The sequence below is a fragment of the Malania oleifera genome, chromosome 5 (assembly GCF_029873635.1).
Source record: "Malania oleifera isolate guangnan ecotype guangnan chromosome 5, ASM2987363v1, whole genome shotgun sequence".
In the NCBI taxonomy this organism is placed as follows: Eukaryota; Viridiplantae; Streptophyta; class Magnoliopsida; order Santalales; family Ximeniaceae; genus Malania; species Malania oleifera.
In genome coordinates, this window is record NC_080421.1 from 19,056,562 (window position 1) to 19,128,650 (window position 72,089).

Below are 72,089 nucleotides of genomic sequence, written 5' to 3' on the forward strand. Positions count from 1 at the left end.
TTCTTTGCAGTGCAGGCAATAATTCTTAGCAATAGTATTCAAAGCTTCTCAAGAGATGTGCACGAATGTTCAACGCTCCTCAATCATATGCAAAAAGTGAGGCACTAGGGTTTAGAAGGTGATTTTATAAGTGTTCTCGGCCCTAGGTTAAGTCTTGACCGTTGGATCAACTTGATTGATTAAATGACTCGTGTTTTCTCTTACTAAAAACCAGATTTTTAAAATTTCTGCAAGTTCAGACAACTGAAGATTTGGGTTTTGATGACTGAAGTTCCTTAAAGCTTTGAAAAATTGAACTCGACACAAGGTCAAACGACTGAACTTAAGGTTTAGACTTCTGAAATCCCTATTTCAAACAACTAAACTGAAGGTTCAAACGTCTGAAAGTGTTTTGCCTATTCTGTGTTTCAAAATTAATTCTTCAGATGACTGAACTAATTTTGCAGTTGTTTGAGAAAATTCTTCAGACGTCTGAGGGTAATCCTCAGTCGTCTGGGCAGTCCAACTTCAGTTTTCTTTATTTTGTTTTCAAAAACCATTTTTGCTTTCTTGCTTTGCTTCTTCATAAAACATTTTCTAGGGTTTTAAATAAAGTCTCTAAGTCAATGAATAACCCCTAAAATATTTTCATGCGATGTATGAGTCCTAAGGTCAGTCTAGGGTATATTTTGAGTTTCGAATTAAATCATATGAAATATGTAAATACATTTAGTTCTAAATACTCATTCTCATGATGATCTTGAACTTGATGCTTGCATCTTCATTCTTCTACTCTTTTAGTTCCATGTATTGTGTCAAGTTATAAATCTTTTAATCCTCATGGCTTCCATGACTTTCTAACCTTCCATGCGTGCTAAATATTGTTCATGTTCACAATTTCAATGCACAAATCAAATACCAAGTGATTTTTCATTATCAAAACAGGATTGGACTCATAGAGTCAACACCTTCCATTCCTTGTTCTGAGTCTCCGACTGTCCCTTCTTTTTCTTTACCTATTTCTAATGACACCATTGCTCAAATTCATCAAAATTTTGATGACAATATTCATGAATTTCTTGATACACATGGTGTTTCTGATACATCTGACCAGCCTATTATTCTTAGAAGGTCTACCAAGCATACTAAACCACCATATTACCTTGAGGCTTATCACTGTAATCAAGTCACATCAGTTGTCATTCCAAGATCTTCCATACATGCTTCAAGTACTTCTCATCCCATTCAATCTTATTTGTCTTATAATAACCTGTCTCCTTCATATAAATTTTTTTGTTGTGCCATCTCTCCTATTTTTGAACCTACTTTTATCACCAAGTTGTTGGTAACCCCAAGTGGCAGGCTGCCATGGATGCTGAGATTTTAGCTTTGGAAGCTAATAATACTTGGACTGTTACTTCCTTGCCACCTAGTAAGAAGCCCATTGGTTGTAAGTGGGTATATAAAGTGAAATACAAATCAGATGGTTCTGTTTAGAGGTATAAGATCAGGCTGGTTACCAAGGGTTTCACCCAAAAGGAGGGACTATATTACATTGATACTTTCTCACCAGTTGCTAAAATGGTCTCTGTCAAAGTTATACTTGTTGTGGCTACTTTGAAAGGCTGGTTTCTCAGCCAACTTAATGTAAATAATTCATTTATTCATGGAGATTTGAATGAAGAGGTTTACATGTCTTTTCCACTAGGTTTTCCCAGCAAGGGGGAGCAATCTCAGGTTGTTCACAGCCAGGGGGAGCAGCCTCAATTGGTTTGTAAACTCAATAAATCACTATGTGGTCTTAAACATGCTTCTAGAATGTAGTTTTCTAAGTTCTCAACTACCTTAATTGATCTTGGTTTTGTTCAATCCAAGGCTGATTACTCTTTATTCACTAGGCAGCAAGGAGATTCATTTATTGTGTTGCTAGTTTATGTTGATGATGTTCTAATTGCAAGCAATGATCAAAAGGGAGTTGAGGAGTTTAAAGTCTTGTTAAACCAGAAGTTCAAGTTGAAAGATTTAGGGAGTTTGAGGTATTTTCTTGGTTTGGAGGTAGCAAGAACAACCAAAGGCATTTTCTTGTGTCAAAGGAAGTATGCTCTAGAAATTTTGGAAGATGTTGGCCTACTAGGATGCAAACTAGCCAAAGTTCCTATGGATCCTACTTTGAAACTTAGCAAACATGAAGGTGATGTGTTAAATGATCCAAGTCAGTACAGAAGATTAGTTGGCAAGTTATTATACTTAACTATTACTAGACCTGACATTACATTTGTGGTTCACAAGCTCAGTCAGTTCATGGCAAAACCTAGAAAGTCTCATTATGCAGCTGCTCTTAAGGTACTTCATTATATTAAAAATGAACCAGGGAAAGGAGTATTCTTTTCTGCAAAATCAGAAATCCATGTCAAAGGTTTCAGTGATGAAGATTGGGCATCATGCTCAAACACAAGACGATCTGTTATAGGATATTGCATCTTTCTTGGAGATTCATTGATTTCTTGGAAATCAAAGAAACAAGCTACTGTGTCAAGGTCTTTAGCTGAAGCAGAGTATAGAGCTATGGCTGTAGCAACTTGTGAGATCGTGTGGATTCTTTATTTACTAAGGGACTTGCAGATTAGACATGATACAGAAGTAATGTTATTTTGTGACAGCCAATCAGTTTTGCACATAGGGTCCAATCTAGTTTTCCATAAAAGGACCAAGCATATAGAGATTGATTGTCACATTGTAAGGGACAAGGTATTGGCTAAGGTGATTAAACTGAATCATGTGAGAACTCATTATCAATTGGCAGATTTGTTGACTAAGGCATTGGGTTATAAACAATTTTCAGAGCTACTATCCAAGATGGGACTGTTTAACATTTGTTCTTCATCAGTCCATCTTGAGGGGGAGTATGAAAAGTCAGACAACAGCAGCAGCAATTTATTCGTGCATCAAAGCTGCCTAGCCCAGACAAGTCAACAAGTTTTAAGTTAGAACAGAAAATATGTTATATTGACAGCATGTATTTTAATTAGTTAATTAGTTCTTTTTACCAGATTTATACATGAATATGTTATAGATGTTAAGTTGAGAGTGTATATATATATATATATATATATATATATATATATATATATATATAATTGTATATTTATTAATTCAATTAATGAAATAAATTTTTTTTTTTTATCAAGATTGATTTCTCATTATATATATATACTATTCCTCTCTTTCATTTCTGTTCTTTCTTTTTTCCGTGTGTGTGAGTGTGTGCATGGGTGTATGGTCGTGTGCATGAGTGTGTGAATGGATGTGTGGCAGTGGGTGTGAGTATGTGTGTTCATGTATGTTGCATGTGTGTGAGCATAAGTTACATGTATGCATGTATGAGTGCATGTGTGCGTGTGGCAAAATGCATGTGATGTGTGTGATGCATGCATGCATGGGTGAGTGTGTGTGTATGTGAGTTCATGCATGATATATAAGTTATGCGCATGCATGCATGTTTAGGCATGAAATTGTGTGAGAAGATGTGCTTGTGCACGAATGTATGAATATGCATGTATGCATGAACATAACGCATATGCACAGATGCATGATACATGCATAATCATGAATGCATGAATGTGTGTATGCATAGATGTGAGTGAACATGCATGCATGATGTAGGAATGAGTATGTGTGCATGCATGATGTGTGAATACATGTGTGTACAATGTGCATGGATGAGTTTGGGCATGTATGGATGCATGAATATGATGTTTGAATGAATGATAGTTGATGTATGTGATGCATGCATATGCAGATGCATGTGAACATTAATGCAGGGATGCTATGCATGCATGGGTGTTGGGTGATGCATATGATGCATGAATGCAAGCATGAATGGACATATGTATGTATGGATGGATGCATGTTTGCATGATGCATGTGGGTGAGTATATGTGCACGTGTTGTGCATGCATATGTGATGGTCAACATGTATACGTATGTGTGAATGACATGCTTACGCATGTGGGTGTCATGCATAGATACATATGCATGATGGAGATGCATGCATACATGAATGATGTGATGCATGCATATGCATTAACATGCATGAATGATATGGATGATACATCTCATGTATGTATGCATATGCATGTGCATGGGTGCATGAATGCATGTAGCATATATATATATATATATATATATATATATATGTGTGTGTGTGTGTGTGTGTGTGTGTGTAATTGTACATGTCTAATACATATGTACCTTGTATATGGGTAAATATGTATATTGATACATGTATATATAGTTAGTATGAATGTAAGTATATATAAATGTATGTATATATATATATATATATATATATGAATATATTTAATATCATTATGTATATTATTTTGCATGTACATATGTAGTGTGTGTGTTTGTGTATATATACATACATACATACATATATATATATATGTATATATATGTGTGTGTGTGTGTGTGGGGATGTATATATGTATGTTTATAGTTAGTATTATGTAAATACATGTATAAACAAATTTATTTGTTTCTTTTATTTAATATATGTGTTTATACATGTATTTACATAATACTAATTATAAACATACATATATACATCCACACACACACACACACACACACACACACATATATATATATATATATATATATATATGTATGTATGTATGTATGTTGTGAAAATGGTCAGATCGGATAATGAAGATGCACAGCAGAAATAAAACAACAAGTGAATAAAAAACACAACCAGAATCAACAACACAAAGATTTGACGTGGTTCGGCAAAGCCTACATCTACGGAAGTAATGGCACACAAATTTTTCACTAAGAAATCAAGATATACATAATACACTTCTCAAAATAATCAATCTTCTCTCATATATGCCCAGAATAACATATATAAAAATTTCTCGAAGATTTCCCCCTGTTTGGCCAACCACCCAATATTCAAAATTCAAAAATTCTGAAAAACTGCTCGCAGCCTAGGCGTCTCTTGTCAATGAACATAGGGCTTCGTCAACGAGACCAAGAAGACACTTCGTCAATGAACATAGGGCCTTCGTCGACGAATCCAAAAATCTGAAATCACCTGCTCTCGGTAATTACTCGTCGACAAAATTCAGAGCCTTCGTCGACGAGCCTTTGCTATCTCCTCATCGACGAATATAGCTTCTCGTCGACGAGTCTGCTGTGCTGCCTCCTTCATGTTTTTCCTTTTTCATTCTTTTCTTAAAGTATAAGAGCCACAAATAACAATGTATATATATGTATATGTATGTATATAGCGCATATGTACTAATATATATATGTGTGTGTGTGTGTGTGTGTGTGTGTTATAGGTATAAGTAGGTGTGTGTATTTATGTATATTCATATATGTGTGTGTTTGTGTGTGTATATTTATGTGTGCATATATATATATATGATTTGTATATATTAGTATAAATATGTGTGCATATGTATATAAAAGTGTGTATGCATTTATATGTATTATATGTGTATTAGTGTGTGTACGTGTATATATTTGTTTGTATATATGTATTTATATATTAGTATGCATGTATTTATGTATGCATGTTGGTATATGTGTATATATGTGTTTGTGTGTGTGTGTGTTTGCGCGCGCGCATGTTAGTGTGTGTTTTGTTATTTAATCTTGTTATTATTGAAATTAAAAAAAATTTAATAATATGAAAAATCTAAAAAATGTGAGTTTTGGTCTTTTGATTTTCAAAGTCTAATTTTGTCATATGATGGGATAAAGAGAAGGATTTAATTGTGTAACGTCTTCTTCTTCTTATCCCTAGGTATAGCAAGGGCTCTTAACTTTTGAAAAGCATATGATTTGAGAAGGATCATAGCTCCAAAACAAATCATGTTTGTTTGTTTGATATGAGGGTTTTTTTTAAAAAAAATACTTTTAAAAATCTAAAAAATATTTAAAAATCTAAAAAGTATTGTATTTTTTTTCTTAATTTTAACCAGTCGATGATGAAACCCTAGCCTCTTTTAAAACTCACACGTTCCATCAAATCATATTTTTCAAATCAAACTCTCTTTTCCAAACTAACTATTTTCACTCATCATTTTCAAAGACTGGTAATACAAGTTTGATGTCCCTTTTCTCAAATTTTGGTCTTTTAGTTCAATAATACAAGCCCAACATTTTCAAATTAACTATTTTTATCATCCATTATCATCATCATCATCATCATGCTTTCATCAAAATTAGGGTTCTAAGGTCAACCAATTTTTAAACCAATACTCTGACTTCTCGAAGCCATGTTGGAGGATTAAGATTGTAATACTAACATTGGAGGACCAAAAGGGGTCTTTTCATTTTTTTTTTTTCTTTTTATTTTATTTTGAAGGCAACACATATATAATTGCGATATGTAATTGCGATAACTATTTTATGAATGGGTGTTGATAGGGGTGTTGGTTGGCTAACTATCATTGAAATGGTTAGTTAATCACCTTTGTCACAACGTTTTGGAGAATGGTCTGAAATGGTGAAGAATAATAATAATATTGAAAGTACATTGAAATTGTCACTAACCTGTTATTTACTTAGGTGCGATTAGCTCACCTAATTACTACTTGTTGATTGGTCTCTAGACTATTTTTAAGGCCAAGGAACCAGTAGTCTCGATCTACATTTACCAGAATTGAGATTGAAAGTTTAGTTATGCGAAAGAAAGGTACTAGCACCCCCTACATACTCGTTCTATAAACGATACTTAGTTAACCATAAATTATTCTTAAACTGAATCTAATGGTCTTTAATTATCTTTTTTTTAAAATAAATAAATATTAAATTTTAAAATAAAAAGTAATTTATGGTCTGATTTAGGAATGTCTAATAAGACCTCCAAAGAAGGAGATCTTATTAAATAAACTCCCCTCAAAACTGGTATAAGTGAGGTCTGAAATTCCTCTTTAATCTTTATTTAATCATTGAGACGCACAAAAAAAATATATACATAGATAATAATTAAAAAAACTTCATCAAAATTGATCAAAAAGAGTCTTTACAACATTCTCAGATCTTTTCAAGATTTTTTTTTGAATTTTCTGATAATTTTTCAACATTTTTCTGTAGTTTTCTAAGATTTTTAAAAACCTTTTCCTTCATATTTTAATATTTTATTTTCTCTTTTTTTGTTATCTGAGTCAAAATAACTCAAATAGTTTTTATTTATTTTTTTCTAATCTTTTAAATATTTTTTCCTATTTTTCTAATTTTTTTTTACTATTTTTCCCAATTATTTAAAACTATATTTTTAAATTAAATAAAATGAACCAGTAGTTTGGACCGGTTAGACCGATTCAAATGATCTTAATTGAGTCAAAAGCCAACTTACATTGACCCAGGTCAAACCAGTTCGACTTGGTTGGGTCAAGGTGGTCGACCACGTGTCACCCATTAATGGTGACATGTGGCACATATTTTTTTATTTTTTTTTATTATTAGTTGTTTATTTTTTTACGTAGGGTGATGTCAGCATGACGTCACTCCTCATGTGGTAGATCTCGGTTGGTTCTAAGAATTTGACACGAATCACTAACATAACAGCAATTTGGTCGTCAAGAAAAAACACAAATTGGACACTCAAGATTGTGTCACGTCGCTCCCCAAATGTGCGGTCTTGAGTGTGCCACGTGTCACCGTTTGTAGGGTGACACGCGTCTCACTTGTATATATAAAACATTTTTTCTCTTTCTTATATTTTCTCTTTCTCTCCACTTTTGTTCTTTCTCTCTTCTCCCTCTCAGCTCTCGCAACTCCCCCCCCCCCCTCTCTCTCTCTCTCTCTCTCTCTCTCATACACACACACACACACACACACATTCTTTATTCAATCGCTCTCTCAAATCTCTCTTTCTCACCTTTTCTTCGTCTTCGATCTCTTTCCTTTTCAGTCTCTGTCTTTCAATTTTTATTTATTTCTAATTCTCACTTCTATTTTCCTTATTTTTCTTGCAAGTTGAATAAGATTCGTGAGAGCAAAGAGCTTCAAACTCCTTGCCTTGCTCTCTAGATCAAGGCTCGGATTTTACCAAAGGTGAAAAACCTTCTTTTATTTTCAATCTCTTTTCATTCTGATTTTAACAAAAAAAAATAGCATGAAATTTATGGAGGTTTTCTTGCATTATCTTGAGATCCAAACAGGGGTTTGGTGGTTGATTGACCTGGGTTCTAACCTAGGTTAGGTTCTGGCTCAAGTTCGGGTTGAGGTCACGATTTGGTGAAGGTTAGAGTTAGGTTTGTAAAGCTAGGTTAGGTTAGTTAGGCTCAGGTGATTTGGGTCTTAGGTAATTGGGATTGGTCTTGGTTAATGAGTCATGGTACTTGGGCTCTCACTATGGTTGAATTGGGCCAAGAGCATAGGTTAGGGCTATGGTTGAATTAAGCCAGACCCAGCTGAGTCGTGTGTTTGAATAGGTTCAAGTTTGGGTTCTGAAGTTTTAGGTTTATGGGCTAAATGTTGATTTAAGTTTACCCAAGTCAACATTGACCTAGGTCCAAAAGTTTGGGGTCAGACTTGGGTCTTTGGTTGGGTATTCAGATATGTTGACCTGGACTTGGGTCAATTTGATCCGGGCTTCTCGAATCCAAGTCTAGGTTTTTGGATCCAAGCTCTAGGTCTGGGATTGGGGCTTTTACAAAATTTTATTCAAAATTTCGAAAGGAATCATTCTGGGCTTGCAACCTTAAAAAGAAATGAACACTAACCTTTTTATTTCTCTGCTTCTAGATCCCTTAAGCTAGCCTAAACCATTTTCTCTTTGCTACCAAGCTTCTGTTGCTTTTTGCAATTTAAGCCCTTCAGTTTTCATCCCTCTTCAATTTCTTCAATCTTGAACCACTCAGCCTTTTCTTCACAAAATTTCAAAAAAAAATTAATGAGTAATTCTACTCCTTTGCCGTGTTTTCTCTCTTGTCTGTGTCTCTTACCCTTATGAAGCCCACTATTTATAGGTTTGAGGGATCAATTCAATCAACTCTGATTTGATCAATCAGAATTTAACTAATCAATCAAAGTTAAATTGAATTTATCAATTTATGCTTACATTAAACTATGATCTCACCCACATGTTACTTATGTAAATTCCCACATATCTAATTTCCATTTTTTCCTTTTATGCTTGCAGGTTTAAAGATGAAGATGCAGACCCACTTATTTTATTTCATTTTCTATTTTTTTAATGTATTCAATTGTTTTCTTTTTCTTTTTTCCCATGCAATCAGTTTTTTTTCTTTTTTTTTTCTTGTATTTTTCCAATTCAATGCATTAATAAATTTTGCTCAATTTTGTGTTATATAAGCCCCAGACAAAATGGGGATGTCTACAACGTTTCTTATGCACAAATGTACTATTGAACTCAAAATCTAGTTTTTATAAACCTTTTTCAGGATTTTTCTTTATTTTTTCTTTATTTTCAAATTATAGGATGTCAACTCTGTATCTTTTGTTTTTCAAATATTTAACCCCATTTTCTTTAAACTCTTCTCATTTGAGAACAATCATTCCCTTTATTCGACACATCGTATAGAATCCTGCATCGACAAGTACTAATAGTAAAGTAATATTAGCCAAAATACTATTTAAGAAGCAAACTAAGAATAATAATTACATCTATATTGGATTTGAAAAATCTTGCCTAAGAATGAATATTATAAATTATAAGCTACATAGACTTAATGTCAACAATGTAAGTGAACATTATAAATTATGGACTGTAAAATATTAAGAAATGCAATGTTTGTTACCATATTATTTTCGAAAACCAAAATATCACAAAAAATGAAATATTATAAGCATGACATTATTGGGAGCAAACAATACTATACACATTTGTGGATCAAACTCTTTTTAAGAGAGAAGATTTATGCAATGGTTAGATGCAGAGCTTACCTTGTATCTTTCTAAGAGTTACTCCGTATCAATTTTTTTTTTTTTTAAGGGTTACACACATACATGCATAATAAATTAGAAACAAAAATTTGAGAACATAGAATTAACATCTTTGATTTAAATTTAAATTTTAAAATTCATATTCAAACATTATTTAAAGAAAATTAAGAACACAATAATATTAGCCGCCCTATTTGTATAGCTTTTGTGAAACTTTTGTTAGATCGCCAATAAAAAAAATTTTAAAATTTAATATTCGAAAAGACTTCCAATTAAAAACAAAAAATACTATGAAAATATTAGTAATGCTAAGGAGTAAAGCAAATATATTAATAAATACAAAGACACAGCAAAAGAAAATATAACCAACAAAAAAATCTACCTAAAGAAGAGAATTTTTACATTGAAAAAACAAAATGCTTATATTCAAAGAGGAGAGGGGGTGGGGGGGGGAAATACACTAGAAAGTACTTCTTGATCTAATATTTAAATATTACTTTTTTTAGAAATTAAGTTCATTGTTTATTTAAATGCTATTAAAAAATATAGATATAAACAATTTCTAAATAATTAAATACAAATGTTTTAATATTTGTGAGTAGAGAATCCGTGAGAAAATAGAGTTTTTTTCCTTTTTCTCTGCAAAGGCGGAAGAAAATTACAGAATACAGACAGCTTCGTGGAAGCTCAAGGACAACTCGCAAAAGCCGGATTCTGCTCAGAGAGGAGTCGCTGCCCCACCCTCTGCTCCGACCCTTTACTATGCAGACGCTACTTTTGCCGGCGGTCCGATCCGGCGGCCCCGTGCCATCGGCGGCGGCGGCGGGACCGTCACTCCCTTACGTACCCCGCATCCCTCGACCGCTGCTCTCCTTCCACCGCACTAGTAATCGCCCTTCATCTGCTTCAAATTCTGTCTCCTCGCTTTCTCTCTCTTCCCTGAAAGCCCTTCGATCACTTTCTTCTTCTGCTGCGGTTTCTTCTTCTTCTTCTTCTGTATGGTCTTATGACAGCGATGCTCTCAACAATGCAAGCACAAGAAGAGTCTCTTTCACTCCGATTGCTTCCTCTCCCGTTTCCCCCCCTCCCGACGAATCCGAAAGGGCCAAACTTGCTCAGGTTCTCTCTTTCTTTCTCTCTCTCTCGCTGCACGCGTGTGTTGGGTATGAGGCTCTCTAATTTGAAGCGTTTACATGCATGTCTATCTTGAGGGCATTTTCGAATACATTGTTAGGGCTTAGGTTGTGTAATGATGAGTAAATTGAATTAGATGTTATTGTATTGAGTGGCTTAGGTTTCGAAGAGATTGGAAAGCACTTCAAGGTACTTCAAGAGGTTGGGGGGTTTAGGGTTTTGGGGGCAGCTTGTGAGCACTGTGGTGGCAGCTGTGATTCTCTCATTTTCCGTTGTGATTACTGGGAAGATCACATCTCCGGTTACATTTTACTCTACGGCCGCTGGCATCAGTGCCGCGTTTGTATCGGTGTTTTGGTCATTTGGGTATCTTCGTCTTTCTGAGAAGCTCCGAAAAACAGCTAGTGAGCCTTCAAAGGTATTGTAATCACAAACACAATATTAAATCACTAACTCAGTATTGAAATTCCTTTGAATTAGTTTTAGAATTGAAATACACTGGATTATCAACGTTTCATGTGAATTATGTTAAGTGACTTAGTTCTGAAAAGAGGATGTTTGATTTATGCTTTGATTCTATTTGCTTCCTCCTAATTGCTTCTCATGCGTACTAATGTGGAAGTTGAAATTTTTTATGTAATTGATGGGAATTGAATTGACTATTCTTCAAACTGGGATCATATTTTCAATTACTGATTATTATTATTATTATTATTATTATTATTATTATTATTTGTCACTTTTCAGTGCCAAAACTCCAATTCAATTAACGTAGACTGATAGAATAATTGTTGTCTGTGTATGATTCTTTGGTTGATGGGAAAGTAAAGGAGGACATAGGACAAGGGGGAATTTTAATTTTTTTTTTTAATTCCAATGGAGAAACTCCAAAATATCTCTTATTGATTGCAAAAGATAGTAAAGTTAGAACGCAATTCTTTGGCTATACTTTATGGAATCCTGGGGATGATATTTACATTTCTTCGTCAACCAAGACAAACAGTTTATTTCTTTCTGTGCATCATTCTAACCATCGTCCTCTATGTTAGATGTTTGATGGATCAATTTGGGGAAGATTCACTTGCAACATTTATAACTTATGGAAAAATGCTTGCAGAGATTTTTCATGCTATTCTAACAGCGTATTCCATGGTTAATATTAATAGTTGGCACATGGTTTATGCCTCAGGAACCTAATTTTCAGCCACTCATGCCTAGTGCTACTATTACTGTAACAAGTTACACTCAGTTAATGAACAGTTATACTTCATGTTAGAGAGACCTATCCCTCAAAAGCCTTATTTACTAACACAACCTTGGCTCGTATATCTAGCATCTTGAATATTGTGTGAGTTCTAACCTGAGAATGGAGAAAGACTTAGATGCCTTGGGGGGCATGTTCCCCCTTCCAATTTAATGGCACTGCATAAGCAATGTGAACCTAAACTAGCTTACATGAGACCATTTTATTGGATGGGAGAGTGTACCCTCGGGGCACCTACATTTTTTCCTCTTTAAGATTTACTTGATTCACACGATCCTTAGTTTTGCATCAGCAGCAACACATTTTGCACGAGATGTGGGGTGCATGCCATTTTGCAGGAGAAATATGTTAGTAAACCAAGGCTGTGATGCACTGTCATCTTCATACCTCATGATGGCTGTATGCCTTATCAAATGCAGTCTAGAGAATAGAACTAAAATTCCACAATAATATTTGAAATACTTTCATTAAAGCTTGATATATGTGCCCACAACCTAATAGCTTTAGTTTTTAGGTAAAGTGGAAATCTAATACCAAGAAGTCATAGGTTCTAGTCTCGTTGCCCGCATATTATGTGGTGTTTAAAAAATTATTGTATTCTTTGTAATAGGTGTTATTTATCTTGTTTTTATCCCTTCACGTGTCATCAGGTTGCACGTGCAAGGAATTGTTAAGGCTTGATATACATCGTTGGCTCACAACCTAACAGTTTAAGTTTTTAGATAAAGTGGTAATTTAACATGATTTCAAAATTGGTTACCAGGAGCTCCTAGGTTCTAGTCTTGTTGCCCACGTTTATTATGTGGTGTTTTAAAAATTAGTGTATTTCCTGTAATGGGTGTTATCTATCGTGTGTTTATCTCTCCATGTGCTGTTGAGCTACATGTGTGAGTGAGTGTTAAAGTTTGATATACATTGTTGGCCTACAACCTAACAAATTAAGTTTTTAGGCAAGGTGGTAATCTAACTATGATGTTAAGAGTAATCTAATAGATTATTCCCTATCTTGGGTTTTAGTCTTGTTGTCCAAGTTTTCTGTGGTGTTTAAAAATAATTTTATTCCCTGTAATGGGTGTTATTTTTCATTTTTTTTTCTCTTCACTCGGGCTGCACGTGTGGGGGAGGATTTAAGCATAGTTTAAAACATATACTTAAAAACAAGCTAAATCAAGTAGCAAGGAGGTTTGATCCCTTTGCTTTTAAGTTTCCTTTAATTTTTTTTGCTTGTGTGATTCATGTATGTCTTTACTGGAATATGGTCTTCGTTATTTTTTGAAAAGCTTTTTCAGGAATAAACTGGTAATTCATACCTGTTCAATGATGGATGTGGAGATGGGCGGAAGTGTTTGTGTTTTGGGGTCATTGATGTCAATTCTTTTGAATAAACCCACCCTCTTTTCTTGACTGAAGGATCTGAATTGAGCATGAAGAATTTGTGCCCAAGTATTGTTTAAGTAATGAATAATGTGTTTATTTATGAGGTGCAATTTTAATGCTTTTTTTTATTAATTGAAATTATGTTAGTAAGTAGTTTGTCTAATAAGACCTCTATGGGTCAATGGCTTGTGCTTCAGGCTCCTCCTCGTGCTGATGTTGTGAAAAGCTTGAAAAATGGCATAGTTTTGAACCTTCTGGGAATGGGTGCTGCTATTATTGGCATGCAAGCAACGGTAGGATTGTTGGTTGCAAAGGCTCTTACTTCCTCAGCAAATCCATATTACCAGGGTATCTCCCCTGGCTACAGTCCTGTGCTTGCATTGGATGTATTCTTAGTGCAGGTACTCTTCCGGATCTAATTCCCACTTACCTATCTAGAAATCAGCGAAGTGTTGGAAGTTATTCATGAAATCAAGTCCAGGGAAAATAAAAATTGGTTATCATATTGGAAAAGATGAAACTGAAACAAACTTTAAAAAAATGGAAAATCGTAACCCTTTGTTTGGGAGCACGGAATTGGGATATTAGATTTGGATTTGTTGGGTTTGAATAAAACTTAGTACAAAATTACATTGACTTTCTGCCAAACCCACACAAATCCAAATTCAAGGGCCGAAATCCATGCTTCCAAACACTACTTGAGTGTTTTCCTTTTGTAAGAGTTTTTTAAAGGGAAGAACAAGAGTGCTTACAGGTGTCTCAAAACTTGAGGAAACAAAAAAGGGATGGTGATATATCAGAACATTCTATTTATAACAAGAATAATAAAAGACCATTCAAATGGAAATCTAATTCTATTATTTGGGTTGAGAGTGGTATATGAATTAATGTAAACTGAGAAGAGTACTATTCCATAATCAGTAATTGAATGATTTATGAATTCTTCTTTTAGAATTGATCTTGGAATTCTTCCAAGAGTTCAAAACGGTTCCCCTTAACCTTGCCCTCAATCATAAGCAAAGGAAAAAGGAAAAAAGAGGGGAAGGAGGAATAGCTTCCTAATCAGCTTTTTAGCTCTTGCTTAATGATTTATTTTAAAAGTTTCATGTCTTTAAGAACTTTCATGCATTTGTCAGTTTTTTGTGAGTAGGCTTTTGCTCTGCCATCTCCCCTTTCCTTTGGGAAAAAGTTAGTTTATTTTTTATTTGTTTTTGGGAGAACATTGTAATTTGAATAACATCATAGGACAGGTAGATCACTGAAGAAATTTCAGATTATCACCAATGAGAAAATAGCAGTAACCATTGTCCGAGTACCATTTTCTTGGCCGAGGATCAACAGGATTATACCCTATGCCGTTTTATTTAGGATATTTTTTGAACTGCCTCTAAATAATTGTGGGATGGTATTGAAAGAGAAGTTGTCCAAGTGGGAGAAATCTTTAGTCTGTATCATCATTTAATTGCATTCTTTTCTAGTTTCTCATCCATTTTTTCCTTTGCAGGCATCTGCCAACACCATCCTTTCTCATTTCCTGGGACTTGCATTCTCTTTGGAGTTGCTGCGCTCGGTGACATTACCGCCTTCAGAAGGCATTCCAGTTCCAAGGGCTGCATAAACTTTTCCCTATTATATAGTCCAGAAAATGTATTTCGGCATTTCAGGTAAAAAAAAAAAAACTTGTTTTTGGAACCATAATCGGATTAGGGCAACAGGCACATTTCAGTGGTGAGATTAATATAAAGCTGCCGGATTGGCCATTCCTATTTCAAGTTCTTGCCAACCCACTTTTCCCCATCTAATTTCATGACTTAAAGCTTTCCCACTGTCTGAGGTTATGGTTTAGATAACCTTCATTTGTCAGTTTCAAAGTACAAAAAGAAATGTTGATGATCCTGTCACCAGGCTTTTAATTTCATTAATAATGACCCATGAAACACAGTTGCAGGTGGTGGATTTGGGATACAATAACCTAGGGATAAATTTGTAGTTCTTGGAAAATTAGAAATATGTTATGGTTAGAATGCAACTTATAGTTGAATATATCTTCTTTATTTATTTATTTATTTATCACATGGATCCTATCTAAAGCTTATATTACAGCCCCAAATACTTAATCTTGGTTTTTGGTACACTTTCGATTTGTGTACTGTCAATTTGGATTTGAAATTGTATGGCTTATTAAATTTTTAAAAAAATTAATATAATTTTGTACCATGTATTATTTAAATCAATATATTCAAATGCAAGTTCACAACTCAAAGCACACTCACATGTATCAACTCTGAGAGCTGAGTTTGGGATTCAAATTTTAATTTACATAGATTTAAATAAAATTGAATATAAAATTATATAAATTTGTCAAAATAATTTAAATTTAATATTTAATATTTGTGCTACCAAGTGCAAATGATTGGTGGAGCATTTTTATATGCATTATTTAATTAAAAGATATTATAGGGTTTATAGCTATTTGTTTGCTGATCCTGAGCCTTAAGGTGGTAGTTTAAAAAGCACATAATTGTTATATGCTCGAGGACGCCAAGATAGGTGCATAAACTGAATAAAACAGGTTGTTTGTTAAATGATTGGCATTACCTTAAAGCCAAAGTCACCAGCCCAGAACAAGCTGCTGCCTCACACCCTGCCTCATTTAAAAGCAGGGTGCAACAGAGCATAGTTCAATTTTTTTGGGAGAAAACATCAAGTCTTCTACCGTCAAGTCTCTGAAAATAGTTAATTGCAGGTTGCAATGGTATTAAAGAAACTATAAAGAAGGTAAAATGTTGCATCAATCTCATATTACGCTTTGATGATTTGACTCAACAAACGAGCTTTCTTGACAATTTCAGAAGTGAAAATTATGTTTCTCCTAGTGGATTTGTCCCAACATCCTATGATTGCAGCTCCGAATTATTCAAATCGAGCCGAGCAATTGGATGTCTGACTCGGGCCAATATGACATGACTGATCAATAAAAACATTCCACCTATCATATATTCCATACATCAGACTAGATAAATATCATATTCATGGAATACGATACACTTTCAAGATGCCTTGGTGGTCAAATGATAGACACATGAGGCTCAAAATCTTGTGCTAAAAAGCAAACAAGGAAAAATACAAAACTTGGCAAAAGGTGGAGGAAATAGGTCTCCATATATGTTTAATTATGCTGCATTTGGAACTAGAGATTAAAATGCTAAATTCAAATTTGTATGAAATTTTACAAAATATAAGTTAATATTATATTTTGTCTACATTTATATGACTTGAAATTAACAGTTTAAAATTTATGTTTTTCAAATGCAAGATAAATAATATTATTATTATTTTCGGTCTAGCCTGCACTGTGATAAACACTGAATCGGACCAAATGGGCAGAAAAATGGAAAATTTAACAGAACTAGGAAACAAAAACATGTTACTTAAAATAAAATTCTATGCCCAAACAATACCTTAGATTGGCATTCAACCTACCTAGCCGACTATATTTTTTAACTAAAAGGCCAACAGAGCTCTTTCCAGCACATTCAACCTACCTAGCTCTTGAGAATGTTTACAAACTCTTTCCAGCACACAAAACATATAAAAGAAGGCCATCAGTAAAATAGCACATTACACAATTTATAAGCCAACTTCCACAACGAAGAAGAGCATACTATCCTGCAATGGAGTATCTCCTCATCCGGACATCATAGCTGCTAGGGTTAAGATACAGACCAAACGGATCAAAAAATTTACCAAGAATATGGGTGCCAAAAGGAAATGTAAACAATTTTTCCCAATATGTAATGGTGGCTAACTCCAACTCCTGCAGGCTTAGCTTACTAGCTCCTCGTTTATCTACATCCTGTCTGCATTTCAGCTAGCTCCTGAAAATGATTTTAATGTTGAGTACCCAACTTTTAAGCCCTGCTAAAATGCATTGCTGAGCGGTATTGCACCCTGCATTAGGGACCTGCGATTCAGAACATCTTAGCTACATAGCAAGTCAAACAAAAGAGACAAAGGGGCACATTTTAAAAATAAAGATAGACGACAGACCTCTCCTAAGGTTTCAAATTATCTAGGGACTTCCCATGAGATTTCAAAAATTCTAAAAACCTCCCGAGATTTGTCAAAAAAAAAAAAAATACAAACCTCCCTTTATATTGTGCAAAAAAAAAAAATAATAAATCTTTTAAGGTTTGTATCTTTTTAGCACATCTCATGCGAGATCTATGACATTTTTAAAACTTCAGGGAAGATTATTGGGATTTTTGAAATTTCAAGGAAGGTCGTTGTCTTCTTGCAAAACCTCAAGGGATGTTAGTATCTTTTACCCTAAAAATAATTTGTATTAGAAGAGCGCAGACTATCGAAAGCTAATTGAGAACAACTTCGTGAGCCAACTTGCAACAATTTTGGTGGGAAGTCACCTTTGAGTAAAAATTTGCTTTAGAGAAAGTCTCAACCCAGCATTTATCCTAAACGATTTTAGCTACAAGGAATCACTTTCTGACTCTTACGAATGTGTTTGACTAAGCAAATTGATGAAGTCTTGTCTAAAAGTAATTGTGGACTACAGAATCACTCTTAGCTCAAAGTTCTCCCAAAGAGCCCTAGTATCTATTCAACCAACACATGAAGAAGTGAAATGCCATCATGAGAGAAAAAAACTTCTTGTATAAAGACAACTATTCATCAGGCTCACAGTATCGGTAAGTCGCCATAAAAATCTGTGTCACAATTTATTTGATTGACATAGTGCTAAAGTAGAGGACCAAAGTTCCTAAACTTCAAAAATACAGATATTTTGATGGAAATTTTGATTTTGAATTTGTTTTTTATTTCAAAAAAGGTGGAAACTAGTAACAGAACATGAAAATTTTTTCTAAGCTTTGGAAAGTGTTAATTGACACAATAATACATTATTAAGAATTGAAATATTGTGAATAAAATGTATAAATCACAAGCATGTCATGTGTAGAATGTAATGACTGCAAAATGATAAAAGTTTGATATCTTCAATTAATATTAAAGGAATTCATAAATCAACAAAATAATATTATGCAAATACAACTATTTAACACATAATGTCAAATAAAATGTTGTATTTAATTCGGAAGTTTAATATTTTATACAACTTCAAGTCATCATTCCTATGCTTGCATCAAATCACCCAGTAATAAACTGGCCAAATGTTAAATGCCAATTTTTAAGAAATTCCTGTATGAACAAGCTACAAACAAATCTTTTTTGAAATATTCGATTGCTATCCCGGTGCTTAATGAGATCAAATCAATATGTACAGATTATATTTAATAAACCAAAAAATTTAGTTGCCAGCCTCATAAATATTAATGTGGATAATCAAAATAAAAGTAACTGATTAAAAAGCATTACGAACAATGATAAAAACAAAATAATATAAAATGCATGCATGCACAAATTAGTAAGTAAGATGTTATGACTAAATATGGGGCAGGCTGTTAAATGAATAAAAAAGTTCTAAAATAACCCAAAACTTCAAAGGGGCATTCATCTTTTCAGGATGTCTTACAATATAGATTAAAAAAAAAAAAATTTGACAAAATTCTTGATGCCATCAAACACTTAAAATTCCATCTAAATCAAGAAATTTATTCAATAAAATTTTTCAAATTTGCTGACACTTTGAATGAGAACTCAAATTGTACAAAACGAAGCTATATTGCGTTTTTATACTAGAAGGTTTAAAAGTCAAATTTCAATTTCAAGAAAGATTATTGTTCCATAATCATATTTTAAAATGAATTTTGTTTGAAATTTTGAAATATTGAAAAAGAAAATAAATTGGACGACCATAGGTATTTTTGAAGGAAATTTTGTAAGATAGAAATTAGCCTCCTCTTTTTATTTTGATGGTGGCAAAAGCTAAAATTTCAACAAAAAGTTTGACAACTTTGTGACAATGAATCGGCTCCACTGCCATGATGGTCTAAATATAAAATTAAATTGAATAACATAGAGTATAGGGTTTCATTTCTCCTTTTTGCTACTGTGCATCCTGATCAAACAAAATTGTGTGTAGAGAGAGAGAGAGCACAGTAACTCTCTCTGAAGTAGCAGGACTGACCTTGTAAAGTATGAAAAAACTGCTTCACATGGTTTGTTAAAATTGATAATCAACCTTAAGTGCTTTTCAGGAAAAAATAATAATAATAAAAAGTATCAAGTAAATTTAGCAAATCACATGGCATTATCAACTATGAGGCCAAGACTTAATCCAGTGGTAAGGATATTGCACCCAAACCTCAAGGTCACGACACACAGGTTCAGGTCAGAGAAACCACCTCTCCAAATGCAAATGTAAAGCTTCATGCATAATGCCCTCCCCAAACCCCCAATATGGTATTGTTACAGAACCTTGTGCACTGGTGTTGCATATGGATAAGCCATATGAATCTTCAGCAATAACAATTAACTGCATTGAAATTCATTAAAACCAAATGATCTTTTGTTTAAATCGAGATATTCCTCAAGTGTTTCTTGCATGCTTGTGCACCTCAATTTAGCAAGTCATACACCAAGTACATAAGGTTACCACACCATATTGGGGTCTATGGAGAAAGATTACTAATATTTTATTTTTAAAAAAAAATTAAGGTAATTATTCGTATGTCTATTAATATTAACTAATCAAGTATGTAATGGCTGCAATTTTCCATTTAACACATAGGCAGAAAAAAGCATAAACAAAAGAAATTAAATTATGCCACAAATTGACTGTTTTGGGGGGAAAAAAGCCTTCAAAGAGGAAATATTTCTAAGAAAATTGCTATTTAAGAGATGAAATCAGAATGTCAACCATTCAAAAATGAATTTCATCTCAAAGCTAGCCAACTTGCCCAAAATCCTCCTTGAAATATGCATAAACCAAACAAATTCTTGTCATTAATTATGTTCCGAATAGATATACAAAAAATCACCAATTGAGTTTCCTATATATGCTTTAGCTGGCATGAATGTGACACAGTAGATTGATTTCTAAGCTCTTTGCGGCAACTAATACAAATACATACCATAAGCCAAAGGCTCAAATGAATTTGAAGGAAGCATACAGGTAGATTCAATCCTAGCTGTTAATACAAAATAACAGATATGGGACCCCCAACCGGTTCCTTTCTGCAAGATAGTATGGATTCTACAGAACCAATAGAAAAGTTCAACATTGCTTTTTCATTCTCAATGACCAAGCTTGATATTATCCTAGGCTCCTAGCCTTTAAAATTATTGCTTGATTTCAAAAGGAAAAAAAAAAAGGCATAATCCCAAGCTGGGGTGCGGATGAGCAAGTGCAGCTACAAGGTTGTTAAACATATTTAGAAAACTTGTAAATTGAAGCAGGTGACTTTGCTTGTTCAAGTCAAGGGTAAAACCTGGAATTAATCTGACCAAGGTCAACATGGCCAACTCAGTGCAACCCGTCCTAAACCAGCCAGACCTGGTGGCTCAGCCAAGTTGACACAGCCGCAAAATCAAATAAATCAGTGCAGACTGGTACAAGGAATTGAACCCTGCACCTCCACAACAAGAGGAGAGTGGCTGCCATAATGCCAAGCTTTAGTTTTTGTTTAGGGAAAATAATAATATTTGAATACTTCTGGTGAAGTTTTACACTTTTGCAATTGTTTTTTGCTCAGTAAAACATTAAAGTAGTATACATTTCAAATTCAATGTGTTCTTAAAATTTTGTTTCATATATAAACTATGAAAAAACATACATAGGGCTGCAAACGAGCCGAGCCGAGCCGAGCTGAGCTTCAGCATGTTCGGGCTTGGCTCAACAAAAAAGAGATAGGCTCAGGCTCAGGCTCAAGCTCAAATTGTTCGAGCTTCAAAATTTAAGCTCCAGATCGGCTCAACATTTAAATTACTGGCTCAGGCTTGGCTCAGGCTCAGATCAGTTTCAAAGTAAACTGAAAATCAAACCAAATTAAACCGAAGTTCAAACCAATTTTAAAGTTAAATATAAATTTAATAACTATACTCAAGCCCATCAATGAGCTTAAGGAATTAAACCCAGTAGGCCAACATGGAAGTAGGCCCACAAAGGAGGGAATGGAAGCCCTGAAATCTATGGACGAGCATACGTCCAAGGCTGGGTTTTATAAACAATAGAGGGGCTGACTCTATATTGCATTTCCAATGTGGGAAATGTTACACATGTATTGGTCCCCAAGAATGAAACTCTCTACCTCTATTTTCCACTGTTAAGTCTTTAACTCAGTTTTCATTTTCCAGATCCCATATCCCACATCGGAAGATGGATGTTTTATGATTCTTCCCTTTTCCTATATAAGCCAAGTTCCCATTCAATTGATTATTATTATTATTATGAATGTATTGGTCTATATTTTTTTAATTTGTGTAGGAAAGTAATAGCTAACATTAGCAACCTAAATAAATAAATATTTTTAAAATATTGAAACTTAAATCGAGCCTTAGTCGAGCTTGTTCACAAGCCGAAACGAGCCAAGCGTGTATGTGTTCAAGCTTGGCTCGTTTATTAAACGAGCTTGAAAATTGGGTTTGGGAATCGCTCATTTAGATTATAAACAAGCCTGAACAAACTGTAATAAAGCCAAGGTCCTGAGCCAACTTGATTCATTTGCAGCCCTACACATACATACATATATATATATATATGATAAAATACTTTTGTCATATCATGCTGGCGACACTGGTAGTGCCACAACCAACATATTGATCGACCAATCTAACCAGTTCAACCGGTGCATATTTTTCAGGTACATGAGATAAATCCATAAAATCTGAGGCTGTATGGGACAATGCCCTGAAAAAGTCACAAGGTGATTTAAAAATCATGATGAGCTTATCAATAAACAGGGGGAAAGGGGAGGATGGAATATGATCAGTTTTGTTTTAGAAGCATTTCCTTATCTAAATTCTATGGGTGTGCTATTTTGGCCATTCTTTTTGTGCATTTCTCAGAATTCATATACATACTGTTCATTTTCTCAGCAGAAAAAAATGGGGAAAGATAAACATAATCTGAGTTTCCAATTAACTAGATTTCTACATTTACATTGAAGATGGTTGATCTTCATGAAGGAATGCAACTCGTGTGAAACTGTAATAATTTAAAAAAGGAAAAAAAAAAAAGCATCCAAAATAATGAGAACTCATTAGTCAAATTTATTACCTTCTTTGGCTTCCTAAACCACATACATTCTACAAGTCAATGAAATGAATGTTAACCAGAAAAAAAATCTCAGAACACATAGGAATTAAAAATAACGTTAAATATCACATTAAAATGGCATTTCCATTTTCAAACATCTTACTTTTCAAGATACATACACCTATTCCGCTATAGTCACATTGTTTAATTACCATTTTCTTTTCTGTTTTATTCTGTTTTGCTCTTTTCAGTTACATTTATTAGTGGAAGACACCTGCACTCATGCATTACAATTCAGACTAAATCAAGAATCATATAATTGGAAAGAAACCAGTCAACCATGAAACTAGAAAGCTAGTAATCTCATTGCATTAGATAAATTTATGCCCATAATGCCAACCAGGAAATGTAGATGAGTGTTAGACCAGGCTTCCAAATTTTTAACAGAACTTATTTCTAAATGGTTAAGCACAGAATAATGAAATACCAACATTAACAGAAACAAACAAGCAAATAACAGTATAAAATTGTTTGCAGTAGAATAATTGCCAAAGCAGGTAGAATCTTTTTTTTGACGCGTGTGTGATGGAATCTTTTGTTTGATATGTGTGTGTGTGTGTGTGTGTGTGTGTGTGTGTGAGAGAGAGAGAGAGAGAGAGAGAGAGATTACTTTTAGTTTACTGAGTCTTCTTCTCCTTGTGTATGGGAATTGGAATCCTTCTTAGGATGTTATCATCAATTTTTTTGTACTGTGTTTTAATGATTTTACAAGCAATGCTCAGCTTGTCATCAATGTGGTCTTGGTATTTGTCATACAAGAAAGGAACTGAGAAACTAAAAAAAAACCCTGTAGCAAAGTCAGAACATAAAAGCAAATTAAGAATTTTTTAAAGGAGTTTTACTGTAAAAGAGAGAAATAGGCAGCAAAAACTCACCAATATAAACTAGAGTGAGGAAATTGGCAAGACTCCCAATATAAGAGATCACCCACAAGCCAAAGACAACCTGGGAAACGAATGAACAATAACCACGTTAAAGAATAAATAATTCAACCTTTTTATAAAAGAAAATTTCTTATGTTTGGTTACCAAGAAAATGTAGGAAAATTTTGAATCTGGGATTTTTTATTTTTTTATTATTTTTTTCCTACTATATTTTTTAAGACCTCTAAAAGACAGGAAAACCTTAGCTGATCAAGGATTCATGAGAAAAAAGGAAAAAATAATTTTGAAAATCAAATAAAAATGAAAGTTGGTTCAAATATGATTAGCAAAATAGCAAATGGAAGGTTCATATCATGTAAAATAAAAATAAAATCTTTCATTTTTATCTCATTTTTCTGGATAACAGAAAAAGTGAATTCTTTTGAAAAAGCCCCCAGTGAACTGAGCCTAGTAAAATTATCACGCATTTCGCATATGAAAGCAACAAACAACAAAAGATTCCAGATCCTAATTTTTTTTTTAGCACAAATCTCTTGGCAACATAACAGAAGGAAAGCAGACGAAAATCTAAATCATCAGAAAATGAAAAAAAAAAAAAAAGCACCTAGCATCACCTGAATAAGAAGTCTCAAATTTCTCCCAACAGTGATGTCGCGTGCAATTGACAAAGCGTAATTGATCCAAACTCGAATCTCATCAGCAGCAGCAACAAAAGATTCCTCAGAAACTTCCAGATCAGGAAGTGGGGGAAGAGGTCTGAATCACAGCAATAATATCTTCTTACTTACAAAACCCGTCACAGGAAATATAATTCAAAACCTCATATATAAAAAAAAAAAATTAATAATAATTATAATAATGATTGAATTAACAGCAGAGGAAAAAAATATTCGGCAATTGAAGAGGCAATACCTGTTGAGAAGAGAAGCAGATTTTGCCCAGAAGAAGAGGATTACAACGAGAAGCAACAACACATTTGCGGCAAAAGATAGAAGGTTATATCCAGCTCGTTCGAAGAGGTACCATAAGGCAGTTGCAGCCACAAGCGCAAAAACACCTCCACGCCATCGCCTCCACAACAGCACATCAGCCACTACAAATTCAACAATAACATCTCTCAAACCAGACCATCACACACAAATATAAATGCATATAAATGTATACAGAGGTAGATGAGGGAAGGACCTGAGCCACCTCCGAGGGCTTGATGAACAGATACAGGACGAGGGTGATGGGATTCAACCATGGCAATTGTTAGGGTTTGTTACTCTTGATAGGAATGGAGAGAGAGAGAGAGAGAGAGAGAGAGAGAGAGAGAGAGAGGAGGAGGAATGGGAGGCGAACGGGTATTTGCGATTTGGAAAGGGTGAAGGGGAGAAATTAATGATGGGGGGACGCACGGCAGGGTGGGCAAAGCAAACAGACCAGCACTGGTAATTGACCCTGGACTGACCATATCTATGAGCTTGCCCCGAATTGGCCACTCGGATCGGGTCATCCGGCTGGACTGGGGATATGGATGGCTCCATTACCCACCGGTTCAACTTCTACCTCACTAACTTAAATTAGTGGGGCAGTGAAATAATACACTTTATTTTTGCGTAGTTTGAAATAATTTAAATTAGGGGAGACATTAAAGAAGGTAAATTGCATAGTTAATGCAAATTTTTCATTGTATTAAAAATTATGATTTTTAATTTTAGATATTTTTTATCTTTTAATTTGCAAGCAAATTGTAACACGAATCAACAATGTTAACCCATTTGACAAACTTATAATCAACACCTTGCAAATTCTATTCTTTTTCTTTTGATTTCTAAGTTGTTACATGATCATGGTTTGAATTTTATTGTGGCAACAGAAGTGAAAATGAGTAGCTAGATTTTTTTTTATTTTTTATTTTTTACAATGAGATGGTCAAATGAACCATAACGATCTTGGTCATGAGTTTGGCAAATGAACAAAAGTCTCTTTCGAAATTTGTATAATCATAAATGACTTCACAACTTGGTTGAAAGTAATGACAAAATTATAAGCATCAAAGAATCGAGTACTTTATCGAGTATATTGACAATCATACAAATTATCCAATTAGAAAGATACCAGTCCACAGAAAAGATAAAGCATAATTAACCCAAAAATATAGACAAGTTATTGGCTGCTTGATTGCTCTAATTATCTCTGTTCAAGCTTGATTCGTTTTGTTTTGTTTTGTTTTGTTTTGATTTGGATTTGTTTAATTATCAGAAAATGCCTCAACAAGTAGATTTAATAGCTAAATTCTTTCTCAATTATGCTCGAGAAAGTATTGCTTTTTAATTGTTTACGTGAACGGAGGCGATCGAAGCCAATAACTCCTGCTTTCAGAAGCGCACGCCAACCCCAACACAGCAGTGCTATGCGAGGAAACAGGGGACCCCTAAATGTATCTTTTATGCAGAGCATTAGGTGAGGCTAGGTTAATGCCAGAACTAACCGTATATGCTTCTTTACATACTTTCGTTGAAGTGAAGTGAAGTGAAGGTGGAGAAACCACGCTCAACAAATACTGATGATTAAACCTTACAACTGCTACCAACTGCTAGCAAGATTTTTCTTTCTGGACAGTCAAAACAGAAATGGAAGCTTCTCCATTCAGCATAAGGATTAACAAAGGATTTGATCTTTTAACATAAAAAATTTCACCATCCCTGATACTTCCAACTGCTCAGATTTCCAAAATACAAACAAGTCGAGGAATCCAACTCGCATAATTACCAATGGAAGTTGGCCTGCTCCCTGGTTCCATTTTCCTGGACAGGAATAGAGAGTCGCAAAGTTTGTTCATTTAACCAACTCCTCACCATTATCGGAGTCCCCATCATCATCCGAAGACTCCTCTTGTCGGTGCTCTTCTCCACCAGCATTCAACTTGCTCTTCTTCTCTTGCTTCCTCTGCTTTTTCTTTTGGCGTTTTAACCGCTTTTTTGCTGTCCGCTCCTCTGCAGCTTTCATTCTTTCCTCCCTTCTCATATTGAACTCCGCCAATTCCTTCTTTTTCTGGAAGTCAACATCCATCCTGGTGAGCCGGTCCTGTTCCTTCCGCCTCATCTGCCGGTACTGTTGCAAATTTTAAAAAGAAATTAGAATGTGTAGACTTGTAAAAACCACCAACTTCCTCAATAAATCAAAACCACTGACAGGTCATATGCAGAAAGCAGAAGTGTGACAAGTATTCTTCATACTTAAACCTATTCAAACAAGGCATGGAAGCAAATTTTAAAGAGACACTATATTTCTAACAAATAAATAACTAAATGAGCTCCTCTTGCATTTATCCATACAGATGGCAGTAGATCAGCTTCATGGGAATAAAATTCAAGGAGGAGGTTTCCTCTTGCAAAGAAAAGACTGAATAGAAAAAAGGGAAAGAAAAAAAAAAAAAAAATAGAGAAGTTTCGTTATGCCTTTCTTGGCACCTTATCTTTAATGATATTTCTTTCTTTTCAGGGAGAAAATAAAAGAACTTCCAATGCTTGAACATATATACAAAAAATGTTTGAAGACCAAAGAAAAACCAGATATCAACCAAAATTTCACATTATCCTGGTCCTGCCCATACCACATGGAATTGCTGCATCTGTTCATTCCAGACACTCCCCTCCCTTCTCAAACTAACTTCAATTGTTTCAAATTTGCACAAGTGAGGTTGCTTTTGAGTGTGATGAACAGATCTGCCAGATATAAGATTTCCATTACAAGCTCAACATAATCAAATATTGGAGTCATGATCATATTTGATGAGGCATTTTAAGAGAACAACAGAATCCTCTCGCAAAAGCAAGAAACTACTTTCACAACAGTGAGTTAACAGGCCCCATTTGCCTAGCACAAAGTATCAGAGAACTACAGTTCTTTCTTTAAGAATATAACCTAAATGAAGAATGACTGCAGGTGCACCATATCACCTTGTGCTAAGATGTTTTTTATGTTATCTTTTAAGGAAAATATATAGAATAAATTTATTATAATTTGTTAATAGTACACTTTTGCAATATTTCAATTAAATGATTGGGTACAGGAATCCATTTTGTTGAAAAACCTCATGTGCTTATGTTATTCAACTAAGTGTGTTTAATGATTCCCAAAACACTTTGATTACGCTTTGATTTGTGGATGTGTTTTAGACTATTAGCGTATGATGAGTTTGCATGTGAATTATTATTGAATGAGATTCTGCATTGATCTAATCCTAAGTCTAATGCACAGATACATAGGCTGTGCTATTAGACTTTGCATCAGAAAATCTAACCCTGAATCTAATTCTTGGCTGCCTGCAATCATTCATCAGATGCATCTAATGGTGCATCTATGCCTGAAAATGCTGTTTATTACAGCATATTCATTTTGTTTCCTTTTAAATGAACTGATTTTTAAATGTAGTAAAATCTAATTTATTTAGTTTACTCAACAAGATTCATGGCATAATTGAAATATATTCAATGGATATTCTCTGGCAACCGAAATGGAATATTTCTGAAAGATTGCTTGTTGCTCATGTACCCCACTGGAATTTTTTCAAATATAAATTTCCAGATTTTCTGAGCTAAATTGCTTTTTAAATTTACATTGCACAGCTTAAAAACTATTCAAATTGAGTTGACTTGTTATATATTGTATTTAATGAATATCTTTGCAATAAGGAAAATAGATTTTCACTTAAATCTCTCTTGGCCGAAGCTAACCTCCAGCAGCAGTTGACTCTTCGCCATTTTATTCAAATTCAAAATTGAATTTAGCATGGGATATGTGATCGTTATTAACTGGATTTGTGTATCTAGCATCTCTTATTAATTGATGTTATGTTAAATTTTTTTTTAAGTTGGCGTCATTATATTTTGGATAACATCTTTTTTTTATGCCCCCTGATTGGTTCAATTACAAATTTGAATCGTAATTTCATTGACTCCTTGGAAATTAATTAGAATTTGGTTGACTTACATTCTTGAAAGTTAAGATACTTTCAATCTCCTAAACTAACATTGTTTAGCCATAATTTTTCAAATCTTGTGTCTAATGGAAAGGTGCAAACTCAATCTATTTCAATTATTATAATGATTTTGAAATCCTAATTCAACCTACAATTGTTTGACTTTGTAAGATGATTCACAAGCTAAGCCTTGAAGCACCATTAATATATAAGATGGATTTGTCTCACACAAAGTCAGGGGAGCTAAGCTTGCGATAGACATTCGAAAAGAAGAGCTTGGTGTACTTAACAGAAAGAAAATAAAAGAATCCTGAGAGCTAAACCTTAGATTAAGTGATTTTCTACTCAAGGGTTCATTGCAAGCTACTATTAATTCTTGATCGCTGCAAGCTGATTGTTTATCTTTCCTTGGGAAGATCTCATGCTTAATATCTTTAGTTCTTATCACATAGGCCAAAAGCATAGTGATTTCTCACGGATTTCTTTCAAATTCATTTTTGGAGATTAAATAAAAGGCCTAAGAGATTGCGTATATTGTGTTGTATTTCCATTACTCTATATATATCTTGCTAAGGTTGGAACATTTGATCTGACTTCTGAGGACTTTAGTCCAAAGTGTTTGTGGCTAGTTAGCCCAATTCGCTTTTTACCCTAAGTGTGTGGCATTTTAGCCTGAGATGGGTGCCTACTCAATGTGTGTTCGGACAAGTATCATCCATGTGCAAATGTGCACGAGCGGCTGTAAAGCAAGATAGTGGAACGCTTGACCAAACCACTATAAATCTTGTGTTTGTGATTGCTTGTGTGCTTGCTTGATTACTTAGTTGGTCCTTTTACTTCCACACATTTACTTCATTGATTGCCTTCAACGTTAATTGGCAAAATATTCGAACATCCAATTCAACACCCCACCTTGAGCACCTTTAACCATACCAACAAATTTTATTCACCCATTTATAAATGGGTTAATCTAAATCCAATCTTGCTTTATATTCACTCATTATCTATTTAGCTTGTTAACCCATTTTGGCACCCCTACGTGTTGCATCAAAGCATGTATGTAGAACATGGATGGTGACAATCTCAACCAGTATTCTTATCCAAACGCATGCAGCTTTTTGGACAAAACAGAAGCCCCTCAATATCCAAGACCAACGAATCTATATCCTCCTTGCATCTAGAGGGGAGAGAGATGAGGGCAGCAACTCCCAAGAAATCAGGAACACCCAACACTTCCCAATGATTCTACTAAATATATGGGGCCGCTGGAAACCAAAAAACGAAAACTAAGAACCAGAAATAGAAACTAAAAATCAAAAATCAATGAGTTAACATTTCTAAAACTAATACAAATAAAAACTTGATTGAACAAATGCTCATTTCTGTCAGTGAATCAAATAACAATTAAAATACAATCTAAATAATAATATACAAAAAAAATACATATTGAAATATATTATAATAAAAACAGAAATTATTATAATTATTTCATTTCTTTATTATATTTCAAAATTCACTTTTTAATGCTATAATTAAAAATCTAATTCTACATGAAATCTGAAAAATAGTAAAAATATTTTTAAATGACCTATTAAATTCTCTTTTCAAATTTTTAGAAATTTTACAAATATTTTTATTTTATATATTTTAAGCTCACATAAACATTTTATTTTAGTTTGAATTAAAAATTATGTAAAAGAATAATTTAAACTATAAAAGCTAATTCTGCTTATTAAAGTATTCTGGCAACAGGAACAATTGAAAACCTTTAAAATCTAGAGTTTTCAAGTTTTTTGAAAACAGCTTAAAACCGACAACAAATATAGAAAACTGGCAACATAAACAAACGTGTTGTCACAATTTGTTTCTTCACTGTACAAAAACAAAAAGAGAACAAAAATAATACCAAATAGACCCTAAATGAACAAAAATTAGATGTCATATCTTAGGCATGCAATAGGTTACAACTTACAAGAACCTCTCCAATTTTTGCAATAGAATACGAGATCAACATATTCTAGTCCCCCTATGCACCACCAATTTGTCCAAACTTGACTTCTCTACGGCCAACCTGAAATTGGGAAAACTTTCATGTTCTTAGCCTGCCAAAAGGATTTCTTTCTTCCAAAGGCAAGACTGAAGGGCAAGGACACTTTATTACCCTCCCAACCAGTAGAACGTTCTTTACAAGAATAACAGCCTGCCACAAACACCGGAGTTTCAAGCAAAATCTTTAATGGCACAATAGCAATATTTCAAGTTTTCTATAGCACAACTAAGGGTCCACCACCTCTATCAAAACCTGAGCATTATTTTGTTGTAGGCTACTAGGCTTGAAGTCATTTTTCACAGCCATGAATCTCTCATGGAGGCTGAATAGCCTAACATACAACCTGATTAGGAAAATCCATAATCCACAAAAAAGGCAATCAACCACCCAAGAGGTTTGGCAAGTGAGAATCACAAGCCATGTGAGAAACAGGCTCCTTAGTCCACAACCCTTACTCAAGTTGTGCACAACATCACCAAGAAGGGCCCAACTTGTCCAATTCACAGCAAGTGGCATGGGGGAGAAAATATACCCATGTAAAGACAGGAAAGAGGCCACTGGCAACATCCAGATGGGTATACATGGTATTATATAGCCCACTCATGGATTTAACCTCTTGCAATAAAGGAAATAATACCTATGATGATTAATACAGATAAATGTACTTTAATAAGTAGTGGAGCTAAACATACTTATCTTAAATAAGAAAAATTATCCACCCTTTTAAGGTGAAGAAGGGGCAGACATCTCTATCATAAAGAAGAGAGAGTGGAAAGAGAGCTAAGACCTATAAGAGGGAGCCAATGAAAGAAGAAACTTGATACACTTGGAAAAAGATATTCCAAAAGGATGGGGAAGGAAGAAGCATTTCAAAGAAGCATGCAAGCAAGAGCTATTTTAGTTCCTAATTTTTATTACATTTTTTATTTCTAAGACAAGCAGACCTGTAAGAGGGAGCCAATGAAAGAAGAAGCTTGATACACTTGGAAAAAGAGAGTCCAAAAGGATAGGGAAGGAAGAAGCCTTTTAAAGAGGCATGCAAGCAAGAGCTATTTTAGTTTCCTAATTTTTATTACATTGTTTATTTTTTATTTAAGGTATTTTTCATTAGGATCATATCTTCTAGATTCGACGTTTCTTCATTTTTTTCTGGCAAAAGGTAAGAATCTTATTAAGTCAAGAAGGGAACTTACAAAGTATTTAATAGAGATGAGATTTCAAGATTCTAAGTTAATATTTAAAAATAAAGATCCTAGGGTATTGTTATTTAAATCACTAGTAATTTAGTTTATTTAGGTCTCTTAAATTAGCTTTATTATTCTCCAAGCATTGTAAACCTATTTTAGTTTTATTCAAATTTGAATTGAGAATTTAGTTGTTGAATGTTGGTACTACATCAAGTGCTATTAGAGAAAATTCTATTCTACGCAACTATCAGTATATTGACAAGGTTTGCTATTTCAACTCAATTCAAAACGACTACTCATGTTTGACATGGTTGTCTATGATTTTCTACTCAGACTAATAGGTTTATGATTTCAACTTAAACCGCCTCATCCAACCTCCATCTCTGCCACAATCATTGTTCGACACCAACTCATCATCCATCCACCACTTCCAACCATCATCAATGGCTGCAAGAGTTTAAAAAAGAAAAAGCCACCTCAATTGAACTCATTGAAGCAATCAAAGCCTTGATCTTATTTGTCATCAAGCAGATGTTGCAACTAGTTGCTAGCATCATTCCTAAATCCCAAAATGCTCAAATAGAAAACCTTGTTTTCTAGACAATTAACAAATTCTTCACCATAGTCTGAATCCCTTTGTTGCCAAAATCTCCGGATCATAGGAACCTAAAGACCTTTGTTGTATTGGCACCCTCTGTTATCTCTTTTGTTGAGCCCTTCCCCCAGTCTCGATGTCATTTTCAAACCTCATGACCGTTCAACTCACTACGTGAACCTTCTTTAACCAAAAGATCACATGAACTCAAATGATGTTCACAAATATTCACCATAGCTTCGTCATCGAGCCCCACCATAACTAGCAAGCCTTCGTCTTTGCCACCGATGTCAACTGCCAAGTCAATGTAGTGATGATTTTCTTTAGGAAAATCCTTTCTCCCTCTTTCACAAATTTGCTCTAGCAAATTCTATTTGTCGTTGGGCCCGTAAGCTCCCATCATCAAGGCTGAACCCTAACATGCCCTCTCATGAATTGCAGGCTTGTAGTTGCATGCACCCACCTGCTTCTTATTAAAGTCCAAGATCCACATTCAACCCATTTAACTGTGGTCTATCTCCCATGTATTGACCCATGCTCATATCTCTCCAACCAATTATTTGTGTTTTACGCATACTAGACCATTACTTTACCTAGAGTCCAAGACCCCATTTCTTTACTTCAGCCACCAGGACCCATCTAAATCAACCAAACCCAATCTTTGGTCCAACCAATGATCTAACTTGCTTTAAAAAATGGTGGTTACCCACACCTTTGCATTGGACAAGTTTGATTATAGGATGAACAAACCTGACTCCATGTTTTCCATTCTCATATCCATTCTCCATCCTAGTCAGTATGTATCAATAAAGTGTGAAACTAAGGCCCCCCTTTGAGCTTATGAAAAAGGAGGTTGTCCAAGAAGTGGTGCAAGAATTTAATACCAAAATTAAAGTGTCAAATGAAGAAATTGTGAGTGCATCGAAATTGGAACCTAAGCCTGAACCAATTGACCTCATCTTGATAAATTTGTAAGTTGTACCTCAATAGCTTTTCCATTATACACTCTAATTTTCGTTTTAAAGCCAGTAATGTGCATTGGTCGCCTTCAAGTGTGGTCGCAATTTGGGTTCTTCATCCTTCATATATTTAGAATTTGAGTTTGGATTCTTTCTAACTATGGGAGAATGATGCAACATGCAAGCAAGAGCTATTTTCCTTTTATAATTTTTATTGTAATTCATTTTTGTTCACTTAAGGTATTTGCATTAGGATCAAATATTCATGCCTCCACAATTCTAGCATATTACTATTTAGATATTAAGATTCTTGGGTATTATTATTTAGGTAACTAGTATTTTAGTTCATACTAGTCTTTTTATTCTCCAAGAGTTCTAAAGCCTACAGATGGTCTCCTACATAGTAGTTCTATTCAAACTAGGGGTGTACAAAAATCACTGAAAAACAAAAGCCAGACCAAAACCGAATCGTTTTACATTTTAGTTAGATTTTCTGATTTTTGGGCTTCAATTTTGAATTTTATATAAATTGGTCTTTTGTTTCATTTTTGGTTTTCATGTGAAACCGAACCAAAAACCACAAACCAATTTATATATATAATTGTTCCCATAATATTTATATTTATGTTTAAAAAGTGTATTAATAATTAATTGTTATTTTTATTTAGTATTGTTTAACTTTTTCAATTATTAGGACAGCTGAAGGAGAAGAGATTAAATATTTATAAAGCAAGGAAAGCTCACCCATTCAGCATTTTGTCAATGTGGGACAACCAGCCAAGGGAGCGGCAGTAGGGATGTAAATTGATTCGGATTGGTGGACATCCCACCCCAATCCACTCCTACAGGGACGGATTTGGTAGTTTCTAAATGGATATGGGGCACTAGTTGGGATGAATTTTGTGACCCGAGGCAGATTTAGGGCAATACATGGGAAATGTATTTTCCTGCTCCAAATACTGCCCAGTTCAAATGGGGTAAAAAACCAGGGTACTCACTGACCTGGAAGATGGGGAATACTCCTAAGCATTCTTTCATCGGGTGGCTATGTGTCAAAAACAGGCTGCTGACTAGTGATAAACTTATGGGAAAAGCAAGATAAACCATGTGTTTTCTGCAACTCTGAAGTGTAGAGAGTGAATCATCTCTTCTTCAGATGCAGGTATGTGGCTGAAGTGTGGAACCATCTAAGGGTTTGGCTCGGATGGACTAGAAGAATGTCTACGTTAAAAGCTGCCTTTAAATGGTTGTTAAAGGAGACAAAAGGGACAGGATGCCAGGCAGTGGCTAAGAGGACATGTCTGGCCTCAACTGTGTACCCCAATTGGCAATGCAGAAATAAGAAGTTTGAAGGAATAGACACTCCGATTGAAGCTATTATAAGACAGATTCAGATGCATGTCTATAGAACAATTTATTAGAAATTTCCATGCCTCCAACAGCACGGGATTTGAATTGGAAGAATACTGATGCAGTGTTTTGTTTGTAATTGGCCTTAAGGCCCCAGGAATGCCCAGAGTTGATTGTATTGGGATGTTTTTTTTTTTTTTTTAATATTCTTGGGAGGTAGTAATAGTAGGTAATCCTTTTGATGCCTCTGATGTACCTTGTTGGATATTCCTGGGTATGCCCAGGGTATGTTGTATATACTGCTTTTGATCAATATATACACTTTTACAGATCAAAAAAGTAAACAAATATATATATATATATATGTACATGTATGCACGAGTGTGTCTATATATATGTTGGCTTTTTGAGTTCGATTTCTGTTTTGATATTGACAAACACAAGTGTCTCATGTGTGTGCCTAGTGTTTTAAAAAAGTTTACAATTCCAAATGCACACACAGAAGAGAAAGATGGAAGCCAGAAAGGACTTAAAGCTCACATCATACTTGCATAATCCATGAAGAGAAGAGCAAAGAAGAAAGAAGACATTTGTTTACTTCAATTATAATTGCATTTGGTTTTTATACTTTGGTCTGTAATAATGCATGCATCTGCATGATATGACTTAATGCTCAGATAGGCCATAGACAGACCTTAGGGCAGACTTGGTTGAACGACGATGGATTTTTGGGTTTTACTTCAATAGCCCCAGTCGACTGACCCATTTCAGTTATAAACACCTCAGTCGACCGAACACTCTGTTGACCAAAAAAGTCAAAATGCTGACTAAGCCTAGGGCGACCGAACAAAAATGAACGTATCGTCCACGGTCGACCAAACCCTGGTCATTGACTTTTCCACTGTCCCCGGCCGCCCGAACTTATAGTTCAAAATCATCCTGGACGACCAAATTGTGAGGCACGGAAAACTGAACCAATGAACCGGGCGCCTGAACCTACGAAGGTTGGGAAATCGCCTTGACAACCCAATCTCTCGGGTTGCTAAGAATTAACTGCAATGATTGGGGTTAAAATTTAATTAAACTTTTCTAATAATACCCAGCGTGTCCCCAACGGTCAAAAATCTCCCAAACTCTATAAATACCCCTTCATTTGCTTAGATTAGTAACTTTGATTAACAAATATTTTCTCTTAAATTTTTCACTTAATCAAAGTTCCCCCACATATACTTTTATTTCAAAAATCATTTTGGGGTTAAATTTTTACTCTCCAACTCTATTACTATTTGGAAAATCTTTTGTAAGAGAGTATTTATTTTGTTTGGGCATTTATTTTGATTGTGTTTATTGCAAAAACAACTTTTGAGCATAAATCCTAATTTCTCCAAATACTTTTTATTGCTAATCTTTGTTGAAGAAATACTTATTTTATTTTGATCTTTGAAGTTTCAACATCAAAAATCACACACTTAGTTTTTGCAAAAATAGTATTAAGACCAAAAACCCTAGGTTCTCCCGTTTGTCTTGGAAAAGTATTTTTGGGAGAGTATTTTATTAGGGTTCAAATTTTTGATGCATTTTATCATATATATCTTTCTTCAAAGATTGGATTATTTGTTTTTGAAAACACCCTTTCTCTACTGAGCATTATTGCATATCATTAGAGAGTGTATGTATTTGAACTTTAATGTGTACATCTCTACTTGTATTTCAGAAGCATATTTTATATACAAAAATGTTTTAATGTACCGGTTGGGTTCATCCCGAAAATTGAACTGGGGAGTTTTAGCCCCGTAAGTGAGACCGATTAGGTTCATCCCGTAAATTGAACTGGAGAGTCTTAACCCCGAAAGTGAAACTGGTTCGGTTCAATCCGAAAATTGAACTGGAGAGTCTCCGCCCATAAGGAAGACAAGTTGGACCCAACCTTATAATTGAACTAGGGTTTACCTCGCCCCATAAGGAAAGGTTGTAACGGCTTCTACTCCGCCCGTTTAAGTGAGTAAGGATAGTGGAATCCTTAGGGGGCATGCCAAAGGTGGAAATGTAGGCTGGTTTGGCCGAACCTCGATAACAAATCTTGTGTCTCCCTCTCTCTCGTTTAAATTTTCGTACTTCAATTTCCGCATGTGTATGCTTTCATTTATAGTTATAATTATTTGCATGCACACATTTGAGTTAAATGAGATATGCCGAACGTGTATGTTTGAACGTATAGTTCATCATTTTTCATACACGCTATTACATTGAATGGGATATGATCAGTGGTGAATCGACAAATGTTTAATTTAGCCAAAATGTTTTTAAAACCCAATTCACCCCTCTCTTAGGATCACACCATTTCCAACAATATATGTACAAATATAGTATTTTCATAGGATTATTTAAAGCTTCTATGCATTATTTTTAGTTTATTTTATTAAAAAGGTTATGTTATCTATAATTATATTATAATTATGGTAAGTTATGCTATTTTAATAATATGAAGACATAAATTGTTTTTCTTTTTTTTAAATTGTATGTTTTTTTGTTGTTGGCAGGGCGTATTTGGGTTCCCGGCAGGAGTTGGATCCCCTAATGAGATAGGGATGGGGATATAAATTATGCCTAAGGTGGATTCAGGACGGTAGGCGGGGCAGGTAATTCTTGGCAAGGCAGATTCGGATTCTGCCCCTCCCGCTCCAAATCCGCCCTGTTTACATTCCTAAGAGATAGCGGGCACAGGGCAGTGACCAATTCAAAAGGCTAGCGGAGTTTAGTTTGCCCCATGTCAACTATGTGAGGAAAGATCAGTCCTCCTCACCCTTATAAAATCGACCCCCTCCCAGTTCTCCACGCTGTGATTGGCTGAAGGCTGAAGCCCATACCTGCACTGCTGAGTGCTCAATGCTTGAGTTGGGCTTCATAACTTGCTCAACTTTAAGTATGAATCATTTTTGTTGACTTGAGCCCCTTTGTGGTCTTGAGAAACATGCAGTAAGAAAAAAAAAATTGATAACCATTTAAGAGACCGATAAAAATCAAACAGAACTGGTTTAACCTCTGTTTTGGTTATTGTTGAACCATCAATTTCCAGTTCGGTTTCAGTTTAAAAAATTTTAAACCGATGACAGTGATTTGGTATTTAGACTTAGACAAGCAAACTGAATAAAACTGATTACACCCCTAATTCAGACTTTAATTGAGAATTAAGTTGTTGGGTGTTGGTCTTGCATCACCTTAGATCCCCAAAAATAGAGCCTACAAAAGATATGGGTGATATTTTCACATATATTCCTTGTTCTCGCACAGGAATAGACACGTAAGAAAATTCGTCCTTTGTTGAGACAACATTCCCCTTAAAAGTTCTTATTATTACACTTCATCTTCTACCTTCACCTAACCAAAGGCAAATAACTGATCATACATTTAAGAAAGTATATCAGCAATTTGACCCCCAATTAAACTGAATGCAGGGATCCAAATATAAACAGTGTTCTTCAATGCATTTATGGCATACATTTTGCAACAAAAACACTGAGCATGAGAATGCTCAAATTTCATATTGCTTTCGCTTTCTATCAACTTTTATCTTTCAAAAATAAGCAACAAAATACAGAGCATGTCATTTAGAATGCTTAAATTTCATATTGCTTACACTTTGTATCACATTCTATCTTTCAAAAATAAACAACCCTACCCCAAAATCAACCATTTTCTTCTAAGATTAGCAAAGAAATGAAATAGGAAAGAAGATGAGGGTACAAAATCAAAAGGACAAGCTGTCCTCTAACAAAGAAAAAAAATACAGAAGAGCCACCCTCCAATCTCTCTGCAAATCAATCAAATGCATACCCCAAAAAAACACCAAATCTAAAGCCCAAAGAAAGGAAAATTACATTCTCCTGCAAAAAGTAAGAAGGCATAGCTTGATCTTGAAAATTTCTAACATTCCTTCCACAAAACCCAAAGAATAGCAAACCAAACACACCGCCAGTCCGCCACTGCAGCTTCCCTTTCTCAATCTCACCAAAACCCACAAAAGTTCACCCTAAAAAATTTACTCACATCACAAGAACACGCCCACACCTCTCCAAAAATAGTAAAAAGTCCATACTGCAGCTTCTGGCCACTTGACAGGGAAGAAACAAGTGCTCACTTGTATTATTGGAAGCTAAACACATCACAGAGATAGCTGGGTGATTGAGCATTGACTATGGAAAATTTAGTCACTCGTAGCTACAGATTCAGAATTAGCATTTTATTTTTGAATATGAGAAACAAGGTAATTTAGGAATTATAGTTAATTTAGGCATTTAAACATCATCTCATTCCTAGGAATCAGATTCCCAATCCCAGAAATGTCATTCCATGGGAATATTTGGACTCCAAAAAAAAAAAACACCACCATAGGATTTTTTTTAACTACATTTTTTACTTTAATTGTACCGGATTAAGTATTCTCTGTGTGCCCATTGAATGACCAGTTGTGCAGTGGTGAATTGAAATCCAACTTCCCTCTCTCTTTCCCGCCTACATTCTTCCTTTCTGTCTTTTCTTCTCTTCTCTCAGTATGATCTCTTCTTTTCCATCAACCGGCTCTCTCTTCCCTTTCTCCCTTCTGTCCAAAATCACACTTTATTAGGCATCCTTGCCCACGACAAGCCATCAGTATTAATTTGGGACATCTAAATGGCTATAACATGATATAGTATCATTAAAATCTGTTGTTGGAAGATTCTTGGTAAACTTCATTACTAAAAAAGACGAGCAATCAGAGGGCAAATTCCCCACATCTTCCAAACTCTAACTCAAATCTAGCGAAATTCTACAAGAAAGAACTATTAAATCATGACATAAAAAATAACAATGCAATTTGACATTATAATACAAACCGACAATAAGAGATAAACTAAACAGATGGCTGATATTGTGCTCTAATTTAATCACTCAATGCCATCTTAAACCCCAGTGAAGAGGCTGAAGCTTATTGCTAAGAAAATACAATCAGTCTCATCGTCAAGGATATTTGATTCCCAATGTGGAGGGGAAAACTAAGCCTTATACGATTACTGATTTGTGTTGGAATATTGCTTCAAGGATTGAACAGCTGAAGCTAAAATCTAAGGCTAAGTTAGAAGAGGAGCAGCTGAGTTAGTTAATATTGTTTTAGATAGTTAAGTTGTTATTTTTCTTTTTCTTGTTTCTTGTGTTGTATAAATACAGCCATGTATTCTGTATTTTGTATTAAATAAAAAAAGAGTATTTTTCAGCAAATACAAAGTCTGTCAATTTGCATCCACAACCATTAAAAACCAGAGGATGTGAGATTCTAAATTTCTTTTTCTTTCTTTTTCCAAAATTTTCTATGCAACCAACGGAACCTACTCAAAACGTTAAATCCCTAGATTTTTTGAATGAATAACAGGGCCAATAGAACTAAGCTCACTCCGGACCAGAGACACTCGATTAAGCTACGTCATTGAGCGATGAATATCAAAGACAGTACCTGGTGGAAGTCGCCAGACCCGGAACCGGCGGAGCTGCCAGAAGTGTTGCTTACGCGGACGGGGACGTGGTCGATGATCCGCCGGAGCTTCACCTCGAGGTCTTCCTCCTCCTCATTGGGGCCGGCCGGCTTGTACTCCACGATCGCACCGGATGAAGGAGCAACCGTCAAGGGACGCGGCGGCAGGGCCGGTGGCGGCTTCTCCGGCACCACCACAACCTGCATGTCGCCTTCCGTAATGCTCTTCGATCTCCCGGTTGACATTTTCCGGTATCAAAACCCTAATTTAGAGTTGGGGATGTCACCGTGGCTTCATTGAACAAAGTCACCGTCAACAAGGCAACAGATGGAGACTCGAAGCAAGCGTCACAACGTTGTTGCTCTGAGTTTCTGGCAGGCGCTCGCTTCTGGAAACCTCGAATTAGGGCCCTCTCCGGCGAGGCTGCACAAGGTTGAAGGTCCAGCCGAGATTGGGCCCTTTAAAAGCTTCTTTGTCACGTAGCCAGCAGCTACAGGCCCAGCATCGTCTCATCTATTTATTTATTTATCTACTTTTTTTTGGTAAAAAAATCAATATCTAAAGCGAAAAAAAAATAGCATGTAGAGAAGTGTATTTTAAAGGAGATTGTAATAAATAGAATTTTGAATTTTTATGTTGAAAGATTTTCGATCTTAGGTTCTAATTTTGAGAGAGAAGCATAGAAGCATAAAATGAGAGAAGAGTTATCTCTTGTTTTATAGTCAAGTATAAATGAAGAGTAGTGCTACACTAAAATACATAGCATCCAAATGTTGCATTTTTATTTGTTTACTGTTTTATGTATTTGTAACAATATAGTACAACATTCACAAAGTAGTATGTAAATAAAAGTATGATATTTTTTATAAATGAAAGTGTAAGTGTAATATCTTTTATAAGTGAAACAAATGGCATGGATAGATGATAAGACAAATAGAATTAGAAGAGTCATAGAGGTCGAGCGGCCTGGCCAATATACAATTTCAAAAAATGCCGTAAAAGAAACTTATTTATTTTTGCAAATGCAAGCATATTACAAAATTACAACTATAGAGATTATGGAAGGAATCTTTATGGATATGAAGTTTAAGTGTTTGAAACAATATATATATATATATATATATATATGTGTGTGTGTGTGTGTGTGTGTGTATTAGGAAATTTTAATTTCCTATTATTGGCTCACATATTTAAAAGCAATTATGTTATTGGGTTATTTTAACATCTATTGGGTATGGGTTTTGTAATGTGTAGAAACTTAATACTAAGTTAATTTAGAACTGATTGGTTTCTAAAATAACCTAATATATAAGGAAAACCTAATAGAGTTATAGTTTCCAAGTCAAATCAGGAACATTTTCACGTTCTTTCTTTTTCTCATATAAAGAGAAGAATACAAGTGAAACACTTAAGGATTTGACTGTAGAAGATCAAAGCTCTTTGCTAAAGGTTGTTGGACAATCAAATTAGATACATGTAGAGACCCAAAAAATTATAACTACTAAAATAATTGGGAAAGATAATAAATTGAATAGATAAATAAAGAATAAGGGAAAAGGGGGGAATTTTGAAAGGAGAACAGCAGACCTCGTCAACGAATTTCCTGTCTTCGTCGACGAGTGTTCTTCTAGAGATCGTTGACAAAGTTTAGTTCCTCGTCGACGAAGAGATCTTGAGTGAGTGAATTTCAAATTTTAAGTTTTGTCAACGAACGCTTCCTTTTGTCGACGAAGTCCCTTCTGTGATTCGTTGACAAATCTTGTCTTCTCGTCGACGAAGCCACGTGGTAACATCGTGTATAAAAAGAACTAAGAAAGCTTCTTTGCGAAGAAATCCATTTCTCCTTTGATTTTCTCTCTCTAGAACGTTTCCTCTGCCTTCACTCTTCAAATCCGGCCTGGATTTAGCCCGAATTAACAAACGGAAATTGTTATGGTGTTTTAAGGGAGATTCCCTACACATCTAGCATAGCAAATTTCTAAATTGGGTTTTTGGGGAAACGCTCCAAAGTTGAGGTAAGCATTAGGATTCTTAGTTTGAGGTTTTTAAAGGTTTATTTGAGGTTTATAGGTTGAGAAAATGCTAAAATAGTAGGTTATTTTGGGTTTATCTTATTAAACTAGGGTTTTTTTATCTAGGGTTCGAGTGAGCGCCACAGGCATCATTTTGGGGTTCCTGTTGGCGTAATTCAAGAAAGCAGGTAAGGGGAATATATAAAATCATAAATTTTTTGAAATTAACCGATAAAAATGGAAAATTTATGTATATATGTTTATGATTTTTATGAGAATTCTGAAAAGCCAACCGTTTAAATGGTAGATTTATGAGCATAAGGTTGTGTTACTAGTTATATTTGTGAAAAAAGGAAGGATAAAATGGTAGATTTTATAGATAATTGTGTAAGAAATTAAAGGTATATTTTTAGTATATTATTACGAAGAATGTAGGTTGGTTTATTTTACGGTAAATGTATGAATTATGTTGATAAATTGTGTGGCATAAGTAAAATGAAATTTTTGTGTTGAACTATAATATATGTATGAGATGCAGAAAATACTAGAAATGTATTGATAATAAAAAATATGATATGGTTTATTCTGCATGTGTTTGGAATTGTTAAATGACAATGTATGGTTTGAGAACTCTAGTAAACTGGAGACTAGTAAACTAGAAAATGGGCGCAATACTATTACGGATATATTTGGCGGAGCTAGTGCACCCTACACGTCTTAGATAAAGTCTGGAGATGGGATGGTCGATTGTGTTGGGAAGAGTAGTGTCCCCTAGGAGTCTAGACTAGTGTGGAAGCAGGCAATCAGACCTACAGACAGTAGTATGTGGTTGATTTAGCTCTAGTGGGCCAACTAAAGTTAAGTCTAGCCTTCGGACCGCACAACCCGTCATAGGGCGAAAGCATAACGACGATCTTCGATCAGTATAGAGAGTTATAAACGCATAATTGTTATTTTAACCATGGTTAATATGGAAAACAGCAAATATGAGAACAATAGATATGGAAACTAGCAAATGGAAATGTTATGGACAAGAATGATATGGAAACAGATTATAAGAAATATGGAATATGAATATGGATGTAATGAATGGTACAAAAATAACAGATACAGAGTAAAGAAATAAACGTATTATATATGATATTATTACATGTATTTGGGGCAAGTTATACTCTTCGCTCGAGAGCTTGTTGAGAAAGGCGAGTGTTATGATAGGTATCAGATGTAGTTGTGGGTTGCATAATGTATTAGGGCAGAGGGAAGCTACTTGTATGGGCAGGTAATCTTCCCTATTCTTGGGAACTTCTGCCGATAAACTTTTGTATGAATGTGTGAGTACGAGATAAACTAATCACCTGAGATCTTACTAACTAAGGTAAGTGCCCTGATATGCTTAAGTTGTGACCGTAGGTTGCTTAAAGTATCAAAGCAGAGGGGTACTATTTGTATGGGCAGGTAATCACCCAAATCCTTAGGAGCTCTCGTTGGTAAAATATTGTGCATGTGTTTGATTAGGAACAGAGAATGATTTTATAATTATGGTTTCATTTGAAAATAATGAATATGTATGTATATTGTACACAAATCTCTTGTTGGCCACACACTGCTTTAATATATTCCATCCTTACTGAGATGTGTCTCACTCGATAGTTGAACTTCATCTTTTCAAGACCTTTGCGGGATCAAGCTTAGAGAGTTCGGAGGGGCTGTGTTTACATTTTTGAAATAGAGGGTATAAACTTTGATTATGTTTTTGGGGTTGTAATATATTTATATTTTCAGTGTTGTGAATATTTGGGAATACTGGAATATGATTTGAGACATATATAAATGTAGAAACTCTGGTATGCTTTTGGGGACTTGTTATTATTTTCGCTGCTTGAATGAGATTATGATATCAGATACAAGTAAGATATATTGAGGATATATTTCGTATAATACTCTAGACCCCAGTTTCGGGTTTGGGGCTTTAGAACACATCTATGGATCCACGTATTTATTCGGCGTTTAGTTTTCCTAATTGAATAACATGATGATCTTGGGTTATTAGGTTTTATGGGTTAAAGTTATTTCTAACAATATATATATATATATATATATATATATATATATCTTATTTTCATTTTTTTAACTAAAAGAGCAAATTTAGTAAAATTTTTATGGTAAGCTAATTATAAAGACTTATCCAAGTAGTCTAAAACAAGGAAGACAAATGATAAGCTCAAATATTATCATTTTGATGTAGTATCTGTGATAAATCTCATGTGCCTTGAATATCATAAACCAAGACAACAGTCCATTTCCTTCCAAATGGTTTATCCTTTTGAGTACTGCAATGAAAATGATAGGTTGAATGCAAGAATAGTCAAAAAGGGTAAGATTATCGAGGCCAAGCTAAAATAGCAAGCCAAAGGATACTTTTAAGTATTAATAAGACAATTGATATCTTGCATAATTTTGATAATTAAAGAGAAAAAACAATGGTGTTGAGTTTGAAAATGGCAACAGTTTCTAACTCCTCAATAAAGTTCACAAAATTATTATCTTTTGAAAGAGAACATTAAGAATACGAGGAACTCATATATAGACGTGGCATCAAATCAAATAAGAAATTTTGCTAATGACAATTGGTGATTACCGTAGCATGATAGAGAAAGAGAAGGCATTGAAGCGACAAATCAAACAACCCAATTTTGCTAATGACAAATTGCACAAGCCATGTAACAATTCCCAAAAAAAAAAAAAAAAGTTTTATTTCACTCTTAGACTAGCATACTAGACAAGTCATAAAAATGATCAACTATTTTCAAATGGAACTCCATACATATATAAACTTCCCTTTAAAGATTTTTGTAAAATTTTTGAAACTTTGATGCAAGCATCAAACATCACAATCGAGCCCACTGTGACGTAGATCCAATAAAAGAGATCATAATACATAACCTATTATGATTATAAATATAGAACCCATATTCTTCAGTAGGAGAATATTAGTCACCAACACTGGACTTCTAAATCAAACATGCTTTGGAATTAGTAGCATGCACCATAGCACTAAGTCATTTATTAGCTGGATGGACTAACAAGAAATTATTAAGTCGAGACATCCATGTCAGAGGTGAATCATCCGCAATAATAATAATAATAATAATAATAATAATAATAATAAGAATTTTAAATTATAACATTAAAACTATTTAAAGTAAACATCGGGAGTTGTTAGCAAAGAAGTTTCTATAGTCAATTGGCTACATACATCTTATTTTATTAAACTTCAATCAAAAAATAAATTATTTATCTGCAAAATTATTAAAGAGTGAAGTTGATGCACACTATAAGTGCACCACTACTGTTTTTTTTTACAAACCACAACTCAACCATTCACTTAATATTTTAATCCTCATATATATTCCCAATACAATGTTTTATTTAAAAATGTATAAATAACACAATTTTATTAAAACCAATATATCATACAATGGCAAGCAAATTTAGTTCAAAATGAGAAATAAAAAATAATTTCAAAATGACTTAGAAAGTTAGTAAAATACATATATGTGTGTGCAAGATCTTATTGTGAGTGAGGTTTCTCGTTTTCTACTAGGCACACTCTACTAGATTTACATTTATATTTTACATTATATCTGAATATTTAATCAATTGTGGTATAATTGATTAAATCTAATTAATTGTGGTATAATTAAAATCAATAGCTCCAAACCTTAGAGGCCCGTGTAAGTAATAAAATTTGGAGCAAAATTTGAGAGATACGGGTTAAATCTCATTGATGTAATTGGTGTATTCCCAAAAATGGGGAGTAAATTGAAAATTTAAAAAATTTGCTCCTAGGTTAGGTTCAAATCCACCACAATCAGTAATTCGCAATCTAGGGTCTGTTTAAATAAATACCAATTACCCATAATATAAAGCTGAGTAGATAAATAAACCAAATTAAGCATGTTCAGTACCTCCCAATCATTCACGATACTCAATATATAAACATTCAAATGCGGAAATTTAAATAGCATAGGGAAGAAAAAACACAACACGATATGAAATCAGGTTCGGCTAATACTGCTTACATCCCCGCTTCATGTTCACAAGTAAGAGGATTCAACTAATGCTCACTTAACAGGTGAAACGACAACGATTACAAACTCCTCTCCTTACTGGGCGAGGAATACCTCAGGTCACATTACAGGACTGACCCCAACCAAGTCACACCTTACAGAACGGTGCTTTTAGTTCTCTTAACCAGGTCTGAACCAGTCCGAGACTTTCTTAACCGGGTCTAAGTCTATCTGGGACTCTCCTAACTAGGTCTGAGTCAATCCAGTGCACTTTATAGGACAGTGCAATCTTCTTCCGACCACACGTCGGGAATACAACAGTAATAAAGATTTTATGTACAAATAACAAACTTAAGCAAACGATGTGCACCAATAAGCATAAATGCACTCACAAAAGATATGAAATATGCTCAAGTGAGTATGTGGTATTTCTCTCAAAAGTATAGTTGTGAAATAATGTGATAGATAATGAATGCATGCATGACACCCGACTCATCTACACACACACACACACGACTTCTAGTCTTCTCTGACACACCCACTTCATTCTCGTGCATGGCTCGTATGAATTTGCATGCAAAACTTCAACCTTCCAATAATTATCTTATGATATTAAACCACAAATATCCATAAATTTACAAAAATAGGATAATTATCTTAACATTATCGAATGAGCTCACTGATTAAAATAATGGACATAATCAGACATTTAATTAAAATTATAATCTTTAATGCATGAATTTAAATGTCTAATTATGCAATTTTGATACGTAATCACTTTGGAAGCCAACCATACTTGGAATATTACTCCTCTTCCACCCAATAAGAAACCCATTGGTTGCAAGTGGGTGTACAAAAGCAAACACAACCCAAATGGTTCTGTGGAATGTTACAAAGCTCGTCTTATTTCCAAAAGTTACAATCAGAAAGAAGGTATCGACTACTGTGAAACCTTTGCTTTTGTTGTCAAAATGGTTATTGTTCGGATGGTTCTCGCCCTTGCTGCTACACAAAATTGGCATCTTCATAAACTCAATGTCAATAATGTCTTCCTGCATGGTGACCTTGATGAATATGTCTACATGCACCTTCCTCCTGATTTCAGATGAAATGGGGAGACCAAAATCTGCAAACTCAACAAGTCCCTATACGACCTCAAACAAGCATTAAGGCAATGGTAAGTTAAGCTTTATTCAAACCTCATTAGTGTCGGATATAAATAGTCTAAAGCAAATTATTCTATGTTCGTCTAATTCCATGAAAACAATTTTACCATTATCTTGGTATATGTAGACGACATCATTTTGTCAAGAAACAACTTGGAACAAATTGATGCACTCAAGAAATACTTGGGAGAATGTTTCAAACTCAAAGACCTTGGTACTTTGAAATACTTTCTTGGAATAAAAATGGCTCACTCAAAAACTGGCATCTCTTTATCACAAAGGAAGTACGCCTTGGAGATAATTGAGGAAATTGGATTTCTTGGCGCTAAATCAGGAAATCTACCCATGGAACCAAATCTGCCTCTTAGTGAGGCTGATGGAGAACTACTCTCATATCCATCTTCATATCGACGATTGGTTGGGAAACTCATATATTTAACTATCACAAGGCCAGACTTAGCATATGTTGTACACATACTGAGTCAATTCATGGACAAACCTAGAACATCTCATTTGGATGCAGCACATCAAGTCTTACGATACCTCAAACAATCACCTGGCCAAGGAATTGTTCTATCAACTTCCAGTGATATTAAAATACATGCATTTTGTGATGCGTATTAGGCTCGATGTAAAGATACTAGACGATCTGTTACTAGCTATTGCATCCTAGTTAGAAAATCACCAATCTCTTGGAAGACCAAAAGACAATCAACAATTTCACGATCCTCGGCTGAAGCATAGTATCGATCTATGGCATCAACTTGTTGTGAAGTCACTTGGTTAAAGCAACTTCTGACGGATTTCCAGATAACACATCCATAACCAGACAAGCTATATTGTGATAACAAAGCAGCTATTCATATTGCATCAAACCCAACATTTCATAAGCGAACAAAGCATATAGAGATCGATTATTGTATCATTCAAGAGAAAGTCCAAACTCAAGTTATTCAGACTGTCTACATACCCACAACTCAGCAGCCCGTAGATCTATTTACCAAAGCACTTGGACCAACACAATTTTACATTTTACTTAACAAGTTGGGTATCATTAATATCCACTCCAAATTGAGGAGGAGTGTTAAGGAAATTGCCCAGATAAAGGACAAAGGCAAATTCACTGGAAGCAAATAAATGCACGAAATCATGCTTGGAATTGGTCAAAACAACTCAAAAGGAATACTCACCATACACGGGGTGATTTGTAGTGATTCAAATTTGATTTAAACAATTTGTCTATAAATCTATGAGTATAAATTCCCTTACTGTGAATTGTAATATTCATACCGAAAAATACAAGATATACATTTCTCTTCCTCTACGTTATTTCACATTCTGAATTTCTTCACATATATTAAAAATGTGATCAACATTACTTGATCATGGAAACACTAGAAATTCAAAATAGTGGATACAATGAAGAATTTGAAATAATATTGCATACAAAAGAATAAGACAAACAAGCTTAATAAAAAAGGTAGGAGGAATGTGTTTTTAACTCTCTTTTTTTTCTTTTTTTTTTCCAAATCCTTTTGTGCAAAGTAAGTTGGACTTCTATTATTTATAGTTTCACTACTAAAAGATGAAACTCTCTCTTATCTTCAAAGAACTACTCAACATAGCACCATAAATTTCATGCTCTCTCAAACGATCCTCTTGAGTCAAATTTCAAGCTTCCTCCATTAGATATTGGTACTCGGCTTGATTGGAACTAGGTATATCCTATGGTGACTTAATCCGATATTGCCCATGTAACTCATCTTATTAGCTGATTGCATATTGTAGTATCAAACTATATAACCTAACTGCACACAAGGAGGCATTTTCACAAATAATTGGTGTACAGGGATTAGCATCTTTGTAATCTGTTATTACTTTGTTTTTTATCATTCCTTTTTCTGTTTTACCCAATCAATCTGTAACAAATTATATATCACAGACCTCATTTATGTTAGTATTTGTATCCATACAAGTATATATAACATAACATGTTATGTTAGTATTTGTATCTATACAAATAAATATATTATTTAGTGTGAACCCCAGTAACATAGACCCCATTTCAGTTTAGCGTATTCAAATAAAAATGCAATATCTTATGATCGGAAGATTTCAATGTTAGCTAATCTTTCTCAATTTTCACTTTTACATGTATACTACAGCCACAGCTAGCATAAGCTCAACGCCCTTGGCTTAAAATATACGCATACAGATGGGGTATCGATTATGTTTAGGCTAAATAAATAAATAAAAAGATCTCTACAATTTTTGACTTGCATGATGACACAGATTTCGTTTTCAAAATTTTTGTTCCCTCCCTTTTGAAAACAAATCAGGTTTTGGTATGCAAATAAATGAAGATGTTTGAAATCAAGCAGACAGTTTGCCATGGATGCTAGCTGGCACCTTCATTTCTATATAGCTTGCAGATGCTTTGCTCTGTCTCAATATTTAAATGCATTGCACCAATGTTTCCTTTGACGCACTCTCCAAGAGTTTTATGTCTCGCGAATGCTTAGGTCACTGCATTTATGTGATTGCAAAATGAGATGCAATTAAATGCCCCCACAATAAAAAACAAAATGAAATGGCATGCAATTTGTGCATTTTTAATTTATAATTTATATATATATATATATATATATATATATGGTTGATAAACCGGGGACTCCAACTACCATCGTGTCACTTTAGACACTATGATGCAGTACCAAATTCAGAGGGTGAAAGTCGTCCGTCCATTGACATATCCCTGATAATTCACCGAAGTAAACTCTTAGGGAGGAATCGAACTCGTGACATTGGGGTCACCAAAGTCACAAGTCGTCATTACCACTTGATGTGGGTTCATGATGCGACAGACCCACATGACAAGGCCATAGTAGGTACAAGAGTGTGGATGAGCATTTTCTATGAGTTCAATAGTTATCTCTTTAATTGGAGTCCAAATTCGTTTCATATTGTTGGGAATTAATAACAAATTTCCAAAACCTATGAGAAACAAAATAGAAAAAGAATACACGGTAAAGAAAAATCAATCACACACACAATACAGTATTTACATGGTTCAGCAATTTTGCTTACGTCCACGGAATTGCAAGAATTTCATTATTACAGGAAGAAAATATAGAGAGTGCCGCGGTACAATATTTTCTCTCTCTCTCACTCTCTCGCAAAGTGTGATGGCTTAACCTAATCACCTAAAAAACAATCGTTTTATATATTGCGCACATGGTTTCGAATGGGCTACAAAACGGGCCCAAAAAATCCTTCGCGTCATGGACTAAGCGTTAAGATAGAAATTTCTCATTAAAGAAAAGTCAGACCATCATTCAAATCGAACGGAATTAGACTCCACAAAGTTCAACACATATTTATTTCTTAGAAGTCATTGCACAAGTCTGCACTAATTATTAGGACTCCAAAGGAAAAAATTATATGTATTCATAAATTTCATTAAAGATTGTATCTAATATCTCGAATATGAAAGTCTCAAATTTTAATTGTTAGGTTTTTTGTTTTTTTCAAAACATAAAGGGTGATTGGCTTGGGTAAATCAAATAGATTCTTAAATTGTAGCTTAGAGTACATTAGATGCTTGCATTTGGAAATTTATTAAAATCCTATGTGATAAGCATTTTTAACCCTTTCAGAATATGGAAATTCCCCAAAACATAAAAATATAAAACTCGTAGCATCTTTTGTTGATTTTGAATTCACAAAAGAATCTAACTTAGGGGTGTTTGCCTATGTTATCTTACACAATTCTCGAAAATGTGATATTTAGAATGTCTGATGCTCATGTTAGGGAATTATAAAAAATTTAGATGGACAAGCACATCTTGAATTCCTCATGAAATGTAAAATGCTCTAAAATATAATATTCAAAACTCACAAGTTAAGTAATTAAGAATTTTCATCAAAATCCGACTCGATGAGGTAAACAATCCTATCATTCATTAGTTTTAGATAAATTGTCCCCTTTGTATTATTATTATTATTATTATTATTCAATTTTCATTATTTATATTATTACTTTTAATCATAAACAAATAATATTTATTTATTAAAATTTTCAATTTTGAATATTTTATTTTATTAGTAAAAACAATTAAAATACTAAAAATTTCACATTAATAATAAAAATAATAACTATATTATTATTATTAGTTTCTAATTTTTAGTATTCTAATTAATAATATTTTTTAAAGAAAATAAAATTAATAAGAAATAATATTATCTATTATTATTAGTGAATAACAACAATTAGAATACTGAAAATAATAATCATAATCATAATTTTTTATTGTTAATTTATTCTCATTATCGTGATTGTTAGACTATAAATTATCATTAAAAGTAATAATTATTATTTATTTTATCATGTTAAATAACAATTTTATGGGTAAAAGACACTCACATAGCCTCTTTAGCAAAATGATGTAAACTTCTCCACAGCTTTCAAAATTTTCATAAACTTCCCCTGAGGTTTAAAGAAGAAAAACACAGACCTCCTTTTTAATATTTAATTTTCTTAATACTTTATTATGGACTTGTATTCGTAAATTTTTAAAACCTTAAAGGAGGTTGTTAGCTCTGGTGTATTCCCAAGAGGGAGGTGAATTAGAATTTAATTTTTTTTCCTAGGTTTGACCTAAATAGCAGTAGTACATTCACAACTTAGGATGTGTCTATACAGTTCCAAATGCGCAGATAAGTATAAGGTGCGGAAATTAAAATCATGCGCAGTATTCACCAACTATAACATACATGTGCAGGAATATAAATTGCAGAAAGATAAACAGTGCATACACGATATGTTATCGAGATTCGGCCAACTGTGCCTACGTCCCTGCCTCTAGCTCGCAAGCCCGAGGATTCCACTGATGGCTCACTTAATGGGTGGAGCGGCACCTGATACAACCAGATCAATTAGTACAGGGGCTGACCTCAACCTTTACAAACTCTCCTTATGGGGCGAAGAAGACCCTAGGTCAAATTCACAGGGCTAACCCCAACCTGCACCTTAACAGGATGATACACCTAACTTTCCTAACCAGGTCTAAGCCAATCCAGAACTATTCCACAGAACTAGTCTCCCTCTTCAGGCCTGCGCCTAGAATACAACCAATGTGTATAAAATTTATACACAGAAATACGCTTCTTACACAAGCTGGTATATGTATCAGTATGCACAATATAATCAATGCACCTCAATGATGTAAGAACTATAAGTTCAGTGCACTACATGTGCAATCAACACTCAATATTATGGATAATCTCAAATATGCACAAGAGTGTATATCAAACAAGCTATTCTTTGAAAACCAGATAAACTAAATCTCAATGTCAGATTAGGGTTTCAAAAATGTTAGCAATAATATTCAAACAAACTCAAAGATATTTTCTTCAATGAAGCAAGCACAAGAGTTGTTTGAAAACAAGTTTTGAAAATGATTTTTGCACACAAAAATATAAGCTTAGGTTACTTGCAATGACAGTGCAAGAACCATAACCTTCCAAGTCTTCCCACACAAGATTTATCAAGTTAAATCAGTGGAAGAACTTGATGCTTCTACTCTTAATAAAATCAAACAATCAATATAATCTAATAAGAGTATTAGCAAATATGAATGAAGCACAAGCACACAAAATATACTCACAATACTTGCAAGACCAAGAAGGATGATGTGTATAAGTGTTTTGGAGTATTATAGGCTTAGGAAGGATTTTTGAATTTGAGAGAGTTTGGCCCTAATCAATTTTGCTAATCCTTGCTAATTAAGACAAATGAACAGGTATTTATAGGCAAGGAGGATTTTTTGACTGTTGGGGACACAATGGGTATAATTAAAATTGTTTCAAAAGTCATTAAGAAAATTAACCCAATTTACCCCATTTAAATTCAGTAAAAATTATTTTAACCCGCGAGGTTCGGTCGCCTGGCCAGAGGTTCGGGTGCCCGAACAGACATAGTTAAAAATTCATTTTAAAATAGTTCAATCACCTAAAATTATGCTCGGGTGGCTGATTAAAAGTTAATAGCCTTTTTCGCGCGGTTCGGGTGCCTAGTTCATAGTTCGGTTGGCTGAATTGCTCAATTCGATCGTACGAGCCCATTTTTGAACGTAATCGTTCGATCGGCCGAGTAGTTAAAAAGTGCGCTGACACAGGTTCGAGAGCCCGAGGACGATACGCTCAAAACGAGTTCGGGTGCCCGAACACAAAGTCAACATGTTGACTAGTTCGGTCGCCCGAGCCGTTTTACACAGCCTAGGTTCGGTCACCCGAACTCTCTCAATATTTTCTATTAAGTTCATTTTTAGCCTGAATTAATTCCCCTGATATAATAAGTGATGTTAGGGACTTTCTTATGAGCAAGTGCTGGAACCTAGGGTCTTTTCTAAGGCCTTTTTAAGTACGCCAAAAAACCTGGCGTTGAGCTTTAGTTCCTACATGCATGTCATGCATTAATTATTACAGACCGTTCCTAATTACTATTACAGACCTGAATACAGAAAATATAAATTACAACAAAAGAAGTCTTCGGGGTCTTTAGACTTTGAGTCTTCATATGCCATTAATTGATTTGCTAATTATATATCTGCACACAAACTCTAAAGTCATCAAATACCAAGAGTATTTGTCATTATCAAAATCAGGTATGACCTATCAGGTCAATAGAGGTCCCCCATCTTTTCGCTAATTGTTAGGAGAGATAAGTATATTTTGCCCTAATATTATTATTATTATTATTGATTTTCAATATTATGAATGTTATTCAGTAGTTATTATCAATATTAACATTACCACTATTACTAATAATAATATAATTTTTTTTTATTTCATTATTATGATTTTTACAATAGTAAGTATGATTGAAAATTGTAATCAATATTTATAGTGCCCCGAACCTGAAAGTGGGGTCTAGAATGCCACATAGGAAAAACATACTACTTTGATACCACAGTTGTAACGCCCAAAAAATATTCCATAATAAACATAAAAATGATATCAACATATGATACCTCTGATACCACAAATGCAACATCCACGGACCCAGTGGGGTCCAAGGTAATATCATCCCATAATTAATTTAAATGAACAAACAACAAAAACAAAATATTCTTCTACTACGATACATACTAGAGTACTAACTCTCAACCTTTGTATCAATATGCCCCAAAATATATTACAACCCAGGATGACCAGACAATTAGATAAAAACAAAATAGTGTCCCACCAACACTCACTCTCAACTAGTTCATCTAGGTCCCACTCTGGAGCTCCTAGACTCGATTTCCCGTAGGCCCTGAAAAGTTGATATGTTTATTGAGGTGAGACACTTCTTAGTAAGACAGAATAGATTATTATCAATGTGTGACTAACATGAGTTTCAGTGAAATCAAACACATTCTTTAATTACTTTATCTAACAAATATGACATTTGTATACTCACACATATACAGTTGAAAATATAAATTCTCTTTCATAATATAATTTGGCTTAGTAAATAACATCATTTACCTATATTCACTTATATGCGTAGAAGAAACCCTTTTTTGGATAAATAACATTATCATGTAATAACCCCGCATGAACGGGTTATGTGATTCGAAGACTGGACTTTCCTCTGGTTGGTCTACCACCAAGATAAGTCGATGAAATATTGTCTGTTAGTTCGATTTGCCTACCTAGCTTGGTTCGGACTTCACGAGGGTACAACAACTCTTCTCGGCCAAATCGACTTTCCATAACCAACCACTTCTCAGTACAATGTGGCTGCACTAACTCATTCACTATCTACAGTACCGTGCCCTCGGGGTTCTTAAATCATGTAATGCAATTTAAGTAGTACAAACAATATTATAATCTCATTTTCATAAATCAGTATAACATCTGTCATGTTCACATTTCCATATAAAATATGTCATATCGTATCTCAACATAAAGCCATCATAACATAACCCGACATACTACCGTCATTTCTCATAATTCGGCATACAGTCGTCATTTCTCATTCTAATATAAAACCGTCATTTCATATTTCCAATATTTCCATCAATTAGTATAAATCATATTTTCATTGTTTAATACCATAACAATACTCAGATTCAATTATGCCGTAAGATAAATAAATCTCATGCCACACGATTTGAATGTTAATTCGTAATATAATAAACTGCCTGGGATAATATATTTTCTTTTTACTGAAAATTAGGTCTGATCATCTCTATAATTTTATTTAATTCAATGTACATAATTTTCAGGAAATAGAGATGATTAACCTACTCACTTTGGTTTTCCCCAAAAGATATATATATATATAATAACCAAAACCCATTGTTTCCATATGCCTGAATAATTTAGAAAATCATATATAATATTTCTGTATCCATATTCTCAATTTAATCGGTTCAATTTCGAAAAAAATCTAACATAATCTATTCCCTTTAGCTGTTCCAAAAAATATGCCTACTATGCTCCTTGGAACAAATTACAGGTTCCTGAATACGACGAGGAGAAAGTTGCCAACAAGTCAAAAAGAAAGAGAGAGCCGACCGGAGGGTTTGCCAAAGCCTCGGGAGACCTTAGGAGAGAGAGAGACACGCGGGGGAGTGAAACCCTAGCAAAGAGATGGTGGGAGAGGAGAGAAAGTGAGTTAAAAATGAAATAAAATATAAAAGTTTCTATTTATAGGCATGTTGGCCTGCCGAAAACCGTCAACGGTTTGCCCACTTACTTGGCCAATTTTTTTCTCATATTCTTATATAAACTCGGTTGTTGAAACAGTCGATGGTTTTCCTGAAAATTCTGAAACTGTAGACGATTTGGTCTTACCAAACCGCTGCCTTACCAAAATTGTCGACGGTTTGGTCCTGTCCCAAACCATTTTCCCTTCTTTTCTTTTCTTTTCCTTTCTCTTTTTCTTTTCTTTTCTTTTTCTTTTCTTGGTTCGGGTTCCTATAATATTGATAATTTTCATCATAATTAAATAATTATTTACTATTACTAATACTATTTGCTTTTATTATAATTATTAAATAATTACTACTATTGTTGTTATCATATGCACACCACAAGAATGTGTATAACATTATTATCACTACAATAGCATCTTACTCATGTTATGTCAAACAATATAGGTACTTTTATATTTTTATAAGTTCTTATAAGCAATTTTTAAAAAAAAAATATTTTAGAGATATAGTAGTCTTATTTTTAAAAAATAAAAAATTAAATAAAAGCATTTATCGAATTCTTCTTTCTTTCCTTTTTTTTTTCCCCCTCCTTAAGGGTCTATTTGGATCAAGAATTTTGCTTGAGGAAATGAAAATAAGAAAGAAACTCATTTTCTCTTATATCTTTCTTCTCTATTAAATACTATTAAAATTAAAAAATTATTTTAATATAACTAAAAATTTTAAAAAATAAATATTAATAATGAATAAAATTAAAATTTTAGTCATAAATTTGGTATGTTTTTTGTTTTATTTCTCACTTTCCTTGATAACCAAATATGAAAATGTGAATTCTTTAATATTTTTCTTTCTTTAATATTTTCGGAGCTCTAAAGGAAGGCTAAATAATTTTTGAAAGAAACATTTTAGCCATATATTTATAGTGGTGATTCCCGATTCCCTATTCCAAAATAGATATTAACATATAAAAATACGATAAAAACATATTACTATATAAGGAAGCTTTTAAGATATTTATTTATAAGAATCTTAGTAGTGGCAAAAACTTTGTTAAATGTTCTCTTCCATTATTAATGCAAAGAAGAATATTAAATAGCTGTTTTTCCTTAGACATTGATGCTTTTTTTAAAAAAAAGAAAAATTGGGATGTTTTTCCACTCATTTCCTTTTTCTTTTTGGGCCCAAATAAAATGAAGGAATCGCTTGACTAGGGTACTTTAGTTGAATGTATAATTTGACTAAACGAGGAAAAATTACTAATCCAAATATGTCCACCTAATCTAATTAAATTCGTTAAGATCGAGTGAATGAATATACCGATGGCACGTGAGAACTCCCAAAAAGGAACAAAACCTAATTTTAGCATAAGTCATAATATGAATTAGGCCTTGAGTCTAGTTGTTCACTTATTGACTTCTTTTTAAAAAGATCGGTGTTCAATTCTCCTTAAATATTGTTTTTTGAATTGACGCTCTAAGGTTTTGTATGCACATATACAACATACAATAAAATTAGAGAAAATTGAAAGAGAAAAAAGAACAACGAATGTGCTTCTACAATGTGCCTATGTACATGGAGTTTCTACGTAATCTTTCCCATCATCAAACGAAAACAATCATAGGATTTCAACCCTCAACTTGCAATATATATAGTCCTATATGAAAACCCTAAAATATCATCATATGATAATACAATACATTGCGCCCTGACTCAAATGTACTCCATTATATCGTGGGAAATTTCACCTCCCTATACCCCCAACGTACCTCACCGAGTTTAGTTTAAGTGAATAAAGAGGTTTCGCACATGAATCCTCCTATTCATGATAAACTTCCAACAGATAATCCCTCGAAATATGAGTTATAGCTCACTACTTGTGTTTAAAGAGACTTTTGATTTAAATTTGTATTAGATTTGAATAGATGTAGTATAACATTATATTAAAATTTATTTAAATTCACTTAAATCTAAATTTAAGATCCAAAATTTATGCTTTTAAATAGAATGTAAGAAAAAAATTTGAATCGAATTAGAAAAAGAGGTTTAGGGGCAATCCGGGTATGTCAGGAGGTGGAGAAATTATTCGGGATTGTCATGGCATGGTAAAAGCGGCATTTTCAAGTTATTTTGGCAATGGTACGAATAAGAGTGCAAAATTAAAAGCTATCAGGGAATGAATTCGTTTGTGCAAACGTTTGCATTATGTGAATGTGATTATTGAAAGTGATTCACGAATTATAGTTGATTGGTTTCGGAAAGGTAGATGTACTTTGTGGTATCTTTGGGAATTTTGGGAGGAGCTCGTGGCAAAGTTAGAAGGAGTGAATGTCATTGTGATACATCAATATAGGGAAGGCAATAGTGCGGCTGATTTTCTTGCTAAAGAATGAGAAATGGAAAACAATCTAATTTACGAAGAATAACACCTTCTATCACGTTATCTAAAAGATATCCTTCAGATGAATAGGTGGGGTCTCGTTACCGTTCGTCGTTAGTTCAACTCTAAAGTTTCATTTGGTGTATTTGTTTTTTATGTTTGGTTGTTTTTATGTTTTTATCTCCTTTATTAGTTATGTTTAGGTGTGGTTGTCATAATTTGGTTGGTTTGTTTTAACTTGTAACCACAGTATTCCTCTACCAAAAGTGAGGGTATATTAATAAATAAATGGAGGTGCCGCCCACTTTTACTAAAAAAAAAAGAGGTTTAGGGTGGAGTTTATTGTGTAGGTGGACCATGGTTAGGATGCCACATGGCATGGTGGAAAAGAGCTGGGCACTCAAGTGTGAGTAACGTTGGTTCAACTCCAGGTAGATGCACTATGGAACTAGCGGTAAATGTGGATGGTGAGCTAAGGTACGTCAGCAATGACTGTGGTTGGTAAAAGAGCTGTATTCCGAAGGTTGGATTGGTTTTATGTCTAACTTGGTTGTGAATAGACTGTGACGGCATTCGGATTAGCCCAGAGGGCGAACCAAGGGGGAGGGCTGCCGTCCTATGGGTTTGGTGTCGCATCGGTGGGTCTGAAGGACTTGTCAATGGCTGAAGTTCCCACGTATACCCATATATATATATATATATATATATAAGGTATAATATAATGTAGAGGGTGGGGAGGACATGGTATGCATGTCATTGGTAAAAAGGAAGCATCCTTGATTGTTCTTCAACCACGTGAAAGTCGTATTTTTAGTGAACGGAAAATGTTAATGTTATGTTCATTCTCCAATGCATTTCATTATTACTATAATGTCTTGACATGACTTTTCTTTTAAATTTTTATTTTTTTTCATCATTTGCTCTTTCCTTGCAAACTTTTTTCATTTCTCAAGCTTTAAATTTAAAATTTGTAAAAAGTCATTTGGCTTCTAATATTAAAAATAATTTTATAAAATAATATTTACAAGAATTGCATTCCTGTGAGATTTTTGAGAATCTCATTCCATGAAGATTTCATAAATGAAATGCTTATTTTAAACACATTATTTTGTACTATTATATAGCAAACTTTATTATTATTATTATTATTATTATTATTATTATTATTAGCTTTATTTTATTTATTTTGATGTCATCTAAGATCTTCACCTAATCGATCTCTCGTTTTGATTCTCCCAACTTCGTCCCCTTGAACTATGATTTTATGGGTCTTGCGATACTATTTTTTTTACAATCACTCATTCACAAGCATTACAAGTACAAATACAAATGGGAAAACAGAAAAAAGGAAAGTTGTCTTCATTCTTAGGCTACCATTGTTAGACCTTCTCCATCCGCCTGCATAAAAGAAAAGATTTCCATTGTTAGTTCACATTCAAAGCATTTTGGGCTCACTTTAGGTCAATTTTATGATTCAAAGCCCTTGGGCCTTCCTATGATGTATTGTAACTCAATTTGGTCTAATTGGTAATTTTGGGACTCAATTTGAAGCCCCATCTGGCAGCCTCCCATGGCCAGTCACTTTGAATCTTTTTCAATAGTGTTTCTATTAGAATTTTTGAATTTTTGTGCACCTTATATGTAATTTTCATATGAATTTTGATATTCGTTGTATATTGTATATATGATTGCTTGTCTTACTTACATGACTTTTTCTTACCTAATATGCTACTAAATGAAAATCTTAAAGAATTCTCCTTCAATCTCAAAGGCTATGTCTTTGCATGTTGTTGAAATTTAACGGCAGGAGGTCTTTGTCTTATACAAGTCCTCTTGCGAGCTAAAGGTCAAATAATGAGTACTATAAAAATAAAGAAAATATATTAAATAAGTAATCCTCAAAAGGATCATCGATAGCTATATTCTTAGCACGCTTTAGGAATCTCGAGGTGAGAATAGTCTCTGTCTTTTGCAAGATTATCAATATTTAAAAGTCAAGTAAATGAATAAACAAGAGAATATATTAAAGTCTTGATTGGTTAATTTTGAAAGTAATCCTAAGCTAATCAGGTACCATTTGTTGTATGGATGTGAAAGGGTGCTAGTATCTTTCCTTTGCATAACAATACTCCTGAATCCAAACCTGGTGACGCACACTGTTAACTATTGATTTCCTTGAATCTAGATGTAGATTAGTGACCAATGAATTAGTGGTATGTTAAATAGGTATTCTAACCGCACTTAAAATAAACAGGTTAATGCTGACTTCGTTACTTTTTAGTAACCCAATTTTCAATCCCATATGTTACATCAAGTTCATATCATATAATATCAAGTTCGCCACTAAATCGAGGCAACTTAGAGATTCGATCCCGCCCGTTTCTAGGGATCGGTCCTTCAGGACATTGCAACACGTACCTCATAAAAATATTTCGTTTGGTTCATGTCACAAGATTTCCATGAATGTACATAAGACTTCCACATCAATGTTTGGTTAAACACTAAAATTTTGGAAGACGTTTTAAAAATATGACTATTATTTAACATGTATGCAACCTATATGTGAAGAGCAACTATACTTTTGACACAAAAACCTCTAAACATGTGTACTTTAATTAAATCTTCATCCTAAAATTTTAGGATAAATTTTAGATTTTTTACTTGGATGAAACCTAATATAATTTAGTTTGTACTTTGTCTAAATCCACACAAATTCAATTAACATCCAAACTCCAAGTTGTAAAATATAGGTTCAAATCCGTGTCTAATAAATAATATCCAAACTGTCAAATAAAGAGTAAGTTTCTTGAGATGTTGGTAAATGTTAGAAATATGAAACTTCTAAAAGTTAAATCAATTTCATTCTATCAAGAAATTATCGTATTTTATATGTGTCTTTTATTTATTAAATTGTTAAAAAATTATCTTCACATTATTTGTTTTGATCCTTTTAGACGTTTGATCTTTTTAACGCATCGTATCTCTTTTACGAACACTTGAATAAGAATTTTCATCGAACAACCTTTTTTAAAAAAGATAATTTTTTTTTATCAAAATCCTTATCAACTCATTCTTATACTTTTATATCAAATTTAATTATATTTTATTTTTTACTAATTAAAAACTTAGATCAAATCTAACTTGCACTTAAAACAAGAGATAAACCCATCTTCCATCCTATCTTATACCCCTCATTTATCTTTATTAAATTTGAATCTAATCCACATAAAGTTCTTAAATTTTAACTATTTCAATCCCTGAGATGAAAGATTGTATATCATTCAATCCATTTGGAAGAGGAAAGTGCTCAATATAGCGAGTTTGTAACCATTACAAGTCAATGTGACAAAAACAAAGAATGCAAAGAATGGAACTCACTTATGGGGTGTTTGTTTCATGGCATATTTTAATATTTTCGAGAGTATAATACCTATAATATCTCATTCTTACATTTGTTTGAGTATGAAAATTTGACGTGACAGCATATTCACATTTTGAGGAATGTAAGAATTCTCATGAAACATGAGCATCCTATTTCCAGTTCTACCATAAATAAGTTTTATGAGAATCCTACTTTTTGAACCAAATTGTCTTCACTATTTTGACTTTTAAAAAATAATACCCCTATAATATAATATAATATAATCATACTCTATTATTAGATTTAAAGTAATAAATTACTAGCAAACTAAAAGCAAAAATTTTAAACTAGCATAAATATTAATGATTTTAATTAGAAAAAACATAATAAATGTTAATTAAAGATATTTACTATAAATTTTTAATTTAAATTTAATTAATTATTAATTAGGTCATAGTTAAAATTTTGATTAGAATATATTAAAATAACAATTAAAAATATTAATTAACATAAGTCTTAGATAATTTTTAAATTTAAAATATTAAAAATGTTATTTGGAAATACTAATCAAGGAATGTTAATTAATTTTTGTTAAATAATATTTAAACTGTCTATTAAGAGTGTTAATATTTATGTTAATTGATATTTTAATTAACATTTATAATTCATTAAATAAAAGTAATATTAGTTAGACATTACATTGCAATCAATTATTTTGGTTAATTGATTATTAAGTGTTAAATGTTCCAAATTCATAGTTGTTGATTAGTCTAAGTCATAAATTTAATTAAGCATACATTCACATTCTCAATAGGTTGTTGTGTCGAAAAAATATAATTGTTCTTCATAAATTCATTAAACACATATCAAGAGAACTATTGTATCTTCTTAAAATACTTACCAAAATTCCATGTTGAACCAAACATCAGCATGTAAATCTTGTATATATTTCTTACAATCTTACAACGCTAACCAAACAAAAATATTCTCATCAAGCAGGTATTCTATTCTTAAGAATTAAAATTTAAGAAATATCATAAAGTACACACATGTGAGGGGTATAAAGGTCATTTTCTTTATGACGGGAGAACCCCAGCCACCTATGACTCCTTTGGAACCCCCGGTATGGCATCAAATCCCCGAAGTAGCGTCCTCCCCCCTAGTCTCGCCACCCGGGTTAATTCCAAATAAGGTCACTGCTTATGCACACTTGGGCGACTTTCGGGCAGCGGCTCTCCTCCTGTGGACCCCTTAGAAAGTACGGATGGGCCCCTCGAACCCAGACTTTGCCTCCGCCAAGATTCGAACCTTCGATACTCAATTTATACCCGCCTGCTTTACTGCTACACCATGCACTTATAAAAGTCATTTTTCTTGAAATACCTATAAGGATTTCATATTAAATCAAATATTAAAGTAGAAATTTTGCGTATATTCCTAAAAAACTTATGACTGAACCAAACAAAAAATATTTTCATAAAATTTAATCATGTTCTTAAAAATGTTTTTTTTTTCTAAAAATATTATTTATAAGAATATTTTTAATACCGCAAGCTAAACAATTGTTACCTTATCTTTTGATCAATCTTAAATTTAGATTTGTATTAAATTTAAATAAATTATAACATAAAGTATTAAAATTTATTTAAATCTATTAAAATATTAATTTTAAATTTTAAATTTATATTCTCAAACATATTAGTGTATTTATTATACTACTCACTGCTTTTTGGAATACCAATTATAGAAGAAAGAGTGATGTTGAACGGGTCAAAATTGATAGGCAGGAACTGCCCAACTAAAACACGCTTTGTGCGAGAGAGAGAGAGAGAGAGAGAGAGAGAGAGAGAGAGAGAGAATCCATTAATGTATTTCTGCGGTTAGGCAAGCCAAGCCAGGCCGACCCCCGTGCGTGCGGAAAGCAACCCCACACGCTCTCACAATCACAACTATATAAGAAACGAAGAAGAAAGGTTCATTAAAGTATGGGTGGGTGGTCGAATTTAATATATTATAAAAACATTACATAATAAATTTATTAATTATTTTAAATAAATATATTATTGTATTTATGGCATCTGAATCACGCCGTCAAGATTGCCCCTTCCTCGTCCCAACGGTTATCCGTTATTTATTCTTTATTTTAAATTTTAAATTTTGCAAGTTGCGTCTCTCTAGTTTCCAAATTGACGTCGGTTTTGTTTGTTAAGGAAATCTCGAGAGTGGATAGCAGCTGGTTGGAAAGTTCAACTCTTTTCTTTTTCCTTTTTTTAAAGAAAATTCAAAATTTTCTGTTTTTGGTTCGTACGAGTAACCGTACAAGCAAAGGGAACGTTGGCCCCACCCACTCGCTTCCTGTTAACTGAGTCTCAATTGGCTGCCTGCAGCTGACACCTGCCCGTCTTGGCTCATGCGCCTGTGCGTGCTGCTCTATTAATTATAAACCGATGTATTTAGAAGGTTGATATATATATATATAAATCAATGTATATTAGTCATAGATATGTACTATGTACGTGTTTTTTATATAAAAAAAAATTATATTAATTATAAAAAATTTAAGAGTTAAAAGTTATTTAAATTTGTTTAAAATGAAATTATAACCACATTTTAAAATAGTTATAAAGAATTTTAGAAATATTTTAGGTATGGATTTGAAAATTGGAAGTAGTTTTAAGGAGGTAGTTATTTTTTCTATTTTACATTTATATTCTCAAAATTTAATTTTTCTAAAAAAAAAAAAAATAGCATAAGGATAAATTTGGTATTTACGAAAGATGATACATTGTGCATTCCGATTCGACTCTCCTATGAGTGTTAAAGAACTTTAATATCCAAGGAAGCGCCCTAAGGAATCCTACTTAGCAATTAAGGGACGAGGACCTTCACTCTGCTTCACCATCTGGTAGTTATAGAGCTGAAAAATCGATTTTTATGGCCTTTTAAGCGCTGCTAAAACCCTTCTTCTTGATACTCTTTAGTGAAGTGACTCTCGGGTGAGAGGCACGAGCGAAAATAAAGTCATAAAAAAGAGAACCTCCTTTATAGTACTAGGGATTAGAGATTAGATAATAAAGGAGTATGAACCTTCTAATTTTATTCTAAATTTTATAAAAGAATTGGGTTTTGAGTATAATTATGATATTTTAATTTAAATTTATATAATTATAAAATTAAAAAAAATAAATTTTCTTCTAAAATGTTAATTTAAACTGATAATTGAATTTGCTTGAGTTATACATATAGTTAATTGTTAGAACTCAATGCGGGTGTATTTTATAACTTCAAATTTATCGTCTTTTGGAAGTTATAGAAATAGTAAGAAGTTACAAGATATTATAAAAAATCAAAAATGAAATTTTTTTCTTTAATTGATTGTGTACTTGTGATTTACAATGTTTTAATAAAATGATAAATTGTAAGGTTGAGATATTTTCAAAATAATGGAAAAGAATATTTGAATTGAAAAATATCACTTCCCTTAAACTACTAATTTACTACTGATGACACACTCTATGTAGCACACACAATTAACCAATATGAGGACATTTTGTAATAATTGCATAGTTGTAGGAGTATTTTCGAATAATTATGAGTAGTTATAATGATGATTTTAACATAATTATAAGGGTATTTTATGATGGCTGTGAGTATTTAAAAGAGTATTTTAGAATAATCATTGATAGTTATATGGATAAATTTGACATTTTTGAAAGATAACAACAAATGGGGAATCCTCTTTATAGCATTAGAGACATACAATAGTCATTATTAATAACTGGCCACAGAGCACGCGCATCGCACAAAGTAGCTTTTTAGGGGTTTTTGTTTATAATATAATATTCATCATCTTGGATTAATCAAAACTTTAAAGCCTAAAGTCAAAACTAATTGCGAAAAAAAAAAAACATATGTTGACTTTTTGAGTTGGATCCCTATTTTGATTATGACAAATCACAGTATCTCATATGTGTGTTAAGTGTTTGAATAGGTTGATTTTTCTAAGCACGGATGACAAATAAGCTATGGAAGCCGAAAAGCACTTAAATGTGCACACCATTCGGCGCAATCCATTAATTTGCAGAGGAGCAGAGCATAAAACTTTTTGTTTGTTTCAAGTTGTATTGTAGTGCATTATATTTTCATTTTGGGTCTGTAATAATCAAAGGTCTATAATAATTAATACACTGTATGTGTGGTAGGAGTATAAGCTCAAATGACTATAGGGAAATCAACGACCATAGAAAAGACTTGGTCAACTTTCGATAGACTAACGTTTGATTTTTTAGGCTAAATTAAAAAGTCTAGACCTTAGAACGACCCTAGGTTCTTGCACGTCACTTGGAAAAATCTCTTCTATCTTATAAATCATAAGTATGCTAACAGGGGTAACTTATGCCAAAAAATAGGACCTAGGTTTAAGTTTGAAAGAGCTTCGGGCGACCGAACCTAGTGCGTTGCAAACGCTTCGGTCGACCAAACTGGTAGAAAGTTAACATGTTGACTAAGGCCTAGGCGACCGAACCTAAATTGAACATATTGTTCTCGGTCGACTGAACATAAAGACTGACACTTTTACCATCCTTGGGCGCCCGAATACTAAGTTCAATTTTACCTTGGGCGACCAAATCATAAATTTTAGCAGACCGAATTATGAACCGAGCGACCAAACCTCGAGCATTTGAAAAATTGCCTTGGTTCAACCACCCAAACTTGTCGTCAGGCATTCGAAGTTGAAAATTCAACTTTTCCAGTTGTGAGTGTTCGGGCGATCAACCTTGAGGTCCAGGCGACCGAAACTCTTGGGTTGCCATATTTTTTAAACGCAGTAATTGTGGTTAATTAAAGGTACATTGGATTAGAAGCTTATTAAATAATTTTAATAATTTCCTTTAAATCCCAACAGTTATAATTTTGTGTATGTCTATATATACTTCTTCATTTGGAAAGATTAAGCATGAATTAGGAAAATCATTAGCCAAAAATTTCTCTAAAATTTCTTGTGCCTTTCATTTCCATACAATCCCATATACTCCATGTGACGCCCCGATTTTCGAATAATTTTTTTTTCAATAATAAATAATAATTAAATACTCACTCGCCATCAACAACATCCATAAATCGGCCACGTCAACAATCCTATTACCAGTCATATGACCCGACTCGCATTGGGTACCGGGTAAAAAGTTATTTCATTTATACAACCTAACAGCGGAAAACGATATATACATACCAGCTCCTAAACTTTCAAGCGGATTATGGATTTACACCTATAATAATAATAATAATAATAATAATAATAATAATAATAATAATAATAATGATAATAATAATAATAATAATAATAATAATAATAATTTTTATTAACAAAAATAAAATAAATTTTAATTATTATTTTTTTATAAATTTTATTAATTAATTAATTTTTTTTTAATTGTTCCTTTTTTTTTTTTGGGAATCACCCCACTAATCTTGTATAACCATTTTGGGGGTTATTACATTCTCCCTACCTTATAAAAATTTCGTCCTCAGAATTTGTTATTCATCTGCTTCTCATCCTTAGCGAAAACATCTCCAATTTTATTAATTACCCTCACTTATGATGGAAGAACACCGTGGTTACAACGAGGGTTCTGGGAGATTACAACTATTCAAAATTCTCCCAAAGTCATTCATATTCCAAAACTAAAAACTCTATCTATCTTACATTACACTATACAATTAAAAATACACAATATTATTCTTTTTATTTTGACTAGTTCAACTCTAAACTCCACTGAACAAGTGTGGATATCTCTGGCGCATCTGATCCTCCAGTTCCCAGGAATCCTCCTCAATGGCATGGTTACGCCATAAAATTTTTACCAATGGAATCTTTTTCGTGCGTAGCTCCTATTCCTTCCAGTCAAGAATCTGCACTGACACTTCTTTATAAGTTAAAGTATTACCCATCTCCAGTGCTTCATAAATGATCACATTGGAGGGGTCTGGGATGTATTTCCTCAGCATAGAAATGTGGAATACGTCATGGATCCTAGACAGGACTGGTGATAATGCCAACCGATAGGCAACTGGACCCACTCTTTCAAAAATCTTGAATGGCCCAATATACCTAGGGCTCAGCTTACCCTTCCTTTCGAACCTCATAACACTTTTCAGCGGTGCCACCTTCAGGAACACGTAATCTCCTGCGTCAAATTTTAGTTCTCGCCAGTGAGTATCTGCATAACTCTTTTGCGGCTCTGTGCTGTTCTGATCCTGTCTCTGATGCGTCTGACTTTATTCCGAATCTGTTGTATCAGCTCTAGCCCCAATATTTGTATCTCCCCAATTTCATCCCAGTACAACGAGGATTGGCACCTCCTACCATACAACGCCTCATACGGTGCCATCCCAATGCTGGCCTGGTAGCTGTTGTTATACACAAACTCGACCAGTGGCAAATACCGTATCCAACGACCTCCAAAGTCCAACACACATGCTCGCAGCATATTCTCCAGAATCCGTATCGTCCTCTATGTCTGCCCATCTGTCTGAGGAAGAAAAGTTGTGCTGAACGACAACTGAGAACCCATGGCCCCTTGCAGGCTCTTCCAAAAACTAGATGTGAAACGTGGGTCTCTATCTGAAACTATGGACACTATAATGCCGTGGAGCCTAACTATCTCCTGGATGTATAACTCAGCTAATCTGTCCATGAAGTAGCTAACTTTAATCGGCAAAAAGTCGACAGTCTTTGTCAGTCGATCCACCACTACCCAGATAGCGTCCTGTCCACGCAATGCCAGTGGTAATCCTATGACGAAATCCATCATTATATGCTTCCACTTCCACTCAAGAATGTGGAGTGGCTGCAATGACCCCGCTAGTCTCTAATGCTTAGCCTTCACTTGCTGGCATGTCAAACACTGATCCACATATTGAGCTATCTCCCTCTTCATGTTACTCCACCTGAAGGACTCTCGAAGATCCCTGTACATTTTAGTGCTACCTAGATGTACAATATACAGGGACCGATGTGCTTCCTTCAGAATAACCTTTTTGATCTCAGGGTTGGCAGGAACGCATAACCTAGTACGGAACCTCAAGGCTCCATCATCTGAGATGCTGAACTCTGTTTCCTGAACATCCTATACCTTCCCCATCAGTTATACTAGTTTTGCATCATTTCTCTAGGCTACTTTAATTCTCTCATGTAGAGTCGGCTGCAAAATCAAGTCAGCAATAAATGTCTGGTGATCGCCCTCTACTAGCTCCGCATCGAGCCTCTCTAGATCCATCTAGATCAAATACTGAATTTCCACTGTAGACACAGATGAATCCACTGATTTCCGCCTCAAAGCATCAGCGACCACATTAGCCTTTCCCGGGTGGTAGTTGATAGTGCAGTCGTAATCCTTTATTAGTTCCAACCATCTCCTCTGCCTCATATTTAATTCCTTCTGCGTAAATAAATACTTTAAGCTCTTATAGTCAGTAAATATCTCACACCTACCCCCATATAGATAGTGCCTCCAAATCCTCAGCGCGTAAACAACCGCTACTAATTCTAGATCATGGGTAGGGTAGTTCTTCTCATATTCTTTCAACTGTCGTGAGGCATAGGCTATCACTCTCCCTCGCTACATCAACACACATCCGAGCCCTTTATGGGATGCATCATTATAAATTACGAACCCCTCTTCTCCTGAAGGAATCGTCAATACAGGCATAGTGATGAGTTGTTGTTTCAATTCTTGGAAGCTCTATTCACATTCATCAGACCACTCAAACTTCACTCCCTTCCTGGTCAATCTGGTCAATGGGCCTGACAGTCTAGAGAAGCTCTCAACAAACCTGCGGTAGTACTTAGCTAATCCTAAGAAACTCCTGATCTCGTGCACATTCTTTGGTCGTATCGAGTCTACTACTGCCTCAATCTTACTCGGATCAACAGAAATACCACCCCTAGATATAACGTGTCCAAGGAAGATAACATGTTCCAGCCAGAACTCGCACTTCTTGAGCTTCGCATATAACTTCTTCTCTCGCAACACCTGAAGCACTATACTCAGATGCTCCTCTAGGCTTTTTGAATACACCAGTATATCATCAATAAATACTACCACAAACTGATCCAAATACTAGTGAAAGACCCTGTTCATCAAATCCATAAACACTGCAGGAGCATTCGTCAAACCAAACGTCATAACTAAAAATTCATAGTAATCATACCATGTTCTAAATGTCGTATTCGGAACATCTTCCGCCCTGACTTTCACCTAATGGTACCCGGAGCGTAAGTCTATCTTCGAAAAGATCTGCGTTCCCTGTAACTGGTCAAACAAATCATCGATACACGGGAGCGGGTATTTATTCTTGATAGTTACTTTATTTATTTCCCTGTAGTCGATGCACAACCTCATCGACCCATCCTTGTTCCTCATAAATAAAATCGGTGCTCCCCAGGGCGACACACTGGGCCGAATAAACCCCTTATCTAATAGTTCTTGCAACTATTCTTTCAATTCTTTTAGCTTTGCAGTTGCCATGCTATATAGCGCCTTCGAAATCGGCGTTGTCCCCATAACCAAATCAATAACAAACTCCACCTCAGGAAAATCTTTCACCACTGGGATATCCTCCACCCTCAGCTCCCCTTCTAATACAGCCTTCACACAGGCTAAATATCCCTGAGCACCTTCTGATAGCAATCTACGTGTCTGAATAGCAGATAGTAACTAAGGTAGGCTGCGTACACGTGATCTCACGAATCTATACTCCTGTCCCTATGGGGGTCCGAATATTACCTCTCTCTAATGGCAATCAATGCTGGCATAGTGGGCAGCTAGCCAATCCATTCCCAAAATTACCTCAAACCTATGCATGCCTAGAACCATCAGATTAGCCGACAAAGACCTCCCCTGAATACCCACTAGACAGTCCCTGAGTACCTTTTTACATATCCCTACAGCCCCAGTTGGTGTAACAACAGACAAACTAATATCTAACTGTTAAGGTTCAAACCTATACAACTTAACATATTCTTGGGAGATAAAGGAATGAGTCACTCCTGAATCAAACAAAATAGTAGCTTTAAATAACAATATTGAAACAGTACCTGTCACCACATCTCCTGCCGTCTCAGCATCTCTCGGCGTCAGTGCATAAACTCGTGCCAAAGCAGTATTCCTCTGCTTTCCACCTCGAGGTGCCTAATAGCCTCCTCTATATGGTCGAGGAGCAGCCACTACCGCTGGTGGTGCCTGACAATTTTTCGCGATATGCTCAGGCTGGTGGCACTGATAGCAGACAACCTTCCTCGCTCGACACTCTCCTAGGTGTCTTCTCAAACATCTGGGACAAGGAGGGGGCACCTGCCTGCCCTGTACTGCTCGATCTCCTTCTCCCCGTCACCATACCCCTCTGCTATCAAATCTCCTTCACAGCCTTCGACTGGACCCTGCCTGAAAATCAAAAGGCGCGGGCCTCTTCCTCTAGCTCTGTGCTGCTACACCTCTCTATAGGCCTCTCTCAATCACTGCAGCCCTATCCACTATCTTTGAAAATGTCTAAACTCGAAAACATACCATCTGTTTATACAGGTTCTGCCTCAGGCCCTCCTTAAACTTCCTCGCCTTCCTCTCCTCATCTGGCACCAGATATGGGGTGAGCTGGGACATCTCAACGAATCTCGCTGCATACTGCTACACAGTCATAGACCCCTGTGTCAGATATAGAAACTCTGATGCCTTTGCACTCCTAACCGTAGCGAGAAAATACAGCTCAAAGAAAATCTCCCTTAAGCGACTCCACGTCATCGCTATAGGGTCCGGCCTCTGCTCCTCAACTAATCTCACTAACCTCCACCAGCACTTTGCTTCCCCAGTCAATTTAAATGTAGCAAACAACACCTTCTGCTCGTCTGTACATGAGAGGGCTGTCAGTATGTTCTCTATGTCCTGAACCAGTTCTCTGCTACCAGTGGGTTCGCTCCTCCAG

At 34.3% G+C, this 72,089-nt stretch overlaps 3 protein-coding genes across 4 annotated transcripts; 1 reads left to right on the forward strand and 2 right to left on the reverse strand.

The window, feature by feature from the left end:
• Positions 1–10,485: 10,485 nt before the first annotated feature.
• LOC131154793 (protein TIC 21, chloroplastic) lies at positions 10,486–15,456 on the forward strand. The gene is made up of 4 exons (XM_058107549.1): positions 10,486–11,028; positions 11,204–11,461; positions 13,882–14,085; positions 15,189–15,456. The coding sequence occupies exons 1-4, from the start codon at positions 10,672–10,674 to the stop codon at positions 15,300–15,302; spliced, it is 933 nt and encodes a 310-aa protein (XP_057963532.1). The 5' UTR covers positions 10,486–10,671; the 3' UTR covers positions 15,303–15,456.
• Positions 15,457–17,278: 1,822 nt separating this feature from the next.
• LOC131154795 (reticulon-like protein B11) lies at positions 17,279–25,233 on the reverse strand. 2 transcript variants are annotated; one of them, XR_009136665.1, is made up of 6 exons: positions 24,986–25,233; positions 24,713–24,893; positions 24,415–24,556; positions 23,792–23,861; positions 23,527–23,690; positions 17,279–17,648 (listed from the first exon to the last, which is right to left on the reverse strand). XR_009136665.1 is itself a non-coding variant. In XM_058107550.1 (6 exons), exons 1-5 carry the CDS (start codon positions 25,044–25,046, stop codon positions 23,534–23,536), a joined length of 624 nt encoding a protein of 207 aa, XP_057963533.1. In that variant the 5' UTR covers positions 25,047–25,233; the 3' UTR covers positions 17,279–17,648; positions 23,527–23,533. The 2 variants fall into 2 exon arrangements, 1 of the variants encoding a protein (XP_057963533.1); XM_058107550.1 differs by having other exon boundaries at positions 23,527–23,703.
• Positions 25,234–26,259: 1,026 nt separating this feature from the next.
• Positions 26,260–40,928, reverse strand: LOC131154796 (uncharacterized). The gene is made up of 2 exons (XM_058107551.1): positions 40,399–40,928; positions 26,260–26,899 (listed from the first exon to the last, which is right to left on the reverse strand). The coding sequence occupies exons 1-2, from the start codon at positions 40,660–40,662 to the stop codon at positions 26,624–26,626; spliced, it is 540 nt and encodes a 179-aa protein (XP_057963534.1). The 5' UTR covers positions 40,663–40,928; the 3' UTR covers positions 26,260–26,623.
• Between the last annotated feature and the right edge of the window lie 31,161 nt (positions 40,929–72,089).

Excerpts from the sequence above, each read along its gene's own strand:
- LOC131154793 (XM_058107549.1), top strand. The coding sequence starts at position 10,672 with ATGCAGACGCTACTTTTGCCGGCGGTCCGATCCGGCGGCCCCGTGCCA. Across the intron at positions 11,029-11,203 it reads AAAGGGCCAAACTTGCTCAG|GTTTCGAAGAGATTGGAAAG; the intron begins GTTCTCTCTTTC and ends TGAGTGGCTTAG. Across the intron at positions 14,086-15,188 it reads TGGATGTATTCTTAGTGCAG|GCATCTGCCAACACCATCCT; the intron begins GTACTCTTCCGG and ends TTTCCTTTGCAG.
- LOC131154795 (XM_058107550.1), bottom strand. The coding sequence starts at position 25,046 with ATGGTTGAATCCCATCACCCTCGTCCTGTATCTGTTCATCAAGCCCTC. Across the intron at positions 24,557-24,712 it reads TCTGCTTCTCTTCTCAACAG|ACCTCTTCCCCCACTTCCTG; the intron begins GTATTGCCTCTT and ends GCTGTGATTCAG. Across the intron at positions 23,862-24,414 it reads ATTTGAGACTTCTTATTCAG|GTTGTCTTTGGCTTGTGGGT; the intron begins GTGATGCTAGGT and ends TTCGTTTCCCAG.
- LOC131154796 (XM_058107551.1), bottom strand. The coding sequence starts at position 40,662 with ATGTCAACCGGGAGATCGAAGAGCATTACGGAAGGCGACATGCAGGTT. Across the intron at positions 26,900-40,398 it reads GGTCTGGCGACTTCCACCAG|TACCGGCAGATGAGGCGGAA; the intron begins GTACTGTCTTTG and ends AATTTGCAACAG.